At 49.6% G+C, this 70573-nt stretch overlaps 4 protein-coding genes across 4 annotated transcripts; 1 reads left to right on the plus strand and 3 right to left on the minus strand.

The window, feature by feature from the left end:
- Positions 1-15951: 15951 nt before the first annotated feature.
- On the minus strand, positions 15952-16866 carry LOC140000000 (olfactory receptor 14C36-like). The gene has a single exon (XM_072029686.1). It carries the CDS (start codon positions 16864-16866, stop codon positions 15952-15954), a length of 915 nt encoding a protein of 304 aa, XP_071885787.1.
- A 12855-nt stretch (positions 16867-29721) lies between these two features.
- On the minus strand, positions 29722-30657 carry LOC140000001 (olfactory receptor 14C36-like). The gene has a single exon (XM_072029687.1). It carries the CDS (start codon positions 30655-30657, stop codon positions 29722-29724), a length of 936 nt encoding a protein of 311 aa, XP_071885788.1.
- Positions 30658-48442: 17785 nt separating this feature from the next.
- LOC119714724 (olfactory receptor 14J1-like) lies at positions 48443-49378 on the minus strand. The gene has a single exon (XM_038171713.2). It carries the CDS (start codon positions 49376-49378, stop codon positions 48443-48445), a length of 936 nt encoding a protein of 311 aa, XP_038027641.2.
- Positions 49379-58412: 9034 nt separating this feature from the next.
- On the plus strand, positions 58413-59342 carry LOC140000003 (olfactory receptor 14A16-like). Its single transcript, XM_072029688.1, has one exon. The coding sequence runs from the start codon at positions 58413-58415 to the stop codon at positions 59340-59342; it is 930 nt and encodes a 309-aa protein (XP_071885789.1).
- The last annotated feature ends 11231 nt before the right edge of the window (positions 59343-70573 follow it).

Genomic DNA, 70573 nt, shown 5'->3' on the forward strand with positions numbered 1-70573 from the left:
GCATGAGGGGGTTGCCCAAATGTTTGAATTCTGACAGCCCCAGTGCTGTGACCACTTCCCTGTGGTGCCTGTTCCAGTGCCTATAGAACCTGGACACTTCTGAGTTTTTCTAAAACAGAAATTCTGGGCATTCCCCCTGCACTTGAAGGGAAACTTTGTGTCTGCTCAGAGAAAAAGGGACTGTCCCTACAGTGCAGAGCGTCCTTTAGTGAGGACAGACAATCTGTCCATCAGTGCTGGTCTCAGCCGCCCTGTGAGAGCTGCAGGAAAGTTGGACTCAGTTGTTCATCTGAAAGGAACCTGAACACTGCTGAGAGCAGAGGAATCCAGGCTCAAAGTGCCCATCTCCACACCCCTCACCCTGTCCCTCCACTCAAGCACACCGAGGGCTCATGCCATGGGCATGTGAAACCCCCACCCCCAGCCAGCCTGGGAACAAGACCAGAAGCAGCACGGCCAGCTGGAGAAGCCAGGAGGAATGCCAACGTGCCGCTGCCAGGGGAGGCAAGGCCAGGGAGGGACAGACGGACACTCAGCAGACCCTCCTGTGCTGCAGCTCTGCCTGCAGACGAGGCAGCTCCTTATCATTGCAAATGATCTGTGATCATCTCAAACTGTCAGAGACCCCCCAAAGACAGAGCACTGGGCATTGGAGGGTTTGCAGCTTCTAAAGATCAGCTAGGATAAAACCTGAGAGGACCACAATGATGATGTTGGTGCTGTCTGTGGGCTGAGGTGTGGGAAGGGACTTCATGAAGTTCATTGATGAAATATCGATCCCTCACTGCAATACTCTAGCAGTCTCAGTCTGCAGTACAAACCTGACCACCTATTACCATGAAACTGGCATCCACTCTACCACAGGTATCTGCAAGCACAAGCTACAGTAAAAGTCTTGTCTTTCAGGTAGCCCCTGCCTTGGTCTTCCTTTTGAAAAATCCAATCATATATACCATTCTTTAAAATATCTTCTACTCCTACCTGGAGAAACAGAGAGACCCACCCTGACAGATGCCATCAGCCATGTGATGTGCCAGCTGTAGAAGACCCCTCTGGCAACCCCACCTGCATGGCCCTGCTGCCAGAGCCTCACGGTGCCAAGAGCCTGCAGATGTGTCCTGCCACACGCTGCCCTCTGTTGTTGCGCTCCTCAGTGCCTCCAAGCCCTCTCTCCTTGTCTCCTCTCTGTGTGCCAGCTGCGGTCAGAGCCCCCAGCCCTGCTGCGCTGTGCAGAGGAGCTGCTCCTGGGCACAGCTGTCTCTCTGCAGCGCTTACCAGGAGCTCCCCTTGGGCCCAGGAGCCCGGCCCAGCTCAGCAGCACAGCACCCGACCATGGCATCGCTTGCTCTGTGCCCTTGGGCTCCCTGGAGGTGTCCCCAAGGCCTCAGGGCTGACAGCTCCCCAAGGCAGCAGGGTCTCTGCTGGGGTGTGCTGATTGAGGCAGACTGAATTCATCACTGTCTTCTCCTTGATGAATTTGGGAGAGACTGATTTTATGCTATTATAGTTTGATTGTCAAACATGAGTACAAATGATTCCCTCCCTTAACTCCTATTGTGGAGGAATGAGCTAGCCTTAAAGCTAGCTCTCTAACCAAACTTAAACGAAAAGCCTCAAAACTTGTCCTTATCCCAGAACCTGAGCAGGCATCTTGAGCAGAACACTAATCCCTCACTCAGAGCCTTTGCTATTCCCTTAACCCTGGATGGTGACCTCTAATTCCTAAACATTAATCTGATCATCTAACCCCCAAAGCCCCCCACCATGCACACAGCACATCTCAGCTTCAACCCCACTCCTACCCCTAACTTCAGCTGCTTGTCCCCTTGGGGCATGGCAGGGACTGTGACGTCCTGCAGCAGTCCCATGGCATTGGAAGAGGCATGTGAGGTGACAGGTATCTGATCAGATCAGAGGCCACAAGGAGAAGCTAGCTGGGAATGCTGGGATGAGGTCAGGTGTGCCTCTGGATCTGCTGGGCCTGCAGGAGGCACTTGGCTCTGACGGAGGCTGGGAGGTCACTTCTGTCTCTGGAGCTAACAGACCAGCAGCAGGAATGTGGCACAAATATGGACCATAAAGAGCAGAAGCATGCTCAAGGCATTGAAGAAGATGGTGAGGCACCTTCTGTTCTGGTCAGGTGAGAGACCACAGGAAGGCTGATGGCATGGGAGTCATGGTTGAAGTATAGTTTGTGAGACCATAGAATCAGAGAATGGCTCCTGTTGGAAGGGACCTTAAAGGTCACCTAGTTTGAATCTCCCGGCCATTAACAGGGATGTCATTAGCAGGGATGCCTCCTATGAGATCAGGTTGTCCAGGACCTCACATAACCTGCACTTGTTCAGCTCCAGGGATGGGGCACCTCTGAGATCTCTCAGCAACCTGTTCCAGTATCTCACTACCCACTAATTGAAGAAATTTTCTCCTCAGCTCTAAGCTAAATCTTCCCTCTTTTAGCTTAAAACCATTCCCCCTTGTCCTGTCATTATCTGAGTGAGGAAAGAGTCACTCTCCATCTTTTTATAAGCCCCTTTTAATATTGAAAAGCCACAAAGAGTTCACCCCTGAGCCTTCTTTTCTCCAGGCTGAACAGCCCCAGCTCCATTGAGCACCACGCTCTGGGTGTGACCTTCAGGCCAACTCCTTATCCAATGAATGGTTCACCCATCAAATGCGTATCTCTCTAGTTTGGAGACAAGGATGTCATGTGGGACAGTGTCAGTGGTCTTACAGAAGTCCAAGTAGATGATATAGGCTGGTCTTCTCTTGTTGTCTGATGTGATCACTCCACTGTAGAAAGCCATCACATTGGTTAGGCATGATTTCCTCTTCGGTGAAGCCATGCTGTCTGTCTGAGATCACCTCTTTGTCTTGCATGTGCCTTGACATCGATTCCAGGAGGATCTTTTCCATGATCTTTTCAGGCACAGAGGTGAGGCTCACCATTCGGTAGTTCTATGGGTTCTCATTTCTACCCTTTTTAAAAATGGAAGTGATGTTTCCTTTTTCCAGTCAGCAGAGACTTCACCTGACTGCCAGGACTCTTCAAATATGATGGAGAGAGGCTTGGAAACTACATCAGCCAGTTCCCTCAGGACCCTGGAATGCAAGTCATCAGGCCCAATAGACTTGTACTTGTTGAATTCCATCAGGTGGTCTCAATCCTCCTCTTCACTTGGAGTGGGTGGGACTTTGCCCCCCAGCCTCCATCTATGGCTTCAGGGAATGAAAGTCTTGGGAAGCCTGACTGGCAGGGAAGACTGAGGCAAAGATGTTGTTGAGTCCCTCTGCCTTCTCCATGTCTGTTATTACCAGTTCACCCTTCTCATCCATCAGAAGAGGGTACACTCTCCTTGGCCTTTCTTTTCTGAGCGATGTATCTACCGAATCTCGTCCTGTTATTATTTTCATCCCCTGCTAAGCTCAGTTCCATCCGTGCCTTAGCTTTCCTTATCCTATCCTTCCACATCTGAAACTGAAACTTGTGAGAGAGCCTGAGAAAAGTAGCCCTGCATCCATAGAAGCCATTTGGGAAACAAAACTTGTAGGTTGGAAGCATGATTTTGTGGAGGTGCAGAGCTGATGGGCACATTGCGCAGGATGCGCCTAAAGATCTTTGTGTCCTTTTCCCTCCTGACTACAATGCCACTTCATTCTCAGGAATGGAGGACCCAACAGAGGTGAGACAGATACACTGAGATCACAGAATCACAGAATCACAGAATTTCTAGGTTGGAAGAGACCTCAAGATCATCGAGTCCAACCTCTGACCTAACACTAATAGTCCCCACTAAATGGAGGTGGTAAATGTCATCAGAAAGCTGATCCCAGTAAGATATGGGGAGGTCAGAAGCAGCCTGGACAAGAGACATGTGAGATTATGGGGTGGTAAGAGGAGCATGGCCAGCACAAATTAATGATTTCATAGAGGTAAGAGCATTCATGCAATGCCAATGCTGTAGTAAGACTGACTTAAAACAGTAATGTATGTCCTTCACCTTACTGGGAACAGTGATTTTAATCCCTAAACCTAAATGCTACTACAACACTCTGAAAGGAATCAATTTTCTCTCTTGATAACCGTAATGCCTTCACCTAACACTAACATTAAAATGCTCTATTTAACCCTAAACTCCTTGGCAGACGTAAAACACCCGTAAACCACGGAGCTTGTCCATACCTCAACCACAGATGTGACAGCATAAGCAGAACACCAAACAATCCCACTAAAACTTTGCTTAATCTCTAACCCAGAAAGCAAAAAGAGATACCGAGGGAGCTATAGAAAGCTCAGCTCTGCCTCAGGATCTCCTGCCCCAGCAGGAGGAATGTGACTGTGGCAGGGACTGTGAGGTCACTTCTGTCTCTGCACTTGATAGGGCAGCAGCAGGAACGTGTCATGGAAAGGGACTGGGAGGTCACTTGTGTCCGAAGTAGGTGGCAGGTCAGCCTTGGCTTCTCCCTGGGATCTGCACTTTTGGGCTGACATCTGGCAGTGGCCCTGCTAGGCCAGCAGAAGGCACCTGCTTGGCATGCTGACTGGGGGATCCCCTCTGCCTCCAGAGCCAGGAGGACCCAGGCAGAAAGAAGGCCCCCAGATGGGTTGTCCTGTCCCTTCTGCTTGAGTCCGTGACTGGGCAGCAGCAGGCACAAGGCTTGGCTGTGTCTAGCCAAGAAGCTTCAAGGCCAGCAGCAGGCCCCTGGCGTGGAAGGTGCTGCTGAGGTGACTTGTGTCTGGTTGGCTGCGAGGCCGCAAGGAGCCTGCTGGGTTGGGATGTCTACTTCAGGAGTGGTTTCCACCCTGATGGAGCTTCCTTTGGTAGTAGGAAACAGCAGAAGAAAAAACTGCCACAAAGTTTGCATTGGAAGTTTGGTACTGGCCATGAGGAGGAAGAAATGTCTAGGGGAACAACTGGTCTTGCTGATAGTAACAGAGGCAAAGAAGGCATTAAATGTCTCAGCCTTTACCTCATCCCTTGTCACTGGGTTTTCCCCCCAAAATCCAATAAAGGATTATGATTCTCCCTAATCCTCCTTCATTTAAGCTATTTCTATTATTTTTATCTTATTTTATTTTATTTTTTTAATTGTCTTTGACGGTAATAGATGGATTGAGCTCCAGCTGGGCTTTGGCCCGTCCAGTTTTGACATGCACAGCCCCATAACATTCAGGACATAGCTCCAGACAAACTGACAGCATGCATGAGAAGAAAGCACAGCAAATGTGGAACCTGACAGCCTTCCATCCCCTGCGCTTCTGTGACTGTGCTACAATGCCATTTAGCTGGTTACTCCTGAATTATCCAAATTTCCATGCAACTCTTGCTGCTGCTGCTGTCTGGTCAGAGATAGCACAATTACACGAAGGTTGAACTGTCTGCCTGCTGGCATTAACAGCTGATAGAATGGAGCATCACTGTGGGGCAACCTTGAGAAACTGCAGGATTTTGACTTCAGAAAACTTTTGACTTTCACATGGAGAAGAGCCCAGTCCTGTACCAGAGGGAGAGAAACCCCACCCATCAGGGCAGACTGGGACTCTGCTGAGTGAGTAGTGGCCAGGAGGAGGAGGCCCTGGGCACCACGAGGGATGCCATACGAGCAGTGGTGCCTGCTCACGAGGAACCAGGCCAGCTTCCTACAGAGCTGCCTTACAAGGAGCATGGCCACCAAGAAGATCTGAGTTATCACGCTCATCTCAGATCTGCTGTGACACCACAGAGATAAGGGTCTGCAGCCAAAAAGGAAAGATGTGGAGGTCTCAGAGTCCCTAGGAAAGCCATGTTTAGACAGGATAGAGGGCTGTGGCAAGGCTTAAAGTCCCAACAGGACCAGGTCTTTGTGTCCATAGTTATGGCTGTTTTCTCTGCTACTGAGGCGTATGACGAGACAGCTGACTGTTAAAGCACCAGGGCCTCATTGCCTCCTCATCCCCTCCCATGAACCAGGCAGGGGTTGCACCATTTTCCTGCACTTGGCAATGCACATTCCCATCTCCTACTGCCCCACAAAGAGCCCTGAGCAGTGTCTGAATGGAAAGGATCTCCCTTCCAGGGGACATGGGTCAAGGTCTGGCCCTTGTACTTGGTGAAACACATCCATTTTTCCTACACATCAGTGTCACCTTCATATTGCCTTTGTCTCCTTGTCCTCACTGCCTCCAGGGTTCTGCTCTAACAAGCTCCAAGGGAGGCTGTGTCAGTGCTGGCCCTCAGGGGGACACTGCAGGAAACTTGCCTGGGGTTTGTGGGCTCATCAGCAAAGCCCCCAGAGGGGTGATTGCAGTGCCTTGGGCTGGTGCTGTGCTGCTGAGCTGGGCCGAGCTCGTGGGACAGAGAGAGCTCGTGGCAAGAGGGCCCTGGTGCAGAGAGCCAGCTGTGCCCAGGAGCAGCTCCTGTGCACAGCGCAGCAGGGCTGGGGGCTCTGACCGCAGGCACCCGGGCAGAAAGGGATTCCAGGCAGCCTGGAGGCTGTGGGCAAAGGAGAGTTCAGAGCAGGAGAAACCTTCACAGCTCTGCCCACGGTAAGTCTCTGGCTGCACGACAGTGCAGGACAGGCTCCTGGGAGGGGCTTCTGTATGCGGAATGTCTCTGCCTGGCCAGGAGCTGCCAGGATGCCTCTCGTGGCTTGTGCAGTGTGGAGGAGAAGATGCTGCAGGGCAGCCTTGGACAGAAGATGAGCAGGTCAGGGTCTGCCTGCAAAGAGAAGGCACTTTGCACTCTCTGCCTGCCTCATCCTGCTATGATTGCGGGGCAGACTCTGCATTAACAGAGTGGCTGGGTTTGCCCAGGCGATGGAGCTTCCTGTTGCATTTCAATAAGACATAAACAGGTTAGTGATGAACCCGAGAGTATCCCTTCAGGTCTCTCTGCTTACACACTGCACCAGGGCTTTGCTGAGATATTCATTAAGGACCTGCAGACAGGGAGATCTCCCCAGAGCTGTCCTCATCCCCGGCAGCTGTCTGCAGGGCTGAGCTTGGCACACAGCGGGTGGAATGGGGTCTGTGAGCATTGATGGGAGGAGCCGTGGGGACAGAGAAAGAGCTGCTGGCAGGGACAACTGCAGGCAGCAGGGACATGGGCAGGCAGTGAGAGGGAGCTGCTCCCTCCCTGCCATCCCCTGCAGTGCAGGCACCTTCCTTCCAGCAGCCCCTGGTCTCCTCTCTTCCCCTCAGAGCTTCTGTCACGGCTTGTATAATATGGGGGGCTGAGAATATGGGGTGTCTGAACCCTAAATCTCTGTGTAGTTAGTCACATTTGCTGCAGGCCCCCTCCACCTTCCTCCATGGAAGAAGTCACAGAATCACAAAATCATAGAATATCCCGAGTTGGAAGGGACCCACAAGGATCATCGAGTCCAGCTCCTGGCTCCACACAGGTCTTACCCCCAAATTCCTACCATATGACCAGGAGCATATTCCAAACGCTTCTTCCACTCCAGAACTCTTGTCCCTCTGCTGTCTGTGCAGGGCAGATGGCACAGGGCTGTGAGGACAGGCGCTACCTCACCGACACCGCAGCCTCTGCACTGGCTTGGGTCCGCCTTGCCTGCCCATGCCTGCTTCTCTCCCTTGCCCAGCGTGGCAGCTGGTCGTGCCTGATTCTGACGGGGAGTGCTGTGCACGAAGGGTGAAGCAGGAGATGATCCCTGTTCTCTCCGGCCAGACGTGCACGATCCATCTGCTGGTTTTGTCTCCTGGGTATTGAACAGGGAAGATGCACACAGAGGCACACAGCTAAACACCCCTCACTCAGCAGAGGGAGCCACTGCCCAGGAACCTTCCCTCTTGGAACCTCAAATGGAGCAGAGCAGGCTCACTGGGAGCTGCTGGGCAGAGGAGGCTGCAGTGTACAGGACACTCAGCAAGCACACAGCAGGGATCCAGACAGGGATATAGGCAAAGGTCTTCTTGGAAACAGGGAATGTAAGGCTTTAATTGGGAATTTTCTCAATTTTGCTCAGAGACATTACTTGTAACACTCTCTATTTATTTTTTTTTTCTCATTTGGCAGTGTCCATGTCCAGAACCAGCAAATGTCCAACGTCAGCTCTGTGAGTGAGTTCCTCCTGCTGGCATTCGCAGACACGCGCGAGCTGCAGCTCCTGCACTTCGCGCTCTTCCTGGGCATCTACCTGGCTGCCCTCCTGGGCAACGGCCTCATCCTCACCGCCATAGCCTGCGACCACCGCCTCCACACCCCCATGTACTTCTTCCTCCTCAACCTCGCCCTCCTCGACCTGGGCTGCATCTCCACCACTCTGCCCAAAGCCATGGCCAATGCCCTCTGGGACACCAGGGCCATCTCCTATCAAGGGTGTGTTGCACAAGTCCTCTTTTTCGTATTCTTCATTGGAGCAGAGTATTCCCTTCTCACCATCATGGCCTATGACCGCTACGTTGCCATCTGCAAGCCCCTGCACTACGGGAGCCTCGTGGGCAGCAGAGCTTGTGCCCAGATGGCAGCAGCTGCCTGGGGCAGTGGTTTTCTCAATGCTGTCCTGCACACGGCCAACACATTTTCCCTGCCCCTCTGCCAAGGCAATGCTGTGGACCAGTTCTTCTGTGAAGTCCCCCACATCCTCAAGTTCTCCTGCTCAGATGCCTACCTGAGGGAAGTTGGGGCACTTGTGTTTAGTTTTTCTTTGGGGTTTGGTTGTTTTGTTTTCATTGTTTTCTCGTATGTGCAGATCTTCAGGGCAGTGCTGAGGATGCCCTCTGAGCAGGGCCGGCACAAAGCCTTTTCCACATGCCTCCCTCACCTAGCTGTGGTCTCTCTGTCTCTCAGCACTGCCTTGGTTGCCTACCTGAAGCCCCCCTCCATCTCTTCCCCATCCCTGGACTTGGTGGTGTCATTTCTGTACTCGGTGGTGCCTCCAGCACTGAACCCCCTCATCTACAGCATGAGGAACCAGGAGCTCAAGCACGCCTTGTGGAAACTCATTGGATACATGCTTCTTTGGCATCAGTAGTGTGCCTATAATTTTAAATGGACACACAGGTTATCTGAACAATCTCTTAGTAAAATAGCTTGCAATTCTTTTATTATTATTAATATTATCTCTTAAAATTGTGATTTTGATTGAATTATATTCATGGCATCCTATTTTTTTTTATTTACTTTCACCCAATCATCTTATGTACCTGCAGAACTTGGCTTCCTGTGTGGAAAAGGAGAATAAAGAATCCACGAGAACTTCATTGGTCTCAGATGCTATCTCTTCCCATCTCCTCTGGAGCTGCTCCCACACAGAGGAGCAGCCCCAGTGGACCTTGAGACTGCCCCTCACTGCCCGCTGGGCTCTGCCTCTTTGCTGCCTTCGGTTCGGGGCTGCTGCTTCCCTAGAGCCATGGCCAGCAGCAGGATGTGGCCTTTTCACTGTTGCTCTCTTTTGGCTTCTATGTTGTTCTCCTGAGCTCTTGTACTTCACTAAGCCCTTAGGTCTCGTGTACCTTGGTGAAAGTTGTCTCTGCAGTGGCATCTCTGCCACATCTCTGCTTCTTGCAAAGCTGGTGTCAGGAATACACCCAAGGAGCTGCTCACTTGTCCTGGTTTCAGCTAGGATAGAGTTAATTTTCCTCCTAGCAACTGGTAGGGTGGTGTGTTTGGGATTTAAGATTAGAATAATGTTGATAACACACCGATGTTTTAATTGTTGCAGAGCAGTGCTTACACCAAGCCAAGGACTTTTCAGCTTCTCGCTCTGTCGTGCCAGTGGGCAGGCTGGGGGTGCAACAGGAGCTGGGAGGGGACAGACCCAGGACAGCTGATCCAAATTGCCCAAAGGGGTATTCCATACCATCTGACATCATGCTAAACAATAGATAGGGGTGTTTATCCAGGGTTGGAGGGGTGGCCGCTCGGGGATAGGCTGGGCATTGGTCAGCGGGTGGTGAGCAATTGCATTGCGCATCACTTGTTTCGTACACATTATTATTAGTAGTACTATTACCATTTTTTTTTTCTGTCCTAATAACTGTTTCTATCTCAACCCACAGGCTTAATTTTCCTGTTTCTCTCCCCCATCCCAGAGAGGGAGCGAGGAGGGTGACTGAAAGGCTGTGTGGTGTTTAGCTGCCGGCTGGGTTAAACCACAACAGTGTGAGACACTGCCTTTCACTGCCAGGTACCAGGTCAACCAATGCTGGCCCCACACTGCGAGGAAAAAAAAAAAAAAAAAAAAAGCTAAAAATGTTACATACAGAAGATGGTTCTTGAGGATACAAGACTGCAGGCACCTGTGGGCAGTACAGACACTGACCCGTGGTCTCAAGGCAAGGCTCCCTGAGTGGGGTGAGGGGAGATCAGAGGATGTTGTCTACTTGGACTTCAGCAAGGCTTTCAGCACTGTGTCCCATAACATCCTCACAGATAAGCTCAGGAAGTGTGGGATGGACGAGTGGTCAGTGAGGTGGATTGTGAGCTGGCTAGATGTCAGAGTTCAGAGGGTTGTACTTAGTGGAGCTAAGTCTAGTTGGAGGCCTGTAGCCAGCAGTGTCCCCAGGGATCTACCCTGAGTCCAGTCCTGTGCAACTTATTTGTCAGTGACCTGGATGATGGAATAGAGTGCACCCTCAGCAGGTGTAAAGATGTGCTGTGTTTCAGTCAAAGTGCTCTGTTTTGAGTCAAAGCTCTTCTCAGGCTCTCCTCAAAGCTCAACTCAGACTCTCCTGCTCAGATGTCTACCTCAGGGAAGCTGGGGCACTTGTGTGTAATGTTTCTTTAGCCTTTGGTAGTTTTGTTTTCAATGTGCTGTCCTATGTGCATGTATTCATGTATTTCAAAACTGATTTTCATTCTTTGGAATACTATTCCAGTTAAAATATTTTTCTTCAACTCACTTCTACTTTTTTTTTTTTTTTTAAAGAAAAGTCCTCATTAACAGGTGCTGGTAAGCTCTTTGTAATTAACCATATAAAGTAACCATATAAAGTAACTAGAAGGTAGTCATTTTCTGTGACTCTTTTTTCTCAGAATTTCTCCTCAGGTACAGCAGAGGTGGTGGAATGAAGAGCCTAGCTGCAATGTGGAGGAAAAGCAGAGACGTGGCTGAGGGACTTGATGTTTTTTCTGCAGTAGTCTGTACCAAAAAGTTCTCCTATGCCTCTGTATTCAGTAAAAGAGATCAAGGATGAGGAGAGTATGTATTGACAGGAAGGCCATGAAAAACCACCAGGACAAGGGCCATTTTCTGCCCCTACAGAGGACTAACCCTGGGTAAGGCCCAGACTGGGAAGCAGCCCTGTTGGATGTTGGTGGTGGGCAGTGAGCTGGCAATAAGACAGCCATGTGCCCTGGCAGCATAGGAGGGAAGGCTGAGGGGCACCTCACTGCAGCCTTCCAGGAGCTGCAGGGATGTCAGGAAGAGCCCAGGACCAGGCTCTGCTCTGTGGTGCCCAGGGAGAGGGCAAAGCCACGGGGTGTGAGTCGAAGCAGGATCTGCTGGGCCTGCAGAGCAGGAAACACTTTGTTCCCCAGCTCAGGGCTCATCCGCAGCAAGGCGGCCATGAGCCCTGCCTGCCCTCCTCCTACCATGCTGCATGCGGTGGCTGCAGCAGAAGGGACCCTCAGCCAGCCCCTGCATGGGGCTCTGCCACCCACCTCACCCTGGCCCTCTCCAGAGCCCTCCTTGCTGCTCTCTGATGCATGCCAGGACCTCCCCATGTGTGCCACTATTAGAACAATGAAGAATATTAAAAAGGACTTTGCATCCCTGGGGAGGTTGTTGAGGGGATCAGCGGTGCACATTGTGTTCTCCTCTGTCCTCCCGCTGGGTGACTGCGATGCAGATAGAAGGAGCAGAACAGGACAGGTAAATGACTGGCTGAGGGGGAAGTGTCTGGACCAGGGATTTGGGTATTTTGATCTTGGGCCGTCCTTTGAGAGGCTGGGTATGTGGGCTACGGACAGACACCGACTGAGCAATTGGCGCCCAACTGTTTTGGGGAGCAAGCTCTCTGGGCTGATTACCAGGGTTTTAAACTAGGTTTGATGGGGGAAGGGAGGGGAGCTAAAGGTGACAGAGAAGGGCTGGGGGAAGTTGTCACTGCTGTCACTGTTGAAGACAGGGAAAAACTTCTGAGCTCTGAGGGCTCCTCAGGGAAGGTAGAGTTCCCAATCCCCCGTCCAGTATCTTCTTCTTGCATCCCCCCAGGGGTAACTGCACCTGCTGCTTCCCTAAAGTGCCTGTACATCAATGCACGGAGCATGGGAAACAAACAGGATGAGCTCGAGATCTGTGTTTGGTCGTGGGGCCACAATCTCGTTGCAAGCACTGAGACATGGTGGGACAGCTCGCATGACTAGAATGCAGTCATGGAGGACTGTGTCCTCTTTAGAAAAGATGGGCTGGGGAAGTGAGGAGGTGGGGTTGCCTTTTATGTGAGGGAGCAATTAGAGTGTACCCAGCTCCAGCTGGGGGAGGGTGAAGGACAAGCGGAGAGCTTGTGTGTTAGAATTAAGGGGTGGGCTGGTATGGGAGAGACGGTGGTGGGGGTCTACTACAGGTCTCCAGATCAGGAGGAGGAAGTCGATGAGGCCTTCTATGAGCAGCTGCTAGTAGCCTCACGATCACGAGCGCTAGTCCTCATGGGGGACTTCAACTACCCAGACATCTGCTGGGTAAGCAACTCAGCCAGGCACGAGCAATCCAAATGGTTCCTACAATGCGTTGAGGACAATTTTCTGACGCAGGTGGTGGAGGAGCCGACGAGGTGGGGGGTGCTCCTGGACCTCGTTCTTTCCAACAGGGATGGCCTTGTTAGAGATGTGAAGGTTGGGGGCAGCTTGGGATGCAGCGACCATGAGATGGTGGAGTTCCACATGCAACTAGGCAAAGAAAGTAAGGCTGAAAGCAGGATTGCAACCTTGGACTGTCGAAGAGCCAACTTTGACCTCTTCCGGGACCTGCTTGGGAGTATCTCATGGGATAGGCTGCTAGAAAGCAAGGGTGCTTGTGAGAGCTGGGCTACATTTAAGCAGCACTTCTTCCATGCTCAGGATCGGTGCATCCCAAGGAATAGGAAATCGGGGAAGGGGGGCAGGAAACCTGTGTGGATGAGCAAGGAGCTCATCAATAAGATCAAATGGAAGAGGATGGTCTGTGAAATGTGGAAAAAGGGCCTGTCCTCTTGGGAGGAGTATAGATGTGTTGTCAGGGCCTTCAGGGAAGCGACAAGGAAGGCTAAAGCCCACCTAGAGATGAGGCTTGCAAAAGAGATAAAGGATAATAAGAAGGGTTTCTTCAAGTATGTAAACGGCAAGAGGAAGACTAGGGATAATGTGGGTCCCTTGCTGAATGAGGAGGGGTTTCCTGGTCAAGGGAGACGTTGAGAAGGCATACTGAATGCTTTCTTTGCGTCAGTCTTTGCTTCAAGGACACTCCCCCGGGACTCCTCACCCCTGGCAATAGGACAAAGGGTCTGGGAAATGGAGGGCTCCCCCCTGGTGGACGTGGGAGTGGTTCGGGAGCGTCTGTGTGGGCTCAACACACACAAATCCCTGAGTCCCGATGGGATGCATCTGCGTGTGCTAAGGGAGCTGGCAGATGTGATCGCCGAACCGCTCTCTATCATCTTTGAAAGGTCCTGGAGAATGGGTGAGGTGCCTGAAGACCGGAGGATAGCCAAAGTCACTCAGAAGTGACCTCGTAGGCCCTTTCTGTGACATGTTGCTGCTGTTGCCCTATCAACTGCAGAGACAGAAGTGACCTCGCAGTCCCTGCCACAGTCACATTCCTCCTGCTGGGGCAGGAGATCCTGAGGCAGAGTTGAGGTCATCAGAGCATTTCCTCTCATCTCCTCCTTGTCGCCTACAAGCAGATCAAATCCATGGCCCCTCACATTCATCTTTGAATGCCGTGTGACTGCATGGAGTGGGTTTACGTGGTATGGTTTTGGTAGTGGGGGGCCATAGAGGTGGCTTTGGTGAGAAGAATCCAGAAGCTGCCCCATGTTAGGTAAGGGCCCCACTGCTGTCCAGAACTGGGCCAATAAGCGACATTGTTTGCACCTCTGTGAGAGCATATTTAAACAGAAGAAAAAAAAAAAAGCAAAAAATGTCCTTGTGTTTGGGGCAGCTTTTCAAACATTGCCAAGACCTAAAAGGTCCTGTCTCCCTGCATGGGGACGGTCAGTTTCTGAGACAGAAGTGACATCTTAGTGGGATGGAAGGACACAGCATGCTGTAGGCAGGCCCAGCACAGCATGCGTAGCAGCCCTGCACAGCCCCTGAGGGGCCCAGCCCCAGTTCGTGCCCCCCAGCTTGTGCTCCAGAAGGGCTCCCCTAGGTCCTGTGTCACTTTTCCCACCTGGGTCCCTCGGCTATCCAAGGAAATCTTGGAGGCAGTGTCCACCTCTGACTGGAAAACTGAAACCAGCCATGAAAATAGATTGAGGAAACAGTTCAAAGCTGTGCAAAAAAGGATTCCAAGTAATAGCTGAAATAATCTCCCTTGCCAGCACCACCAGCTTTTTTTTTTTTTCTATGAATGTTCATTATTTATTTTCACAGTTTTCCATTGACAACACCATGGAGAAGTGCAATAAATCAAATTATGCTTTCTTGAACAATAGTTTTATGAAAACATTTAGGAAAATACATTTTACATAAACACACGTTTACCAAAACACATTTCCCAACAATTCTAATGCTTCTTTCTTTTTTTCCTTTTTTTTTTCCTCCTCCATTTATTCTGTCCTTGAAGAGCACTCTGAGGGAGAGTCATTGAATTAAAGAATAATGCATGTTTAAAAGACTGAGATTGAGAAATACGCTCCATGCCATCATGAAGGGAGATAACAAAGAGTGTCAACAGTGTTGGCCCAAGTGCCCATCACTGAGGGATGCTGCTGGTAACTGGCTGAAAGGAGGACTTTGTACCACTGACACCTTGCCCCCGAAAACATCATCCCCTTTTTCAGTCCAAATATCACCAGTGTGGCTAAAGGGAACCCCAGGAAACCATGGCAAAGGCCTTGCTAAAGTGCAGGTTTACCTCGTTCCCTTCTTTCCCCTCTCCTTCTGTTTCAGCAGTTCCTTTGGTTCCTCCAACTGCCTGAAGATGGCTGTGGCAGGACTTTCCCTATCACATTCCCAGGGTTAGAGGTGACAATTGCAGTTCTGCCAATCCTTTTTCTTGCCCTTCCTGAAGATGCGTTTGATGCCCACATTTTTCAAGTCCCCAGAAATCTTGCTGATCCAAATGCCTGACAGCCCGGTCCAGAAAGGCGGGGTAGTGTGACATAACAGAGAGGGGCATCTGCAATGAACCTATGCAAAAGGGGTTCCAGGAATCTCACAGGGACACTGGGGGTTGTTTCTGGAATCACACAGGGCAATGGCAGGGCTGTGTGAGGTGTCCACATCTGAGCAGACCTCATACACACATGCCTTTAGAGAGAGCTCCTGCAGTCACTGCCAGAGGCTGGGAGACACCTCAGCTGTGGGGAGCCTCGCCCTGCTCTGCCCTCCTCTGAGATACCCCAGGACATGAGGAATGGGCACAGAGACCTCGGTTCAAGGAGGCACATCCCAGAGCTGCCTTCAGGTGGCTTCCCAGGGGACGTTACTTGGCCTTGTGACACTGTCTGCCCAGCTGGCCTTCATGAGACTTCTAGGAATAGCTGATGGCCTTTGTGCTCCTTCGTGTTCATCTCTCCACACACATATGATGTGCCAGCCAGCACCAGCATTGGGTTTCTCTTTCAATGTCTCCCATGCACATACAGCAGGCCCTGCTCTTCTGGGAAATCTTATCCCCCAAGAAGCAATGAGCAATGGCCTGGCCAGCCATTGCTGAGCTTACTACCCACACCTCTGAGCTTGTGATGGCACTCTCCAGAGTATGAAAAATTATTAAAAAGAAAACCTTGTTCCTGCAATGTATTATGAGTCATATGCAGAAGACAATAAGTTTTTTTTTTGTTTGTTTGTTTGTTTTTTAATATTAGTTCATCAGTTTCCTCAAGGCATCCTTGAGCTCCTGGTTCCTCATGCTGTAGATGACGGGGTTCACTGCTGGAGGCACCACTGAGTACAGAACGGATACCACCAGGTCAAGGGATGGCAAAGAGATGGAGGGGGGCTTCAAGTAGGCAACCATGACAGTGCTAACAAACAGGGAGACCACAGCCAGGTGAGGGAGGCACGTGGAAAAGGCTTTGTGCCGACCCTGCTCAGAGGGCATCCTCAACACAGCCCTGAAGATCTGCACATAGGATGCCACAATGAAAATAAAAGAACCAAAGACTAAGGAAAAACTGAAAACAAGTAGCTCAAATTCCCTGACGTAAGCATCTGAGCAGGAGAGCTTGATGATCTGGGGTGTCTCACAGAAGAACTGGTCCACAGCATTGCCGTGGCAGAGCGGCAGGGAAAAGGTGTTGGCCGTGTGCAGGACAGCTTGGAGAAAGCCACTGCCCCAGGCAGCTGCTGCCATCTGGGCACAAGCTCTGCTGCCCAGGAGGCTCCCGTAGTGCAGGGGCTTGCAGATGGCAACGTAGCGGTCGTAGGCCATGATAGTGAGAATTGAAAACTCTGAACCAAAGAAGAAGACAAAAAAGAGGACTTGTGCAGCACACCCTTGATAGGAGATGGTCCTGGTGTCCCAGAGGGCATTGGCCATGGCTTTGGGCAGAGTGGTGGAGATGCAGCCCAGGTCGAGGAGGGCGAGGTTGAGGAGGAAGAAGTACATGGGGGTGTGGAGGCGGTGGTCGCAGGCTATGGCGGTGAGGATGAGGCCGTTGCCCAGGAGGGCAGCCAGGTAGATGCCCAGGAAGAGCGCGAAGTGCAGGAGCTGCAGCTTACGCGTGTCTGCGAATACCAGCAGGAGGAACTCGCTCACAGAGCTGCTATTGGGCATTTTCTGACATTGAACACAGTTGTCTGTTGAAAAAGAGAAGGCAGAATAAAGTTAGAAGAGACTTCTCTGAGGAAAATATTTTGAAAGTCTTAGAGCACTCTCATCCCAAGACTCTCTCTTTGCAGGAGAATCTTTCTGCAGCTCTACCGCATGAGTCCCGGATGATTCTTTCTGAGGCTGGCACTGGGAGCAGGGATTCCTGTGGCTCCAGAGGAGTCCTTCCTGCTGTGAAGCATTCAGGAAGCAGGAACAAGGGGGAAACTGAAGTTCAGTCCACTTATAAGATCCATGAACTTCGCAGTGTTGTTGCAAAGAACACCTTTCTCCAGTATAGAGCAAGACAGATTTTCTTATGCTGAGTACAACAAGCACACTCTACTGTTTCCCAATATGTAGACAGCTTAAAGCAGAGAAGCCCCAGTCCCACTGCAGATGGACAGAATCCTCACCTTGTCTGCAAGTGCATGAGCAGGACCTCAGCTTCTCCCTCTTTGCCAGGGCTGCAGAGGCCTCACTCCAGCTGCCCACAGACAGCCAGTCAGCAGCATGGACATGGTCTTAGTGCAGAGGTGTCTTCTCCTTGTGGCACCTGGAGAACACAAGGATGCCAAGAGAGAGCTGCATCCTGCTGGAGAGCAGCCTGAAGACCAGGAGGATGCACCTCAGACAGCTGAATTTTTGAAAGCTGGGCTGTCCCAGCATCCCAGCTCCATCCCTTCAGTGTCTGGAGGAGGCTTAGCACTTGGCATTTGGCTGTCCAGGTGAAGCTGGGTTATGGCTCTCCATGGACTTTCTGCCAGATGTCCTCACCTCACAGTGCAAACCAGCAGGACTCTCAAAGCCTACTGCATTGCCCACTGCCCTCCCAGAAACAAGACCCAGCAGGAGACACTTCCAGGACCTGCAGCTGCATGGACTCACAGCCAGACACTTACCTTGTCAAGGGCTGTGCAAATTTCTTCTCCAGGCAGCTCTCAGCATCCTCCCACTGCCAACTGCCTCCAAGCCCTCTCTCCTTCTCTCCTCTCTGTGTGCCAGCTGCGGTCAGAGCCCACAGCCCTGCTGTGCTGTGCAGAGGAGCTGCTCCCGGGCACAGCTGGCTCTCTGCACCAGGGCCCTCTTGCCACGAGCTCTCTCTGTCCCATTAGCCCGGCCCAGCTCAGCAGCACAGGCCCAGCCCAAGGCATTGCAATCACCCCTCAGGGGGCTTTGCTGATGAGCCCACGAACCTCAGGCACTCAGAGACAACTGAAGACATCTCTCCAGAAGTCCAAGTAAGAGGCAAGTTTCCTGCAGTGTCCCCCTGAGGGCCAGCACTGACACAGCCTCCCTTGGAGCTCGTTAGAGCAGAACCCTGGAGGCAGTGAGGACAAGGAGGCAAAGGCAATGTGAAGGTGACACTGAGGTGTAGACAAACTGGATGTGTTTCACCAAGCACAAGGGCCCAGACAATAATCAATGATTTAAAATTTGAAAAGACTGAAAAGGAAGATAAATTTGTAATAATAATAATAATAAGAAGAAGAAGAATATGTACAGCACAAGTGATGCACTATGCAATTGTTGAGAAGCCCCTCACCAATGCTCAACCTGTCCCTGAGCATTGGTCCCCCTGACCCTGGCCAGCCTGCATCAGGATCTGTTGTGCACGTCCCTTGGCCTTAATTTATTTTAGTGCAAAATCAGCTTTCAGAGGAATTTGGAGTATTTTCTTCCCTTTCTCAAATACTTCCTCTGCTCTGTCACCCCACACGATGATGCCATTGATGTAGTGCAGGTGTTCAGGAGCTTCCTCCTCTTCCAGTGCAGTCTAGGTCAGACTATAGTCCCTCAGGGCTGTGTTTCCAGCCCTGGGGCAGTTGATTCCAGGTTATAAGCAAACTGCGGCCTTCACTTTTCTGGCAAACGGATGGAGAAAAATGCATTAGCGATATCAATTGTGGCAAAACATTTCGGTGCCTTGGATTCCGGTTTTCATGCAAGCTCTACCGTGTCCGGCATGGCAGCACTCAGCATTGCATGACTTCATTCAGGCCACGATACTCCTCTGTTAGTGGACTCGGTTGTTGCTATACTGACTCAGGTGTACGGTTGTGGTAGTGATTGGCACCAGCTGTCCTTCAACCCTCATCAACCCCACAACAGAAAAGTCCTTTGAGAGACCAAGGCAAGGTAGACAACAGTTTAATGTCCTCCATCTCCAAGGCAGCTATGCCAAAACCCCACAGATACCCTTTTGGGTCCTTCAAATATCTATCCTCTCCTGAAGTAGTCTCTTGCAAGGATGCACAGAGTCTCTGGGGCAGTGCCAATGGGTTGTTTTTCCCGCTTCTTCCCATTTAGACACACTTCAGCCCTGAAGGATGACTTTAGGCAAAAGACAATATCTCTGACATGACAAGCAGAGGTGCTGCTCGGCAGAGTGAGGGGGCTGTGGTGCCCAGGGCATGGGGGCACTCTGCAGGGCTGTGCTGGGCAGGCTGGGAGGCACACCCAGCTCATGGGGTCACTGCCATTGCCACAGGGCTGCAAGGAATCACTCGCCAGGCTCCTTTGCTGGGGCTGCTGCATGCCCTGGGTCTGCAGAGGTCTCCTCTGCCTGCTTACAGCAGATTGAGCACTTGAGCTCTGGTCAGTCCACCTTGGAGGAGATCCCCCCTTAGGATGGAAGTGCTGCAGTGGAGGCCAGCTGTGCCACTGCCGTGCCCACTGCCTGTCCCTGCCTGCAGTCCCAGCACAGCCCCACAGTAGCACTGGCACCAAGTGAGAGGAACAGCCGGGCCTGACCCCACCAGCAGGGCTCAGCAGGACAGGGCAGCATTGGCAAGAGAGCAGCTCTGCATGCCCCAAGCACTGGTGCTCCCTGGCTGTGCTGCTGGGATGGGACTCTTTTCCTCTGCAGCCCTGCACATGGGCACTGCCCCTGCAGAGCCAGACCAGGTATCAGAGGAAGGACATCAGACAAAGAAGGCAGTGCATGCTCCTTCGGTTTGTTTACATTCACACAGAGCGTGGCTCCACATGCACAGTGTCTATGAGCTATGTTTGAAAGGTACAAACTGAAATGGAAAGGTGAAGAACAATATCATTTTAATGGGCAATATTAGCTGAATTAATATCTGTAATAAGAATATGCACAGCCACAAACAAAACAAAACAAAACAAAACAAAACAAAAGTATATTGGGTATTCCTCCACTTATTGGCATTACAAGTCATGTGCAGAAGCAGATAGGGAATTTCTTGCATCCAAAACACATCTAGTTATCAATTTCCACAAGGCATGCTTGAGCTCCTGGCTCCTCATGCTACAGATCAGGGTGTTCACTGCTGAAGGCAGCACCGAGTACACAACTGCCACCAGGGGTCCAGGGATGGCGAGGAGATGGAGGGAGGCTTCAGGTAGGCAACCATGACAAGGCTGAGAAAGAGGGACACCATGGCCAGGTGCGGGAGGCATGCAGAAAGGGCTTTGTGCCAGCCCTGCCGTAGAGACAACAGGACTGTCACCTAGATACACAAGGTCAAATCCAAATACACTGCTCCTACCTGTGGCAGCTGGGCTCTTGGCCCTGAGCCCCTCCTGGATGCTGGGACTGCTTCCCCAGCTCCAGAAGAGAAGGGAAGAGGAGGATACTGAGACCAGTGAATTTCCGCTGAGTTCTTTATTGTCTTTAACTACCAAGGAAGCCTGGTTCTGTATGTACATTAGATTATATAGTCAAAGCTAACACAAAAAGTAATATTCAGAATGTTAAGAATTCGATTATTAAAACCAAAATAAAATATTGTTCAAATATTAACAGAGAAAAATATTTTTTAAAATGCTGTATCATTTTCTGAAATACACTTTGATATCTGTTAGGACTAGTATTATTGATTATGTTATGATAACACTAGTAGCCATAAAAATCATATATAATATGAATCACAATATGAATGATAATATTTTATTATTAAGTATATATCTTTGGAATACATCACTGATGCTTAAGAAGCATGTATTGAAAAAGTTTCCTCACTGCATGCTTGAGCTCCTGGTTCCTCATGCTGTAGATGAGGGGGTTCACTGCTGGAGGTACCACCAAGTACAGAAATGACACCACCAAGTCCAGGGATGGGGAAGAGATTGAGGGGGGCTTCAGGCAGGCAAACAGGACAGTGCTGACAAACACAGAGACCACGGCCAGGTGAGGGAGGCACCACTCTCTGGGTATGACCTTCAATCCAACCCCTTATGCACTGAATGGTTCACCCATCAAATGCATCTCTCTCCAATCTGGAAACCAGGATGTCATGTGGGACTGTGTCAAAGGTCTTACAGAAGTCCAAGTAGATAACATCAGTCAGTCTTCCCTTGTCAGGCACAATTTAATCTTTGGTGAAGCCATGCTGCCTGAGATCACCTCTTTGTCTTGCATGTGCCTTGACACTGACTCCAGGAGGACCTTTTCCATGATCTTGCCAGGCACAGGGGTGAGGCTCACCATTTGGTAGTTCCCTGAGTCCTCCTTTCTACATTTTTTAAAACAGGGCTGATATTTCCCTTGTTCCAGTTAGCAGGGACTTCACCTGACTGCCAGGACTTTTCAAATACGATGGAGAGAGGCTTGGCAACTACATCAGCCAATTCCTTCAGTACCCTGGGATGCATGTCATCAGGCCCCATAGACTTGTACTTGTTGAGTTTCATCAGATGGTCTCAAATCTGCTCTTCACTGACAGTGGGTGGGACTTTGTGCCCTAGCCTCCATCTATGGGTTCAGGGAAATGAAAGACTTGGGGAGCCTGATTGGCAGTGAAGAACAAGGCAAAGACGTTGCTGAGTCCCTCACCTTTCCCATGTCTGTCATTACCAATCCATCCTTCTGTTTCATCAGAGGGGGTACATTCTCCTTGGCCTTTATTTTCTGAGCCATGTATCTATAGAATCTCTTCCTGTTATTCTGTGCATCATTTGCCAAGCACACTTCCATCTATTCCTTGGCTTTCCTTATCCCATCCTTGGACAACCAAAAATGAAGCATGCATGAGGGCCTGGGAAAAGTAACACTGGATCCACAGAAGCCATTTGGGAAACAAAACTTGTAGGTATGAAGCGTAATTTTGTGGAGGTCAGAGTTGATGGACACATTGTACAGGATGCTCTTTAAGACCTTTTTGTCCTTTTCCCTCCTGACTACAACGCCACTTCCTTCCCAGGAAGGGAGTAGCTAACAAAGAATAGATACTCTAAATAAAGACAGATACTCTACAATCATGAATGTCATCAGAAAGCTGATCCCAGTAAGATATGGGGAGTTCAGGAGCAGCCTGGACAAAGGAGATGTGAGATTTTGGGGTGGCAAGAGGAGCATGGCCAGCAGAATTTAATGATTTTGTAGCAGTAAGATGTAACTGCTCTAGTAACATTGACTTAAAACAGTCATGTATTGTCCTTATCTTATTTTAAGCAGTAATTTTAATCCCTGAACCTAAATGCAACTACAACACTCTGACAGGAAACCATTCCTCTAATGCTTGAACTCAAGATATAACTTCAAAAAAGTCATCGCATAGCCCTTTTCCTTCCCTTTACTCACTTGCTGACCCTAATCCCTTCTCTTAACACTAGCATTAAAACATTCTCTTTAACCCTAGACTTCTTGGGAGACCTAAAAACACCCTAAAGCAGAGAGCTTGCCCATACCTTAATCACAGAAGAACACAAAACCTTACAATTAAAACTCTTTTTATTCTGTAACCCACAATGGTGAGCCCTAGTGCCTAAAGGACTAGAGAGGTCAGCCCTACCTCAGGATCTCCTTCCCCAGCAGGAGGAATGTGACTGTGGCAGGGACTGTGAGGTCACTTCTGTCTCTGCGGTTCATAGGGCAGCAGCAGGAACGTGTCATGGAAAGGGACTATGAGGTCACTTCTGTCTGTAGGTGGCAGGTCAGCCTTGGCTTCTCCCTGGGAGCTGCACTTTTGGGCTGACATCTGGCAGAGCCCTGCTAGGCCAGCAGAAGGCACCTGCTTGGCATGCTGACTGGGGGATCCCCTCTGCTGCAGACCCAGGAGGACCCAGACAGACAGAAGGCCCCCAGATGGGTTGTCCTGTCCCTTCTGCTTGAGTCCATGACTGGGCAGCAGTAGGCACAAGGCTTGGCTGTGTCTAGCCAAGATGCTTCAAAGCCAGCAGCAGGCCCATGGCGTGGAAGGTGCTGCTGAGGTGACTTCTGTCTCTTTGGCTGAGAGGCCGCAAGAAGGCTGATGGGTTGGGATGCCTACTTCACAAGTGGTTTCCGCCCTAATGGAGTTTTCTTTGTTAGTAGGAAAGAGCAGGAGAAACAAAATGCCACAAAGTGGACCTTGGAAGTTTCACATTGACCACAAGGAGGAAGAAATGGCCCTCAAAGGGTTGAGCCGTGGTGCCAGAGGACACCCTCTGATCAGACCCTGGCTTTGTGTTTCAAGGAACAGCTGGTGAGGGGTTGACGAGACATGGGTGAAAGCAAGGGATGAGAGCAAGGTTGTGAACAGAGATGGGTGTTTGCAGACTTCAAGGAAATTGGTCTAACTGTGGGACAGCAAAGGAAAGCCTGCAGACAACAAGGCAGAGGGTGCTGTTAAGAAGGGTAGGCCCAAACTACCCTGGGGTTTTTGTCCCCTTGGCTAGAGCTTATGAGGAGATACGATATATTCATTGTGATGAGGGCTCATGGATTCCTTTCAACCCTGTGCAGCAACTTGGGTGTGTCATACCACTGTTCTTCTCATGGCATCACACTGCCCACCACGTCCCCCAGAACCCAGGAAGAGCCCTGAGCCAGATGTGGGGGTGCAGAATCTCCCCTCCCAGTGGCTGGGGTCAGGCCTTGGCTCTTCTGCTTCAACAAAACCAAAAAAACAATTTTCTCAGCACAGCGCTTTGCCCGTCTGTAATCATGGCTTCCAATTTTCCAGTTCCTGCCTTCATACATCCCTGGAGAGGTTATGTTAGTAATAGCCCTCACTGGGACCCATTAATACTTCATGTCACTTCAACTTTTGTGGCTCCTGACTTGACTTGCTCAAGCGGTTACATCATTCCCCTCTCAGTACCTGAGCTTCATAGATTCAACACCAAAATACACCATGGACCTCATAAAAATGAAGAAGTTCCTAACATTTCTACCACAGTTTTCTTAAAGACTTCAAGATTTGTTCAGCTAATTGCAGAGCTTGCATGATGTAGTTAAGGAAAAAGATTTCAAAAAGCACCTAATCAAAAACTTCTTGTTTCAAAGTCTGAATTTTGCTGCATTTCAGTTTTGAGCATCATTCTCCTATTGCTCTTCATCCTGGCTGACTTCTTTGGAGACCTCCATCAGGAAGAAAAGCAGAGTCTGGAGGTCTGACAGCTCCACTGCCAGCAGTGGTCTTTGTCCCTGTAACTGCAGCCCAGTCCAGCACATGAAACCCTTTCTAAGACAAGTCAGGTGTTGTTTGGGAACAAAATAAATATTTAAATTAAATTAAATTAAATTAAATTAAATTAAAATATTAAAATAAAATATTAAAATAAAATAATAAAATTGAAATAACCGTTGGAATCTGAGAAATTCAGCTTAAATCTTAGTAGAAGCCTGGACATCCATAGTGTCTCTTGGGTTTTCTGTGGAAAACTCAGGGTGAAAAATAAAGAAAATATATCTTCAAGTGGTTGTAGCTGTACCCATGAGCTTGGCCTCTTTTGGGAAATCATCTCCTTCGAGCCACAGAAACCTAAACTGAGTAATGTGAAAAGACGTGTCCAGTCAATAGAGTAGGGCAAAGTCATGCTTCCTTTGCTATAGATGCAGAAGGCAAAAAGAATTGCATTGTGCTTTATACCTACTAGGAGGAAAATTAACTCTGTCCTAACTGAAACCAGGACAAGGGTGCACTCTATTCCATCATCCAGGTCATTGACAAATAAGTTGAACAGGACTGGACTCAGTGTATATCCCCGGGGGACACTGCTGGCTACAAGCCTCCAACTAGTCTCTGTTCCACTAAGCACGACCCTCTGAACTCTGCCATCCAGCCAGCTCACCACCCACCTCACCGGCCACTCCTCCATCTCACACTTCCTGAGCTAGCTTATGAGGATGTTATGGGAGACAGTGCTGAAAGCCTTGCTGAAGTCAAAGTAGACATCTGCTGCTCTCCCCTCACCCACTCAGCTAGTCATTCCATCATAGAAGCCTATCAAGTTGGTGAAGCATGGTTTTCCTTGGTGAACCCGTACTGACTACTCCTGATCACCTTTTTCTCTTCCACATGCTGGAGACGACCTCCAGGATGAGCTGTTCCATTGCCTTTCCAGGGACAGAGGTGAGGCTGACCGGCCTGTAGTTGCCTGGGACCTCCTTCTTGCCCTTGTTGAAGACGGGTATGACATGAGTTTTCTTCCAGTCTTCAGGCAGCTCTCCTGTTCTCCATGACCTTTCAAAAATGATTGGCCAGCAGTAACATCTGCCATCTCCCTCAGAACTCATGGATGTACCCATTATGACTCATGGATTTGTGGCTGTCAAGTTTGCCTAAGAGATCTCTGACCTGTTCCTCTTCAACCAATGGAGAGTCCTCGTTTCTCCAGATTTCCTCCCTTGTTCCTAATGCCAGAGATTCCGGAGGGCTGCTCTTAGCAGTGAAGACAGAAGCGAAGAAGGCATTCAGTAATTCTGCCTTCTCTGTATCCTTTGTCACGAGGGCACCCACCTCATTAAGCAGTGGGTTCACATTTTCCTTCCTCTTCCTTCTGCTCTTGATATATTTGAAAAAGATCTTTTCTCGGACAATGTCTCTATATTGGCTTGTCCCTTTTTTCCACTTTATGTGTACTTCCTACTTCCATTTAAGTCACTCATGGATCTCCTTGATTATTCAAGCAGGTCTCCTGCCCCCTTTGACATTTTGCTCACGGGAATACATAGCTCTTGAGCTTGGAGGACTTGCAGGTCAGTGCACTATTGCTGCCGGTGCACCGTTGTGGCAGCCATCAGCACCTGCTTTTCGCCTCTCAGCAACCCCACAACAGAAGGGTCCTGTGTGAGACCAGGCAAGGTAGACAACTATTTGGCGTTCTCTGTATTCACGGCAGTTATGCCAACAGCCCTCTGGTACCCTTTTGTTTAGTTGTTTGCCCTTGGAATAAGCCAGAAACACAGTCTGAAGGCATGTCATTAGGGTTACCCAATGATGTTCACATTACTCAAGAGTTATCATGACTGGCCCGAAAGAAAGAAGGGGAAGGTGCCATGCATTGTTCCCTCCACAAAGTGGATTCATGAGTGTCATACCAGTAGCACCTCAAATAATATTTATTGGTGCAGATTTAGGGAAAGCATCACAAGCCCATATTTGCTTTCCTAGTGGTAACTTAGCAGTTTCTTGCAACCTGTAGTTGCTTTACAGGGAAGAATTTGTAGCAATTTGTAATACAGACATTCATGAAAACAGAGCCATCAGGTGTCCGCGTCCTTGTGAACTATGGAATCTTACCAATATACTGCTGTGATCCATGGGCGAGCTGACCCTCCCAGGTCCTGACCATTGATACTTTGATGCCCTTGGAGAGGTCCTCAGAGCTGCAGGAGCAACCACGGACCTGGGGCTTGGTGACAGCCCTTTGCTGCAGAGAACAGACCCAATGACAAGGGCTGGACCCTTCAGATTCCCCAGTGCCATGAAACTGGCTTTTTTTCTGCTCAGGTCTGCTGCCCCCTCGCACACAGCCAGGCCTGTGGCTCATCTCCATGTAGAGGATGAGGAGTCAAAGCTCTGCTGGTGCCCAGCTAAGAAAGAAATACTCCACCTATGGAAGGGCAGGGCTGGCAGGGAAGTGGCACAGGACAGGCACTCACTTCTTTCTCTTATTCCCCACCCAGGGAGCCTTGAGACCACGGGTCAGTGTCTGTACTGCCCACAGGTGTCTGCAGTCTTGTATCCTCAAGATCCATCTTCTGTATGTAACATTTTTCCTTTTTTTACTTTTTTTCCTCGCAGTGTGGGGCCAGCATTGGTTGACCTGGTACCTGGCAGTGAAAGGCTGTGTCTCACACTGTTGTGGTTTAACCCAGCCGGCAGCTAAACACCACACAGCCTTTCAGTCACCCTCCAAGCTCCCTCTCTGGGATGGTGGAGAGAAACAGGAAAATGAAGCCTGTGGTTTGAGACAGAAGCAATTATTAGAACAGAAAAAAAATGATAACAGTACTACTACCAATAATGTGTACAAAACAAGTGATGTGCAATGAAATTGATCACTGATTGAAATTGCTGACCGAATGAAATTGCTGACCGATGTCCAGTGGCCATGCCCCTGACCCCAGCTAGACACCCCCATCTATTGTTTAGCATGATGTCAGATGGTATGGAATACCCCTTTGGGCAGTTTGGGTCAGCTGTCCTGGGTCACAGAATCACAGAATCACAGAATCTCTAGGTTGGAAGAGACCTCAAGATCATCGAGTCCAACCTCTAACCTAACACTAACAGTCCCCACTAAACCATATCCCTAAGCTCTACATCTAAACGTCTTTTGAAGACTTCCAGGGATGGTGACTCCACCACCTCCCTGGGCAGCCCGTTCCAGTGCCTAACAACCCTTTCAGTAAAGAAATTCTTCCTAACATCTAACCTAAAACTCCCCTGGCGGAACTTTAACCCATTCCCCCTCGTCCTGTCACCAGGCACATGGGAGAACAGGCCAACACCCACCTCTCTACAGCCTCCTTTAATGTACTTATACAGAGCAATAAGGTCACCCCTGAGCCTCCTCTTCTCTAGGCTGAACAAGCCCAGCTCCTTCAGCCGCTCCTCATAGGACTTGCTCTCCAGGCCCCTCACCAGCTTTGTCGCCCTTCTTTGTACCCACTCAAGCACCTCGATGTCCTTCTTGTAGCGAGGGGCCCAAAACTGAACACAGTACTCGAGGTGCGGCCTCACCAGAGCCCAGTCCAGGGGGACGATCACCTCCCTAGCCCTGCTGGTCACACTGTTTCTGATACAAGCCAGGATGCCGTTGGCCTTCTTGGCCACCTGAGCACACTGCTGGCTCATATTCAGCCGACTGTCCACCATCACTCCCAGGTCCTTCTCTGCCTGGCAGCTCTCCAACCACTCATCTCCCAGCCTGTAGCTCTGCTTGGGGTTATTGCGCCCCAGGTGCAGGACCCGGCACTTGGCCTTGTTGAACTTCATGCAGTTGACCTCAGCCCATCGGTGCAGCCTATCCAGATCCTCCTGCAGAGCCTTCCTACCCTCGAGCAGATCGACACACGCACCTAGCTTGGTGTCATCTGCGAACTTACTGAGGGTGCACTCAATGCCCTTGTCCAGATCATTGATGAAGATGTTAAAGAGGACCGGCCCCAGCACCGAGCCCTGGGGGACGCCACTAGTGACTGGCCTCCAACTGGACTTGGCTCCATTTACCACAACTCTTTGGGCCCGGCTATCCAGCCAGTTTCTAACCCAACGAAGAGTGCGCAAGTCCAAGCCAAGAGCAGCCAGTTTCTTGAGGAGAATGCTGTGGGAGACGGTGTCAAAAGCCTTGCTGAAGTCAAGGTAGACCACATCCACAGCCTTTCCCTCGTCCACCCAGCGCGTCACTTTGTCGTAGAAAGAGATCAGGTTCGTCAAGCAGGACCTGTCTTCCATAAACCCATGCTGACTGGGCCTGATCGCCTGCTTGCCCTGCAAGTGCCGCATGATGACTCCCAAGAGGATCTGCTCCATGAGCTTCCCTGGTACTGAGGTCAAACTGACCGGCCTGTAGTTCCCCGGGTCTGCCCTCTGGCCCTTCTTGTAGATGGGCGTCATGTTTGCTAGCCGCCAGTCCACTGGGACCTCCCCTGATAGCCAGGACTGCTGATAAATGATGCATAGGGGCTTGGCCAGCTCCTCTGCCAGTTCCCTCAGTACCCTTGGGTGGATCCCATCCGGCCCCATCGATTTGTGCACATCCAAGTGCCGTAGCAGGTCACCAACCAGTTCTTCGTGGATGGTGAGGGCCACATCCTGCTCCCCGTCCCCTTCCACCAGTTCTGGGTACTGGGTCTGTCCCCTCCCAGCTCCTGCTGCTCCCCCAGCCTGCCCGTTGGCAGGACAGAGCGAGAAGCTGAAAAGTCCTTGGCTTAGTGTAAGCACTGCTCTGCAACAATTAAAACATCAGTGTGTTATCAACATTATTCTAATCTTAAATCCCAAACACACCACCCTACCAGTGGCTAGGAGGAAAATTAACTCTATCCTAGCTGAAACCAGGACAAGTGAGCAGCTCCTTGGGTGTATTCCTGACACCAGCTTTGCAAGAAGCAGAGATGTGGCAGAGATGCCACTGCAGAGACAACTTTCACCAAGGTACACGAGACCTAAGGGCTTAGTGAAGTACAAGAGCTCAAGAGAACAACTTAGAAGCCAAAAGAGAGCAGCAGTGAAAAGGCCACATCCTGCTGCTGGCCATGGCTCCAGGGAAGCAGCAGCCCCAACCTGAAGGCGGCAGAAAGGCAGAGCCCAGCGGGCAGTGAGGGGCAGTCTCAAGGTCCACTGGGGCTGCTCCTCTGTGTGGCAGCAGCTCCAGAGGACATGGGAAGAGATAGCATCTGAGACCAATGAAGTTCTCGTGGATTCTTTATTCTCCTTTTCCACACAGGAAGCCAAGTTCTGTAGGTACATAAGATGATTGGGTGAAAGTAAATAAATTAAAAAAAAAATAGGATGCCATGAACAGAATTCAACCAAAATCACAATTTTAAGAGATAATATTAATAATAATAAAAGAATTGCAACCTACTGTACAAAGAGATTGTTCAGATAACCTGTGTGTCCATTTAATATTATAGGCACACTATTGATGCAAAAGAAGCATGTATCCAATGAGTTTCCACAAGGCGTGCTTGAGCTCCTGGTTCCTCATGCTGTAGATGAGGGGGTTCAGTGCTGGAGGCACCACCGAGTACAGAAATGACACCACCATATCCAGGGATGAGGAAGAGATGGAGGGGGGCTTCAGGTAGGCAACCAAGGCAGTGCTGAGAGTCAGAGAGACCACAGCTAGGTGAGGGAGGCATGTGGAAAAGGCTTTGTGCCGGCCCTGCTCAGAGGGCATCCTCAGCACTGCCCTCAAGATCTGCACATACGAGAAAAAAATGAAAACAAAACAACCACAGCCCAAAGAAACACTAAACACAAGTGCCCCAACTTCCCTCAGGTAGGCATCTGAGCAGGAGAACTTGATGATGTGGGGGACTTCACAGAAGAACTGGTCCACAGCATTGCCTTGGCAGAGGGGCAGGGAAAACGTGTTGGCCGTGTGCAGGACAGCATTGAGAAAGCCACTGCCCCAGGCAGCTTCTGCCATCTGGGCACAAGCTCTGCTGCCCACGAGGCTCCCGTAGTGCAGGGGCTTGCAGATGGCAACGTAGCGGTCGTAGGCCATGATGGTGAGAAGGGAATACTCTGCTCCAACCAAGAAGAAGAAAAAGAAGACCTGTGCAGCACAGCCTTGATAGGAGATGGTCCTGGTGTCCCAGAGGGCATTGGCCATGGCTTTGGGGACAGTGGTGGAGATGCAGCCCAGGTCGAGGAGAGTGAGGTTGAGCAGGAAGAAGTACATGGGGGTGTGCAGATGGTGATCGCAGGCTATGGCGGTGAGGATGAGGCCGTTGCCCAGGAGGGCAGCCAGGTAGATGCCCAGGAAGAGCGCGAAGTGCAGGAGCTGCAGCTCGCGCGTGTCTGTGAATGCCAGCAGGAGGAACTCACTCACAGAGCTGCTGTTGGGCATTTGCTGGTTCTGGACATGGACACTGCTAAATGAGAAAAAAGTAAAATAAAATAAATAGAGAGTGTTACGAGTAATGTCTCTGAGCAAAATTGAGAAAATTCACAATTAAATCCTTACATTCCCTGTTGCCAAGAAGACCTTTGCCTATATCCCTGTCTGGAGCCCTGCTTTCTGCTTGCTGAGTGTCCTGTACACTGCAGCCTCCTCTGCCCAGCAGCTCCCAGTGAGCCTGCTCTGCTCCATTCAAGGTTCCAAAAGGGAAGGTTCCTGGGCAGTGGCTCCCTCTGCTGAGAAACGGGTGTTTGGCTCTGTGCCTCTGTGTGCATCTTCCCTGTTCAATACCCAGGAGACAAAACCAGAAGGTGGATTGTGCGTGTCTGGCTGGAGAACAGGGAGCATCTCCTCCTGCTTCACCCTTCATGCACAGCACTCCCTGTCAGAATCAGGCACCACCAGCTGCCACGCTGGGCAAGGGAGAGAAGCAGGCATGGGCAGGCAGGGCGGACCCAACCCAGTGCAGAGGCTGTGGTGTCGGTGAGGTAGCGCCTGTCCTCACAGCCCTGTGCCATCTGCCCTGCACAGACAGCAGAGGGACAAGAGCTCTGGAGTGGAAGAAGAGTTTGGAATATGCTCCTTGTCATATGGTAGGAGTTTGGGAGTAAGACCTCTGTGGAGCCAGGAGCTGGACTCGATGATCCTTGTGGGTCCCTTCCAACTTGGGATATTCTATGATTCTGTGATTCTGTGCCTTCTTCCATGGAGGAAGGTGGAGGGGGCCTGCAGCAAATGTGTCTACTGACACAGAGATTTAGGGTTCAGACACCCCATATTCTCAGCCCCCCATATTATACAAGCCATGACAGAAGCTCTGAGGGGAAGAGAGGAGACCAGGGGCTGCTGCAAGGAAGGTGCCTGCACTGCAGGGGAAGGCAGGGAGGGAGCAGCTCCCTCTCACTGCCTGCCCATGTCCCTGCTGCCTGCAGTTGTCCCTGCCAGCAGCTCTTTCTCTGTCCCCACGGCTCCTCCTGTCCATGATCACAGCCCCCATCCCACCTGCCGTGTGCCCAGCTCTGCCCTGCAGAAACCTCCTGGGGATGGGGACAGCTCCGGGGACATCTCCCTGTCTGCAGCTCCTAAAGAACAGCTCAGAAAAGCCCTGGTGCAGTCTGTAAGCAGAGAGAAGGGAAGGGATATTTTGAGGATCTTCACTAACGTGTTCATGTCTCCGTTCAGTGCAATAGGAAGCTCAGTCACTTGTGCAAATCCAACTACACCGTTAACATAGAGCTGACACCACTATCAGGGCAGGAAGAGGCAGGCAGAGAGTAAAGAAAGTGCCTTTTCTTTGCAGGCAGCCCCTGCCCTTCCCTTCCTACGCCCAAGCCCCTGGGCTCCCTGGGCAGGCTGAGTGCTGAGCGTGGCAAGCAGCAGAGGCCCTGCCCTGGCACACAGCCCCTGGGGCACAGCAGGGACCCTGCTCTGCACCACAGCCCTGGACACCCCTGCCTGCACCAACAGCTTCTCCATCGCCCAGCAATTGCAGCTGCATTGCCCTCCAGCCAGAGACTTACCGGGTTCAGGGCTGGGAAGTGTTCTCCCCCAGTGAACTCTGTGCATCCTGCCACTTCTGCCTGCCTTTAAGCACTGTGTCTCTGCAGGCAGTGCCCCCAGCCCTGCTGTGCTGTGCAGAGGAGCTGCTCCTGGGCACAGCTGTCTCTCTGCACCAGGGCCCTCTTGCCACGAGCTCTCTCTGTCCCATGAGCCCGGCCCAGCTCAGCAGCACAGCACCAGCCCAAGGCACTGCAATCACCCCTCTGGGGGCTTGGCTGATGAGCCTATGAACCTCAGGCACTCAGAGACAATTGAAGACATCTCTCCAGAAGTCCAAGTAAGAGGCAAGTTTCCTGCAGAGTCCCCCTGAGGGCCAGCACTGACACAGCCTCCCTTGGAGCTCGTTAGAGCAGAACCCTGGAGGCAGTGAGGACAAGGAGACAAAGGCAATGTGAAGGTGACACTGATGTGTAGACAAACTGGATGTGTGTCACCAAGCACAAGGGCCAGGCCTTGACCCTGAACCTGTGGGAAGGGAGATCCTTTCTCTTCACACCTTGCTCAGGGCTCTTTGTGGGGCAGTAGGAGATGGGGATGTGCATGGCCAAGTACAGGAGAATGGTACGACCCCTGCCTGCTTCATGGGTGGGGGGTGAGGAGGCAATGAGGCCCTGGTGCTTTAATGATAAGCTGTCTCCTCATGGGCGTCAGTGGCAGATATAACAGTCATAGATATGAACACAAAGACCCGGTCCTGTTGGGACTTTCAGCCTTGTCACAGCCCTCTTTCTTGTCTATACATGGCTTTGCTAGGGACTCCCAGACCTCCACATCTTTCCTTTTTGGCTGCATACCATTATCTCTGTGGTGTCACAGCAGATCTGAAATGAGTCTGATAACTCAGATCTTCTTGGTGGCCATGCTCCTCGTAAGGCAGCTCTGTAGGAAGCTGGGCTGCTTCCTCGTGAGGAGGCACCACTGCTCGTATGGCATCCCTCGTTGTACCCAGGCCCTCCTCCTCCTGGCCACTACTCACTCAGCAGGGTCCCAGTCTGCCCTGATGTTTGGGGTTTCTCTCCCTCTGGTACAGGACTGGGCTCTTCTCCATGTGAAAGTCAAGAGTTTTCTGAAGTCAAAATCCTGCAGTTTCTCAAGGTGCACCCACAGTGATGCTCCATTCTATCAGCTGTTAGTGTCAGCAGTCAGATGGTTCAACCTTCATGTGACTGTGCTATCTCTGACCAGACATCAGCACAGCAAGAGTTGCAGGGAAACTTGCATAATTCAGGAGTAACAAGTTGAATGGAATTGCAGCACAATCACAGAAGGGTAGGGGATGGAAGGCTGTCAGGTTCCACATTTACTGCGCTTTCTTCTCATGCATGCTGTCAGTTTCTCTGGAATCGTGTCCTGAATGTTATGGGGCTGTGCAGCTCAAAATTAGACGGGCCAAAGCCCAGCTGGACCTCAATCCATCTATTACTGTCAAAGACAATAAAAATAAATAAATAAATAAATAAATAAATAAATAAATAAAAATACTTTAAATGAAGGAAGATTAGGGAGAATCATAATGCTTTATTGGAATTTGGGGGAAAAATCCTGGTGACAAGGGATGAGACACTTAATGTCTTCTTTGCCTCTGTCACTAGCAGCAAGACCAGTTGTTCCCCTGGATATTTCTTCCTCCTCATGGCCAGTGCCAATCTTCCAATGCAAGCTTTGTGGCAGTTTTTTCTCTCCTGCTCTTTCCTACGACCAAAGAAAGCTCCATCAGGGTGGAAACCACTCCTGAAGTAGGCATCCCAACCCAGCAGGCTCCTTGCAGCCTCTCAGCCAAGCAGACACAAGTCACCTCAGCAGCAGCTTCCAAGCCAGGGGCCTGCTGCTGGCCTTGCAGCTTCTTGGCTAGACACAGCCAAGCCTTGTGCCTCCTGCTTTCCAGTCATAGACTCAAGCAGAAGGGACAGGACAACCCATCTGGGGGCCTTCTTTCTGTCTGGGTCCTCCTGGCTCTGGAGGCAGAGGGGATCCCCCAGTCAGCATGCCAAGCAGGTGCCTTCTGCTGGCCTAGCAGGGCCACTGCCACATGTCAGCCCAAAAGTGCAGATCCCAGGTCTATGTCAAGACACAGAACTGTAACCTGACACCTCCAGATAGAAGTGACCTCCCAGTCCCTTTGCGTGACATGTTCCTGCTGCTGCCCTATCAAGTGCAGAGACAGAAGTGACCTCACAGTCCCTGCCACAGTCACATTCTTGCTGCTGGGGCAGGAGATGCTGAGGCAGAGCTGAGCTCTTTAGAGAATTCCCATCTATCTCCTCTTTGTGGCCCACAGGCTGATCAGATCCATGGCCCCTCACTATCAGCTTTGTATGCCATGTGACTGCAGAGCAACCTCATGGTTCCTACCCTGCATCATGGGCCAAGCACCTTAAGTGCTTAAGATAAGGGTTAGGAAAAGGGTTGGATGTGAAGAAGTGAATGCAAAGGAATCAGGGCTTTGATTGTTAGCCATCCATGTATGAGGTTAGGGACTAGGGTCAGCCAAGCAGACACAAGTCACCTCAGCAGCAGCTTCCAAGCCAGGGGCCTGCTGCTGGCCCTGCAGGTTCTTGGCTCGACACAGTCAAGCCTTGTGCCTCCTGCTGTCCAGTCATGGACTCAAGCAGAAGGGACAGGACAACCCATGTTGAGGCCTTCTTTCTGCCTGGGTCCCCCTGGCTCTGGAGGCAGAGGGGATCCCCCAGTCAGCATGCCAAGCAGGTGCCTTCTGCTGGCCTAGCAGGGCCACTGCCAGATGTCAGCCCAAAAGTGCAGCTCCCAGGGAGAAGTCAAGGCTGACTTGCCCCCTCCAGACACAAGTGGCCTCACAGTCCCTTTCTGTGACACGTTCCTGCTGCTGCCCTATCAAGGGCAGAGACAGAAGTGACCTCACAGCCTATGCCACAGTCACATTCCTCCTACTGGGGCTGGAGAACCTGAGGTAGAGCTGAGCTTTCTCTAGCCCCTTCGGTATCTCTTTTTCACTTTCTGGTTAGAGATTAAGCCAAGTTTTAGTAGGAGTTTTTGGTGTTCTGCTTGTGCTGTCACATCTGTGGTTAAGGTATGGACAAGCTGTGTTGTTTACGGGTGTTTTTTGTCTGTCAAGGAGTCTAGGGTTAAATAAGGCATTTTAATGTTAGCGTTAAGTGAAAGGATTATGGTTATCAAGAGAGAAAATTGATTTCTTTCAGTTTGTTGTAGTAGCATTTAGGTTTATTTAGCGTTAAATTTACTGGCTCAAGTAAGGTAAGGGCCATATATGACTGTTTTAAGTCAGTCTTACTGTACTACCAGCATTGCATGAATGCTCTTACCTGTATGAAATCATTAATTTCTTCTGGCCATGCTCCTCTTACCACTCCAAAATCTCACATCTCTTGTTCAGGCTGCTCCTCACCTCTCCATATTTTACTGGGATCAGCTTTCTGATGACATTTACCATCTCAGTGTATCTGTCTCACCTCTGTTGGCTCCTCCATTCCTGAGAAGGAAGTGGCATTGTGGTCGGGAGGGAAAAGGACACAAAAATCTTTAGGCGCATCCTGCGCAATGTGCCCATCAGCTCTGCACCTCCACAAAATCATGCTTCCGACCTACAAGTTTTGTTTCCCAAGTGGCTTCTGTGGATCCAGGGTTACTTTTCCCAGGCCCTCTCACATGTTTCAGTTTTGGATGTGTAGGGATGGGATAAGGAAAGCCAAGGCACAGATGGAATTCAGCTTATCTGAGGATGAAAAGCATAACAGGAAGAGATCCTATATGTACTTTGCTCAGAAAAGAAAGGCCAAGGAGAGCGTACCCCATCTGATGGATGAGAAGAGTGAACTGGTAATGACAGACATGGAGAAGACCAATGGACTCAACAACTTCTTTTCTTCAGTCTTCCCTGCCAGTCAGGCTTCCCAAGTCTTTCATTCCCTGAACCCATAGATAGAGGCTGGGGTGTGCAAATTCCCACCTGTTGTAAGTGAAGAGAAGGTTTGAGTCCACCTGAAGAAGGTCAAGAAGTACAAGTCTATGGGGCTTGATGACTTGCGTCCAGGGAGTGGAATGCTGTGGCTGAGGCTGTGGATGTTCCATCCTTGGGGGTGTTCAAGGCCATGTGAGATGAGGCCCTGAGCAACCTGATCTAGGGGGTGGTGTCCCTACCTATGGGGGGTTGGAACTACATGATCGTCAAGGTGCTTTCCAACTCAACAGTTGTATGATTCTCTGATTCTGTGATTGTGCTTGTTATAAATGGCTCAGGATTCAAATTAGGATTAAATAAAAAAAATAGGATTTATTAAAAGAATATAAAGGAATAGAGGTAAGCAAACAGCGCTGGGTGCACCGGGAGTCTCCGCTCCACCAGGACGCACAGCGGTTACATCAAGCAGCTGATTTTTATGCACCTAGACTAATACATATTCATTACTACTTCTAAAAAAAACAGGTTATTATAATTAGCATTTATAAGCATTTACAAATGCTTTCTCCTACTTTTACTGTTCCTGTTCAGTTTAAACAATATATACCTTTCTCTGATGAATGCAATTGCCACGGGTCCTCCTCCTCTTTCCAGAATTGTGTTCCATTATGAACTTCACTCAAATTACTAACCCACCACTTAGGTTCGACTGGGCCAGCTACCCAAGGCCAACTTTCAGCTCCTCCTGGTCCCCTACAAACCCAGCAATTGCTAAGATTAAAAACCTTACCCACTTCCTCCCCCAAAATGAAAAAATTATTTCCATGGCTCAATTGCCCTTGTAAGAATCGTACCAGGAAGTATAACATCCTTCTGCGTCGTCCAGAGAGTATCGTAAAGGTGTGAGAAATGCCTTGGGGTTGGATCCACCTCCAGAATCTATTTAAACTCGTGTCACTGTTCAGCCTTCGAGGGTGGTTCAGCTCCTGGAAAACTAATTACAATAGGTTAAAAAAACCAAAATTCTTACTATATACATACATTTTCCGTTTGCTCGTTTGTTTCTTTCTCTGGGACAGCTTGATTTCAGCGCGGGAGAAGTCCGGTAGAGGCCCTCACACTCGGCAGTCAATACCCGTGGGGGTTGCCTCCCTCGGTAGACTATACACACCACAGTGGAGAGTCCTGCCCCGGTCTTGCCTTCTCACTTTTCTTCATTGCAGGCTTGCTTGTCCCCTTCTTCTGGTATTTCATGTAGAGCGTGCCCTATTTCCGGAACATTAGTTCTTTTTAGTTTTAACTTCAGTTCCCCAGGAGCGGACTCAACCCTCCAAGTTTTGGTATTTATTGGTCCTTTTACTCTGGATGCATGGGTCCAACCCCTTTCTGCTGTTCTCACAGCTGTTTCAGTGGTAAGTAAAACAAGGTACGGTCCCTCCCACCGGGGCTGTAAAGATTCTTCTTTCCAAGTTTTTATTAAGACCTCATCCCCTGGTTGTATTTTATGGATGGCAAATCCTAAAGGTGGTGTTTGAACCAGTATTACAATTTCTCTTAGTTCTTGCAACCTTTTCCCAATAGTAATTATATATTTCTGGATACTACGATCCTCAGCTACATTGTCTCCCAGAGGCATTCCCTGTGAATAAGGCATACCATATAACATTTCATATGGCGATAATCCAGTCTCACTGTGTGATTTAGTTCTTATGTTTAAAAGTGCCAATGGTAAACATCGAGTCCAAGGCATTTGTGTCTCAACCATTAATTTAACCAATTGCTGTTTTATTGTTTGATTCATTCTCTCTACTTTCCCTGAGCTTTGTGGGTGCCACGGAGTATGATATTCCCACTGAATACGTAATGATTGACATAATAATTTTATTATTTTAGAAGTAAAATGTGTGCCTTGGTCAGAATCAATGTACTGGATTATCCCATATCTAGGTATCAGGTGTTCCAATAAAATTTTTGTCACCACTTGTGCCGTAGCTTGTGCCACAGGATAAGCTTCTACCCATTGTGTTAAATGATCCACAATTACCAATAAATACTTGATCCTCCCTACTTTAGGCAATTCGGTAAAATCAACTTGTACTCTCTCAAAAGGCCAATATGCTGTTTTTCTTCCTCCCGCTGCTGCCTGTTGGAATATTTTCTTATTTATTTTCTGACAAGTTAAACAACCTTGTGTGACTTGCTTTGCTATTTCAAAAACCCCTATACAACCAAATTGTTTAAGTAAATGATTACTTAATGCTCTTGTACCCCAGTGTGTTTGTGTATGCAAACGTTCCAATATTTGTCTTGCATAAGCCTTCGGTAACATCTCTCGCCCGTCTGGCAATGTCCATTTTCCTTGCTCTAATTAAGCACCTATTTTCTCCAGTTTTGTTTGTTCTTCAGGAGTGAACCTCTTTTCTTCTTCTTCTTTTTCTTCTTCTTGTCTTTCTTCTTCCTGTACTATATTAATTTTAGCAGCCTGAATTCTTAGAACTGCTTCCTGAGCTTCTTTGTCTGCTAGATTATTTCCCCTAGTGTGGTATTCCAATCCTTTCTGGTGCCCTCTTACATGTACTACTGCTATTTCTTTAGGTTCCCTTAATGCTTTTAAAATTTTCCTTATTAATTCTTGATGTATAAGATTCTTCCCTTGAGTATTAATTAAACCTCTTTCCTCCCAAATCTTTCCAAAGGTGTGAACCACTCCATATGCATATTTAGAATCTGTATATATAGTTCCACTTTTTCCCTTCAGTAATTCCAGGGCCCTGTGTAGGGCATACAGCTCGCAAGCCTGAGCTGACCATGATGGACTCAGGGGGCCTGATTCCACAGATTCCAGGTGTTTATTAATTATGGCATACCCTGATTTTCTTTTTCCCTCCACTACTCTGGAGGAACCATCTATGAATAGTATCTCCCCCTTCTCTAATTCAGTATCTCTCAAATCAGGTCTTACTTTAGTCTGGGTCTCGATTACCTCCAAACAATTATGTTGTAGTTCCTCTGATGGTTTTCCAAATAAAATTTGTGCTGGGCTCTGAGCAGAAGTTACCTTCAGTTCTAAATCAGGGGAGTCAATTAGTATAGCTTCATACTTTAGGATCCGACTGTCTGTTAACCATTTCTCCGCTCTCTGTTGTAAGACGCTTCTGACATTGTGTGGAGTGTACACTTTTAAGGGAGCACTGAAAGTAATCTTTCTCACTTCTTCTATTAATAATGCTGTAGCGACCAAAGCTTGAAGACAAGCAGGCCACCCCCTACTTACTGGATCAAGTAATTTAGAACAATACCCCATGGGTTTTTTAATTCCTGCCCAATCTTGAGTAAGGACTCCATATGCTGTCTGGTTTGATGTGTTCACAAAGAGATAAAAGGGTTTCTCTAGATCTGGGAGACTTAGTACAGGTGCTTGTATTAATGCTTTTTTTATTTCTTCAAATTTTTGGTCATCTTCTGTGGACCACTTAAATCGATCATCAATTAATTTCTCATATAAAAATTTAACTTTTTCACTGTAGCTTTCAAGCCACGGTCTACAATATCCTAATAATCCCAATGTTTGCCGAATTTCCTTTTTAGTTTGTGGGGGTCTTAAGGAGAGGATCCCTGATACCCTGTCAGGATCCAATTTCTTTTCTCCCCTGCTTAACCAGTGTCCTAAGTATTTTACCTCCTGTTCCACAAATCGTAACTTTGATCGAGACACCTTTAATCCCTTTTCCCCCAGGAAATTTAACAAATTAATAGCAGCTTTTTGGGTTCCTTCTTCAGTCTCTCCAGCTATTAATAAATCATCCACATATTGCAACAACTTTACCTCCCCAGGTAATGTAAAATCTTGTAAAACTTTTTCCAAAGTTTGACCAAATAGATTTGGTGACTCAGTAAAACCTTGTGGTAGCACGGTCCACCTTAATTGTTGTTTTCGTCCTGTTTCCGGGTCTTCCCACTCAAAAGCAAAATAATCCCTGGAATTTTCATCTAGAGGACAGGTCCAAAAGACATCTTTTAGATCTATTACGCTATACCAAGTATATTTGGGAGAGACGTGACTCAGCAGAGTGTAAGGATTTGCTACCACAGGGAATTTAGTGATTGTTCGCTGATTTACAGCTCTCAGATCCTGTACCATTCTGTACGACCCATCCGATTTCTTTACAGGGAGGATGGGTGTATTGTGAGGTGACATACATGGTTCTAAAGTCCCTTCTTCCAAAAGTCTATCAACTATGGGTTTTAATCCCCTTCGACCCTCCATTGGTATAGGGTATTGTTTAATTTGAATAGGACGATGTGGATCCATTATTTGCACATTTATGGGGTCCATTTTCATTTTTCCAATTTCCCCTTCCTTATACCACACTGAAGGGTTAATAACCTCTTCATCTTTTCGTGTTAAAGTGTATAATTTAGTTTGCAATTTATCCCCTTGACTTTGAATGCTTAAGTTTAATTTTAAAATCAGATCCCTTCCCAGTAAATTGTACTCCGCTTCAGGGAGCAGAAGTAAATCATTAAGACAAATCTTTTGATCAGTTTCTATTTCCACATCTTTTAAAACAGGAACCTTAAAAGGCTCTCCTTTTGCCCCTATTACAGACGTGTAATTTTTCCCTTCTTTTATTCCCTCTGGGAGTTTTTGAATAGTGGATCTTTCAGCTCCTGTGTCTACTAAAAATAGTACTTCTTCTTTTTGGGGACCAATTAATAATTTTATCAAGGGCTCTGTTGATGTTGAAGTCCCCAGAAGATATAGCCCCTGACACCCCTATTCTTCTTTAAACATTTTCTCGTCTTGTTCCCGCTTACGGCAATTCTTCTGCAAATGTCCCTTCTTTTGACAATAGTAACAAGCAGGGATCGCTGAATTCCCTTGAGACGGCTGACCTCTAGGGGCTTCTTCGATACTTCTTCTCTTCTCCCTCTCTCCTGACAAGGGCTTTTTCTGACTCTCTTTTATTGCTGCTACAAAGATCTTGGCTTTTGCTTTTTGTTTCTCCTCATCTCTCCTGACATATACTTTTTGCGCTTCTCTAAGTAACTCTTCTAATCCCCTCTCTTGCCAGTTTTCTAGCTTTTCTTATTTCCTTCTTATGTCCCCCCAGGATTTGGCTACGAATTGTGTTCTAAGGAGTGCGGTTCCAATTGCTGTATTCGGATCGATCCCTGAATACATTTGCAGGCTTTTCTTTAATCTCTCCAACCATTCTGTTGGAGATTCCTCTTTTCCTTGGTGTTCATTGAATGCTTTATTAATGTTTTTTCCTCGTGGAACCGCTTCTCTTATTCCTTGTATAATTATTGTTCTCAAATCTCTCATATTTTGTCTCCCCTGGGGTTGCTGGTGGTCCCAGTGGGGATCCACATTTGGCCATTTTTGATCTCCTGGGGGTCCTGCTTGATTTTGTCTTTCCCAAATTCTCATTCCAGCTTGCCTGATCATTCCCCTTTCCTCAGCAGTAAATAAGATGCCTAAAATGGATTGTATTTCTTCCCAGGTATAAGTGTTAGGACCCAGGAATTGATCTAGTTTTTCGGCTACTCCGAGGGGGTCATTTAACAGGGTCCCCATCTCTTTTCTAAAAGTTCTCACCTCTGTGGTGTTTAAAGGGACTGCCACAAACCCAATACCTCCCTGATTGCCTCCGAGAGGTACTTCTCTTAATGGATATAGAGAGGTTTCTTCAGATACGGCAGTCTTACTTCTTGTGCATGCAGCCGGAGGCAGATCTAATTCTGGTGCTGTTTGTAGTGGAGGCAGAGGCCTCGGGGGCCTTGGCCGCACTGCCGGAGATATTACCGGTACCGGAGGGGGAGCAGGGGGAGCCGGGAGGGTGCTATTAGGACCCAGAGGTAGTAAATTATCCAACGGCTCCCATTCATCATTCTTTTCTTTTTCCTGCTTTTCCTCTCCTCCAGAATCCTCCTTTGTTTTTGTTTTTAGTGCAAATATTGAGGCTGGACGTGAAGTCCTAATCCACAATTCTGCGTATTCACTTTCTTCCTGACAGAAAGGTTCTTTTAAATTAACGTATATATTCAAAGCCTGACAAATCCAATCATCAAAAGATCCAAAAACAGGCCAGAAAACATGTGGTCTTAAAGGTTTTTTTTGGCCATTCCATCATACAGTACTGAACCAATTTTACTTTATTTTTCCCTTTTCTGGGGCCCCTATTGTTCCAATTTCCAATCATTATTCCTAATGGACTTTCTGGTGGTATATCTGGTATTTCGCTCCCTTTATGGTCCTTGGTCTTCGATTTTATCTGACCCATCTGGGAATTTTACTAGTGGCAATTCCCACAGCCCTTGGTTGCCCAGTGAGAGTGTCTTGCAGGGGGTTTAGGACCTATCACCCACCCACGTATCCCTCTTCTCACCAGTCCAGCCCCCCCGACAGGAGATTAGAACCAGTGAGAAAACAAAAAGACCTCCACGCTGACTTTAGAAGTCTCAGTTACACTCTCACACACAAAAACTAGCAACCGTACCTTTAACCAACCGGACCGTATCTTACGAATCAGTCGTCTTCGTCCAGACTCCAATCGGACGGTATCCACCAGCGTCTCTGCTGTCTTCATCTGGGATCGAACCAGACGGAATCCAAACGACTGTCGTCTTCGTCCGGTTTGATCCCGGACACCGGAATCCCACCAGACAGTATCCAAACGACCCTGTCGTCTTTGTCCAGATCTTTGCGCGCAGAATTACGGGCAAAAAACAGCTGGCAACAAGGGAGCTCAAAAAAATATTAAATTCTTTGCTTACCTTTATTCAGGTTCAGGATGGCATTAGTCCCGATCTGACTCAAACAGGAGCCACCAAATGGTGGGGCACCTCTCCTAGATTAAATCAGAATTCAGGAACTATAGCTATCCCGGACGAGCCCCCAGATTGTTATAAATGGTTCAGGATTCAAATTAGGATTAAATGAAAAATAGGATTTATTAAAAGAATATAAAGGAATAGAGGTAAGCAAACAGCGCTGGGTGCACCGGGAGTCTCCACTCCACCAGGACGCACACCAGGTACATCAAGCAGCTGATTTTTATGCTCCTAGACTAATATATATTCATTACTACTTCCAAAAAAAATAGATAATTATAATTATAATTATAATTAATTATAATTATACCAGCTGATGTGATTTTTTTGGACTTCAGCAAGGCTTTTGACACGGTTTCCCATAGGATCCTACTGGACAAAATGTCCACCATACAGCTAAATAAAAACATCATACGATGGGTGAGCAATTGGCTAACGGGCAGGGCCCAAAGGGTTATGGTAAATGGGGCTGCGTCAGGCTGGCAGGCGGTCACCAGTGGGGTCCCTCAAGGCTCCATTTTAGGGCCGGTACTTTTCAATATTTTTATAAACGATCTGGATGTAGGAATAGAAGGCATTTTGAGCAAGTTTGCTGATGACACCAAACTTGGAGGAGTTGTGGACTCTGTTGAGGGTGGAAAGGCCTTGCAGAGGGATCTGGATAGGTTGGAGAGCTGGGAGATCGCCAACCGCATGAAGTTCAATAAGAGCAAGTGCCGGGTCCTGCACCTGGGACGGGGAAACCCTGGCTGCACGGACAGACTGGGCGATGAGACGCTGGAGAGCAGCCTAGAAGAGAGGGATCTGGGGGTGGTGGTAGACAGCAAGTTGAATATGAGCCAGCAGTGTGCCCTGGCAGCCAGGAGGGCCAACCGTGTCCTGGGGTGCATCAAGCACGGCATCGCTAGTAGGTCAAGGGAGGTGATTGTCCCGCTCTACTCTGCGCTGGTGCGGCCTCACCTCGAGTACTGTGTGCAGTTCTGGGCACCACAGTATAAAAAGGACATGAAACTGTTGGAGAGTGTCCAGAGGAGGGCTACGAAGATGGTGAAAGGCCTGGAGGGGAAGACGTACGAGGAACGGCTGAGGGCACTGGGCCTGTTCAGCCTGGAGAAGAGGAGGCTAAGGGGAGACCTCATCGCAGTCTACAACTTCCTCGTAAGGGGGTGTCGAGAGGCAGGAGACCTTTTCTCCATTAACACCAGCGACAGGACCCGCGGGAACGGAGTTAAGCTGAGGCAGGGGAAATTTAGGCTTGACATCAGGAGGGGGTTCTTCACAGAGAGGGTGGTTGCACACTGGAACAAGCTCCCCAGGGAAGTGGTCACTGCACCAAGCCTGTCTGAATTTAAGAAGAGATTGGACTGTGCACTTAGTCACATGGTCTGAACTTTTGGGTAGACCTGTGCGGTGTCAAGAGTTGGACTTGATGATCCTTAAGGGTCCCTTCCAACTCAGGATATTCTATGATTCTATGATTCTATAATTAATTATAATTTCTTCACAGAGAGAGTGGTTGCACACTGGAACAAGCTCCCCAGGGAAGTGGTCACTGCACCAAGCCTGTCTGAATTTAAGAAGAGATTGGACTGTGCACTTAGTCACATGGTCTGAACTTTTGGGTAGACCTGTGCGGTGTCAAGAGTTGGACTTGATGATCCTTAAGGGTCCCTTCCAACTCAGGATATTCTATGATTCTATGATTCTATAATTAGCTTCCGGGGTCCAGTCCCTCCTACTGGAGCATGCGTATCAGTCTCCTCTGGGGGTCTCTAGGGGTCTTTCATGATGAAGGCTCGTAGTCTTCCTCTCACCTTTGTACTCACTCGGCAGCATACCAAGTTTATAGAACATTTTCTGCAAGTCTTGTCTCCCAGCCGTCCTTCAGCTTCTTTTTCCTTCCTCTTAATCTCTCGGCCTCCTAGCCAGATACCAAAGATCCACATAGTATCCCATAACAGTCACTAGTTGTTATCAGTTGGTCTGAAACTCCCAGACATCAAACAGCTTTCTTATTTGACACTTCACGAGTAATTAAAACATTCTTCCCCAGCCATTCACAGACACATCTATAGCAGTGTTAAGTTAATCTCAAAGAAGACAGGAAAAAAGGCTGTAACTGTTAGAAATAGAAGTCCGGAATAACAAAAGCAAACAGGTTCATAAATTTAAGGAGTGTTTTCTGAAGACGTGATAAATTGAGTAGAATGAGGGGGAGACTGGGACACACTGCATCTGTGGTTCAAGAATTAAATTGCCAGTGCAGGGCCCAGAGGCAGACAGGACTGTTCTTTATGGACACGAATTGTTAACACATTCCTCACAAACCCCAAACATAAGGAATATCTAGTAACTCATCAATACCCACAAGCAGACCGCTGTGCTGCCAGTCTCTGAGAAACTGCTAGCTTGTCTTAGAAAGATGACGCCAATATTTACTGCTAAGCACCATGTTGTGTCCCATGTGGACTGTCTAGAGCTCAAGTGCTCAATCTGCTGTGAGCAGGCAGAGGAGAGCTCTGCAGCCCCTGTGCCACAGGCACCACAGCCCCCTCGCTCTGCAGAGCAGCACCACCAGTTGGGGTTCGGGCTGGGGCTGGGGCTGAGAGGGCGCTTCCCCTGAGTGCCTTCTATGCCACCTTTTGGCTCATGGCTTCTGGATACAAACAAGTTCTTCAGTCTGCACTAGGAGCTGAGAGACTGCCAACAGGCACGGGGCTGGAACATTGTCTGCAAGGTCCCTCCTGCCCTAGCACCTCAAAGGACTGGCATGGAACTGGCTCCTGTGTGTCAGAGAGGCTGGGAGCCCAACGGGTGTGCCATGAGCTTGGAGGATCACAACCAGATCACTTCTACCTGGGCAGGTCCGGGCCCAAAAAGGGGGTGTTTTTTAGGTGTGGTATTATAAGCTCAGTGGTGCCTCAGAAACACTAAGTCCAGCAGGAAGCGAATGGCTGTTAAATGGCCTGTGAGGTGAGCTCTTTCTGAAGTAGCTGACAGGTCACCCTTGACTCCTGGCTGGGATCTGTGCCTTTAGGCTCACATCTGCCAGTGTCCATGGTAAGGCAGCAGAAGGCACTTGCTGTGCATGTAGTTTCTGAGATCAGCTCCTTCTAAGTACCTGGTAGGCTGCATAGAGGAAGAGGTCTTGGATAGGGTTTGTCATGTCAGAGGTGTCAGCTTTTGCCAAGTCATCCTTTAGGACTGCTTTCAGTTTTTGACACAGAGGGGGCCACTGCCTCTAAGATGCTTGGGGCAAACTGCATAATGGTTCAAAAAAAGATAGCCTGGGTGCACAGAAACCATTCCATATCCAGAAGCTGAAATCAGGAAACAAAATTTTTGGGGTAGTACAAGAAATGCTGGGCATATTGTGCAGAGTTCGCCTACAGCCTTTGGGATACTTTTCATCCTGACTTAGGTGCCACGTCAGTCTCAAGAAAGGAGTAGCCAGCAGATATGAGACAGATACTCTGAGATCATGAAAGCCATCAGAAAGCTGTCCCTAGGAAGATGACTGATATGGGGAAGTCAGGAGAAGCCTGGCCAGGAGAGATGTGAGATTTGGGGGGGGGGAAAGGAGTTTGGCCAGGAGAAATTAATGATTTCTGTGAGTTTAGAACATTCAGACAATGTTGATTCTGCTGTAACACTGGTTTAAAACAGTCATGTAAAGCCTTTCCCTTATTTTAACAAGTGATATTAATCCCTAAACCTAAATGCTACTCTACAACCTGACAGGAATCCACTACTCTTATGCCTGACCTCAAAGTATCTCTTGAAGCCAAAACGCAGCCCATAGCCCCTTTCCCTTACCTTTACTCTCTTGCTCACCCTGATCTGATCAGCTTGTGGGCCAAAAGAAGGAGAAGGATGGGAATGCTGTGATGAGCACGGCTCTGCCTCAGGATCTCCTGCCCCAGCAGGAGCAATGTGACTGTGGCACTGACTGTGAGGTCACTTCTGTCTCTGCACTTGATAGGGCAGCAGCAGAAACATGTCACAGAAAGGGACTGTGAGGTCACTTGTGTCTGGAAGTGGCAGGTCAGCCTTACCTTCTCCCTGGGAACTGCACTTTTGGGCTGACATCTGGCAGTGGCCCTGCTAGGCCAGCAGAAGGCACCTGCTTGGCATGCTGACTGTTGGCATTGCTTCCTTGCAACAATGTGCAGGGCTGAGGAGGTGTCAAAATGAAGGTCTTCTAATAGCATCACAGTACCCACCACATCCCACAGACCCCAGGAAGAGCCCTGATCCAGACACGGGTGTGCAGGGTCTTCTCTCCCAGTGGCCGTGGTCAGGCCTTGGCTCTTCTGCTTCACTAAAACCAACCAAGATTTTTCTCAGCACAGTGCTTTGCCTGTCTGTAACCATGGCTTCCAATTATCTGCCCTAACAAAGCCCTGGGGAGGCTTTGTTAGTAACAGCCCTCAGTGGGGCCCATTAATACTCCAAGTCACTTCAAGTTTTCATTCTGACTTTAGCTTCTCAAGTGGTTACATCACTCTCCTATCAGTACCTGAGGAGGACAATCACCTCCCTAGCCCTGCTGGCCACACTGCTTCTTATACAAGCCAGGATGCTGTTGGTCTTCTTGGCCACCTGAGCACACTACTGGCCCATATTCAGCCAACTATCAACCAGTACTCCCAGGTCCTTCTCTGCCTGGCAGCTCTCCAACCACTCATCTCCCAGCCTGTAGCTCTGTTTGGGGTTATTGAGCCCCAGGTGAAGAACCCGGCACAAGAACCCCAGAAAAGCGAAGAGCAGGGAGCAACCTCTTGGCTGTATTCTTGGCAGCAGCTTTGGAGAGGTGTCCAGGGTTCTTGGTTTGCCCTGAGCCAGACCCTCCTGTTACTGTGGTGCTAGCAGGGAGGCAGCTGTGACCCAGGGCTGCACAGTGCCTGCTGCTGCCTGCAGCCACAGGGATGCCACTGCAGAGAGAACAGGACTGTCACCAAGACACATGAGATCTGATGGCTTATCCGAATAAAAAAGCACAGGAGAACACACGTAAAGCCAGAAGAGAGCAGCAGTGACAAGACCACGTCCTGCTGCTGGCCATGACCATGGCTCCAGAGAAGCAGCATCCCTGACCCAACTCCATGTAGCAGCTGGGCTCTTGGCCCAGAGACCCTCCTGTGTGCTGGAGCTGGTCCCCCACACAGGAGGAGATGGGAAGAGATTGCAGCAGATAACAAAGTAGATCTGATTTTTTTTTTTTTTTTTATTTATTATGTTTCTCTACATAACCTGCTTCTTTCGATAATTAGAGGACTGGGTCACTATAAATGAAAAAATATAAATAAGAAAATCAGGTAGCAGGTTAAGGATAATATAATTTAAATCAAAAGAAAAAAAAATGTGGAAAATATTTATAGAGAAATATAGTAACAAAATTTTTCCTCACAGTTCCTGAAATAATCAGGGAACTCACAAACATTAGTGATTGTAAAGAAGCATGTATCCAAACAGTTTCCTTACTGCATCCTTGAACTCCTGGTTCCTCATGCTGTAGATGAGGGGGTTCACTGATGAAGGAACAACTGAGTAGAGAACTGACACAATAAGATCCATGGATGGGGAAGAGATGGAGGGAGGCTTAAGGTAGGCAAACATGCCAGTGCTGATAAAGAGGGAGACCACGGCCAGGTGAGGGAGGCACATGGAAAAGGCTTTGTGCCGGCCCTGCTCAGAGGGAATCCTCAGCACTTCCCTGAGAATCTGCACATAGGATAACATGATGAAAACAAAGCAAAGAAAGGCTATAGAAACGCTAAAAACTAGTGCCCAAACTTCCCTGAGGTAGGCATCTGAGCAAGAGAGCTTGAGGATCTGGGGGATTTCACAGAAGAACTGGTCCACAACATTGCCGTGGCAGAGGGGCAGGGAAAATGTGTTGGCTGTGTGCAGGACAGCATTGAGAAAGCCACTGCCCCAGGCAGCTGCTGCCATCTGGGCACAAGCTCTGCTGCCCAGGAGGCTCCCGTAGTGCAGGGGCTTGCAGATGGCAACGTAGCGGTCATAGGCCATGACAGTGAGAAGGTAATACTCTGCTACAACCAAGAAAGCAAAGAGAAAGAGTTGGGCAGCACAGCCTTGATAGGAGATGACCCTGGTGTCCCAGAAGGCATTGGCCATGGCTTTGGGCAGAGTGGTGGAGATGCAGCCCAGGTCAAGGAGGGCAAGGTTGAGGAGGAAGAAGTACATGGGGGTGTGGAGGCGGTGGTTGCAGGCTACGGCGCTGAGGATGAGGCCGTTGCCCAGGAGGGCAGCCAGGTAGATGCCCAGGAAGAGCGTGAAGTGCAGGAGCTGCAGCTCGCGCGTGTCTGTGAATGCCAGCAGGAGGAACTCACTCACAGAGCTGACGTTGGGCATTTTCTGACATTGAACACTGTTTTCTGTAGAGAAGGAGAAGGCAGAAAAAGTTTAGAAGACAATTCTCTGAGGAAAACCTACTGCAAGCCTTAGAGCACTCTCATCTGTAGACACTCTTTTTGCAAAAGGAGCTTTCTGCAGCTCTATCGCTTGAGTCCCAGCTGATGCTGGGTGAGACTGGCACTGCAAACATGGATTGCTGGGGACTTTAGAGGTGTCCTTCTTTCTGTGTAGCAGTGAGAAAGCAGGAACAAGGGGGAAACTCAAGTTTAGTCCACTTACGAGATCCATAACTTTGCAGGATTGTTGCAAAAAACACTTCCAACCACACTGTAGAGCAAGTCAGATTTTATTATTCTTAGTAGAACAATCACACTCTTGTGTTTCCAAAGAAGTGGAGACAGCTTAAAGCAAAGAAGCCCCAACCCCAGTGCAGATGGACAAAATCCTCACCTTATCTGCAGGTGCATGAGCAGGATCTCAGCTTTTCCCTCTTCTGCAAGAGTGCAGAGGCCTCATTCCAGCTGCCCACAGACAGCCATCCAGCAGCACAGACATGGTTTTAGTACAGAGGTGTCTTCTCCTTGAGGTACCTGGATAACACAAGGAAGCCACGAGAGAGCTGCATCCTGCAGGAGAGAAGCCTGCAGCCCAGGACAATGCCCCACGGACAGAGCTGGATATTCGAAATCTGGGGTGTCCCAATACACAATCTGCATCCCCTGCAGTGTCCGGAGGAGACTTAGACACCCAACTCTTGGCTAAAAAGGGCAGCTGGGTTATGACACTCCAAGGGGCTTCTGCCAGACTTTCTCACCTCGCACTGCAACCCAGCAGGATTCTAAAAGCCTACTGCATTGCCCACTGCCCTCTCAGAAACAAGACCTAACAAGAGGAGACCCCTCAAGTACCTGCAGCTGCATGGCCCTGAAGCCAGACCCTTACCTTGTACAGGGCTGTGCAGGTTTCTCCTGCAGGCAGCTCTCAGCATCCTCCCACTGCCAACTGCCTCCAAGCCCTTTCTCCTTCTCTTCTCTCTGTGTGCCAGCTGCGGTCAGAGCCCCCAGCCCTGCTGCACTGTGCAGAGGAGCTGCTCCTGGGCACAGCTGGCTCTCTGCACCAGGGCCCTCTTGCCACGAGCTGTGCATGGCCAAGTGCAGGAGAATGGCCAAGTGCAGGAGAATGGTACGACTCCTGCCTGGTTCATGGGTGGGGGCGAGGGGGCAATGAGACCCTGGTGCTTTAACGATCAGCTGTCTCATCATAGGCCTCAGTGGCAAAGACAGCAGTCATAGCCATGGACACAAAGACCTGGGTCCTGTTGGGACTTTCAGCCTTGGTAGAGCCCTTGAACCTCTCCACACCAGGCTGTCCTAGGGACTCCTAGACCTGCACCTCTTTTCCTGCTGGCTGCAGACCCACTTCTATATAGTCTTACCCCAGATCTGAGCTGCGTCTGATAACTAGGATGTTCTTGGTGGCCATACTCCTCTTAAGGGAGCTCTGTAGGAAGCTGGCCTAGCTCTTGCTGAGCAGGCACCACTGCTCATATGGCATCCCTCGTGGTACCTAGGCCTTCCTGGGCACTGCTCACTCAGCAGGGTCCCAGTGTGCCCTCACGTGTGGGGTTCCTCTTCCTCTGTTTCAGGACTGGGCTCTTCTCCTTGTAAATGCCAAGAGGTTTCTGTAGGCAAAATCCTGCAGTTTCTCAAGGTTGCCCCACAATGATGCTCCATTCTGTCAGCTCTTCATGTCTACAGGCAGACAATTCAAACTTTGTGTGTGATTGTGCTATCTCTGAGAAGACAGCATCATCAGGACTTGCAGGAAAGTTTGGGTAATACAGGAATAACCAGTTGAATGGAATTGCAGAACAGAGTCACAGAAGAGAATGGAAAGCTGCCAGGTTCCACCTCTTCTGTGCTTCCTTCTCATGCATGCAGTCAGTTTGTCTGGAGCTGAGTCCTGAATGTTATGGGGCTGTGCAGGTCAAAATTAGAAGGGCCAAAGCCAAGCTGGAGCTCAATCTGTCTGTGACTCTCAAAGACAATGAAAAACTCTTTATAAAAATACTATAAATAAAGGAGGATTAAGGGGAACCATCATCCTTTATTAGATATGCGGGAAATCTGTTGAAGATCTCGATATAAGGTAAATAATGAGGCACTTAATGCCTTCTTTGCTTCAGACTCTAGCAGCAAGACCAGTTGTTCCCCTGGATATTTCTTCTTCCTTGTAGCCAGTGCCAACCATCCATGGTGCACTTTGTGGCAGATTTTTTTTTTTTTCCTGCTCTTTCCTACTACCAAAGGAAGCTCCATCAGGGTGGAAACCCCTCCTGAAGTAGGCATCCCAACCCAGCAGGCTCCTTGCGGCCTCTCAGCCAACCAGACGCAAGTCACCTTAGCAGAACCTTCCAAGCCAGGGCCCTGCTGCTGGCCTTGCAGCTTCTTGTGGAGACACAGCCAAGCCTTGTGCCTCCTGCTGCCTAGTCATGGACTCAAGCAGAAGGGACAGGACAACCCATGTTGGGGCCTTCTTTGTGCCTGGGTCCTCCTGGGTGTGGAGGCAGAGGGGATCCCCCAGTCAGCATGCCAAGCAGGTGCCTTCTGCTGGCCTAGCAGGGCCACTGCCAGATGTCAACCTAAAAGTCCAGATCCCAGATCTACGTCAAGGGTGACCTGCCACCTCCAGACTGAATTGACCTCACAGTCCCTTTCTGTGACACGTTCCTGCTGCTGCCCAATCAAGTGCAGAGACAGAAGTGACCTCACAGTCACTGCCACAGTCATATTCCTGCTGCTGGGGCAAGAGATCCTGAGGTAGAGCTGACCTCTCTGTTGTCCCCTACAGACTGGGACTTACCTTTCTGGTTTAGAGAGTAAACAATTTTTTAGTTGGAAGGTTTGGTGTTCTGTTTGTGGTGTCAGGTCTCTGGTTAGGGTATGGGCAAGCATTATGGCTTAGGGTTTTTTTAGGTTTGTGAAGAAGTCTATGGATAAATAGAGCATTTAATGTTAGTGTTAAGGGCAGGAATTAGGCTGAGCAAGAGAGGAAATGTAAGAAAAAGGGGCTCTGCGCTGAGTTTTTCTTCGGGTGATATTTTGAGTTCTGCTTTGCAATAGTGGATTCCTGTCAGGATGTTGGACTAACGTTTAAGTTGAGGGATTCTTTATAAAATAGTTTACAGGCCCTACACAACTGCTTGAAATCAGTTTTACAGCAGCATCAACATTACATGAACCCTCTTACCTCTACAAAGGTAAGCTTCTGAGCTCCTCTTCACTTCTTCTTCCCGTACCCCAATCTGACATCTCTCCTGGACAGGCTACTCCTGACCTCCCCATATCAGTCATCTAGCTGGGATCAGCTTTCTGATGGTTGTCATTATATCAGAGTACATGTCTCTCCTCTGTTGGCTACTCTATTCTGTGGTATTAGACTGCTCTAGACTCTATATTCCAGACTGTGTTGGCTATTCTAGTCTGTTACTATGAAAGCCTCGCATGGGAATTGTTGGGCAGATAATTGGAAGGCATAACTACAGACAGGCAAAGGCACTGTGCTGAGAACTCTTGGTTTGTTTTGGTGAATCAGAAGGTGAAGGCCTGACCCCAGCCACTGGAGGGGAGATCCTGCAACTCCAGCACCTCCATGTCTCACTCTTCCCGGGGTCTGTGGGATAGGGGGCAATGCCCATAATATCATTTGAAGGACATTGGTATGACACCTCCAGGTGTTTGCACAGGGTTGAAAGGAAAATTCATGGTCCCAATATCATGAGTAAAACACGTCTCCTCACAACCCATGGCCAAGGGGACAATGATGTCAATTTTGCTGCAGCCTTCCATTCTTGTCAGAGCCCTCTGTCTTCTCCTCTGCACGCTTTCCTGCGCTTTCCCACACTTCCCTGAAGGCTACAGACAGACACATTTCTTCCCCACCTTGCTCTCACTCTGCTGTTCCCATGATTTCACTGCTGCCTCTCCACTCTCACCAGCTGTTCCTTCAAACACAAGGGCATGGGCTGATCCAAACTCCCTCTGGGTGACCTCTGGACCCACAGCACCAGTTCCAGTGCCTCACCTCCAAGTCAAGAATTTCATCTGACTATCAAATCTAAATCTACCCAGTTTAAAACCATTCTCCTTGTCCAATGATAGAGTCATAGAAATCATAGAAACACAAATTTGGAAAGGACCTACAAGACCATTTATTCCAACCTTCCTATCACTAATACTACCCACTAAGCTACTAAGCCATATCTCCTAGCACCTTGTCCTGGTGGTTCTTGAACACTGAGGGTCAGTGACTCCACCACCTCCCTGAGCAGACCATTCCAGTTCCCGACTACTCTTTGAGAGAAATTTTTTTTGTAATATCTAATCTAAACATCACCAGGCACGACTTGTGGCCATTTCCTCGAGTCCTATCATTAGTTATCTGAGAGAAGAGGCTGACCGCCACCTCATCACAACCTCTCTTCAGGAAGTTGTAGAGTGCAATGAGGTCTCCCCTGAGCCTCCTCTTCGCCAGAGTAAATAATCTCAGTTCCCTCAGCCACTTCTCATAAGACCTGTGCTCCAGAACCCTCAACAGTTTGGTTACCCTTCTCTGGACATGTTCCAGGGCCTCCATGTCCTTCTTGTAATGAGGGGCCCAAAACTGAACACAGTGCTCGAGGTGTGGCCTCACCAGAGCCGAGTACAGAAGGACGATCACCTCCCTGCTCCTGCTGGCTGCACTATTTCTAATACAGGCCAGGATGCCCTTGGCCTTCTTGGCCACCTGGGAACACGGCTGGGTCATGTTCAGCCGAGCATCCATCAACACTCCCAGGTCCTTTTCCTCTTCACAGTCTTCTAGCCACTCTGCCCTAATCCTATAGCATTGCATGGAGTTATTGTGGCCAAAGTGCAGGACGCTGCACTTGGCCTTGTTGAACCTCATCCCATTCACCTCAACCCAGCAATCCAGCCTATCCAGATCCCTCCGAAAGGCCACCCTTCCCTCATGTGTATTGTCACTACCTCCCAACTGGGTGTCATCTGCAGATTTACTGAGGGTACACTCAATCCCCTCATCTAGGTCATCAATAAAGACATGAAACAAGATAGGTTGCCCTGGGGGACACCACTTGTAACAGGATGCCAGCTGGGCTAACCAAAAATCTTGGTTAAAATCTCTGAGGAGAGCCTTTACGGGCTTCACAAGGACAATGGTAGCAGTGTCACAGATAATCATAGAAACATGGGATCATAGAATGGTTTGGGTTGGAAGGGATCTTAAAGATCCTCTTATTCCAACCATCCTCCTGCTAGACCTGCTTGCTCAAAACTCATTTCAACCTCTCCTTGAACACTTCCAGGGATGGGACATTCACAGCTTTTCCAGGAAACCTGTTCCAGTGCCTCACCATGCTCAGAGGAAAGAATTTCTTCCATATACCTAATTTAAACCTGCCCTCTTCTAGTTTGAAGTCATTACTCCTTGTCCTATCACTCCACTCCCAGACAAAGACTGTCTCCCCAGCTTTCCTGTAAGTCCTCTCTAAGCACTGGAAGGTTGCTCTAAGGTTTCTCCGCTGCTGAGTAGTGCCAGTTCTCTCAGCGTGCCTTCATAGCAGAAGTGCTCCAGCCCCTTGATCACCTTTGTGGCTCTTCTCTGGACCTCTTCAAATAATTCGATGTACTCGAACTGCCGCGTTAAACCACAAGTCTTTTTGGTGCCCAGTGTGGGGCACGAAGGGTTGAGATAATGACAGATCTTACCACAGAGTGCTAAAGTTAAATTGTTATAAGCATTAGACCAGTTTAATAGTTGCTGATCACAAGGTCGACATTTTGGATCTCAAGTCTGTTGGGCTTGTTTTCAGAAATGTGTTGTATAGCACATTACTTGCTGCATATGTTCCTGTTGTGCTGTTTCTCATTTCTGGGGCTGTTTTAAAGTTATTTTTCTATGTTGTGTAGCACTGGCTTATGAGTCTATAAAATTACTGGCCATGTGACAAATCTGTTCTTTGTACTGAGCATTGCCATCACGTCCATTCCTCAGGAACCATCACTCAGAAAGTATTAAGAATTACACTCTTGGCCTTTTTGCTTTAAGGAGCCAATCTAGGGGGAGAAAAAGGAGGGACACTTCTCCACTTCTTCGCTCTCTCTTTCTCCTTCACCTCCCCCTTCTCCTCCAGGCTAATTACACTACCTCTACAAAGCTTTGGATATCCATGGGATAGTCCTACTGTGATGTCTCCTGAATGTGGTTCAACTTGTGTTTAAGGATAAACAACTCTTGAAGAATGCCCTCCAGAGACCTGTCCCAAGGCTGGAGAGTGAGGAGTGGCAGGGAGCATGGGAGGATCTGGGCAGGAACCTAGAGCAGTGGGCACCTCTGGTGCTTTGGAACTTCCCCTCTGAGCACGTGCAGAATCCTTAAAAACTGCAGAAGTGCTTGAAAAGGAGGGGTTATCACCTTGGCAATTCCAAAGGGAATTCCAAAGGGAGCCTCAGTCAGTGCCACTCCAAGCCCTGGGACAGGCTCTGCAGCTACTCCAACACCTCTGACATGTCCCGCAGCCACTCCAGACCCTGGGACAGGCCCCAGACTAGACCAGACCCCTGGTTCTGCTCTTGCTAGGCCAGAGCACCAACCTGTGCCAGGATCCGTTCCCTCTATATGCAGGAGAAAACAGAGGGTGTGAAAATCAGGCTCCTGAGAATGGAAGAGAACTACTGCCCAGAAAAGAAAGGAGGGAGAAGAATGTTTATCTATGAAACCTTGACATAAACTTCCCCACGAGAGGGTACTTCCAAGATCCAAAAGGGTACAGCTGGAGTTTCGGGATAGCTGCCTTCAAGAGAGAGGATGTTAAAGAGCTGTCTACCTTTCCCAGTCCCTGGGAGGACCCTTCCATTTGTGGACTTGTTGAAGGTCAAAGAAGAGCAGGTGCAGATGGTTAACGCAATGTTCTACCAGATGGGGACAGGCTGGAGATTAGTCAGTAATGAGCAATTGCACTGTGCATAGCTTGCTTTGTACATAACAATAATAGTAATAACAATAATTGCTACTATAATTCTTTCTCTACCATTTCAGTCCTTTAAACTGCGCTCACCTCAACCTATAAGAATTTGTGGGGGTTGGTGTGAGCTAACAGCTGCCTGGCAGGTTAAGCACATCATGTTTGACAACCACAGTCCAACAGTGCAAATCACACTTCTAAAAATCTTGTGTTCAGAGAGGAGCACTAAATGATCAGTTCAGTCTGCCTCAGTGAGCACACCCCAGCAGAGACCCTGCTGCCTTCGGGAGCTGTCAGCCCTGAGGTCTTGGGGACACCTTGAGGGAGCCCAAGGGCACAGAGCAAGTGATGCCATGGTCGGGTGCTGTGCTGCTGAGCTGGGCCGGGCTCCTGGGCCCAAGGGGAGCTCCTGGCAAGAGGACAGTGCTGCAGAGAGCCAGCTGTGCCCAGGAGCAGCTCCTCTGCACAGCGCAGCAGGGCTGGGGGCTCTGACCGCAGCTGGCACACAGAGAGGAGAGGAGAGAGGGCTTGGAGGCACTGAGGAGAGCAACAACAGAGGGCAGCGTGTGGCAGGACACATCTGCAGGCTCTTGACACCGTGAGGCTCTGGCAGCAGGGCCATGCAGGTGGGGTTGCCAGAGGGGTCTTCTACAGCTGGCACATCTGATATCTGATAGCATCTGTCAGGGTGGGTCTCTCTGTTTCTGCAGTGCTTTAGATAATGGCATTATGAGGGGCAATTCAGGAGGAAGATCGAGGCTTGGCTTATGTGAAGGGGAAGTCTTTTTCTGCAGTCTGTGCTTGCAGACTGCTGCAGTGGACGGGAGGCAGGTTTCATTTTCAGGATTGTACAGGAGACTGAGACTGCTGGAGCATTGCATTGAGAAATCAGTTACTCGGTGATCAAATTTGTAAAGTACCTTCCCAAACATCATCTGATTGACTGCACCAGCATCATCATAATGTGGTCCTCTCAGGTTTTATCCTAGCTGATCTTTACGAGCTGTAAGCTCCCCGATGCCCAGTGCTGGGGGATATCCCTGTCTTTGGGAGGTTTCTGCTGGCTTGAAGTGAGCACAGATCATTTGCAATGAGCATGAGCTGCCTCCTCTGTGTGCAGAGCTGTAGCACAGGAGGGTCTGCTGAGTGTCCGTCTGTCCCTCCCTGGCCTTGCCTCCCCTGGCAGCAGCACGCTGGCATTCCTCCTGGCTTCTCCAGCTGGCCGTGCTGCTGCTGGTCTTGTTCCCAGGCTGGCTGGGGATGGGGGTTTCACATGCCCATGGGGTGAGCCCTCAGTGTGCTTGAGGGAAGGGGAGTATGGGGACATGGTGATGGGACTGGAGATGGGCACTTTGAGCCTGGATTCCTCTGCTCTCAGCAGCGTCTTTGTTCTTTTCAGTCAAACATGTGTAGATCTTCCCTGCAGCTCTCACAGGGCATCCGAGACCGTACTTGGTGGACAGACTGTCTGTCCTCCCTAAAGAACACTGCGCACTAAAGTGACAGTCCCTTTTTCTCTGATAATGATCTGCAAGGATTCACTTTGAGTCCAGCAGAAATAGCCAGGATCTGTGGCTTGGAAACATTCCTCAGGAGTGGTGGGACAGCGGAAACAAAAACCTCAAAAAAAAAAAAATTAAATTAAATTAAAAAAAGCCTCCACAACTCTGCTCTGCAGTTTGGTGAACTGGGAGCAACACTGGGGAAAAACTCTCTGAGATCAGGAGGGAAGAGAAACTGACATTTCCCCATGTTCCTCTTCACCTCTTGCTGTAGGACAGGACTGACTCCTGCATTGCCGACAGTAGAGCCCCCTGTTCCAAGAGACAGCCTCAGGCAGAATGAATCAGGATGCATGAAAGGGATCTGCCAAATGTCTGCCACAAAGTACACAATATAGGCGATGATTTTAAATGAGAAACTGAATTTGTTTCCCTCTCATACATTTCTTGTACTTTATTCCTCTCATCCTCTTCTTTGTTCAGGATCACATCCCCAGAAAAGCAGATGTCCAACAGAAGCACCATCACTGAATTCTTGCTGCTGGCATTCACAGACATGCGCGAGCTGCAGCTCCTGCACTTCACGCTCTTCCTGGGCATCTACCTGGCTGCCCTCCTGGGCAACGGCCTCATCCTCAGCGCCGTAGCCTGCCACCACCGCCTCCACACCCCCATGTACTTCTTCCTCCTCAACCTCGCCCTCCTTGACCTGGGCTGCATCTCCACCACTCTGCCCAAAGCCATGGCCAATGCCCTCTGGGACACCAGGGCCATCTCCTATCAAGGATGTGCTGCTCAGGTCTTTTTCTTTCTCTTCTTTCTAGCAGCAGAGTACTCTATACTCACCGTCATGGCCTATGACCGCTACGTTGCCATCTGCAAGCCCCTGCACTACGGGAGCCTCCTGGGCAGCAGAGCTTGTGCCCAGATGGCAGCAGCTGCCTGGGGCAGTGGCTTTCTCAATGCTGTCCTGCACACAGCCAACACATTTTCCCTGCCCCTCTGCCAAGGCAATGCTGTGGACCAGTTCTTCTGTGAAATCCCCCAGATCCTCAAACTCTCCTGCTCAGATTCCTATCTCAGAGAAGTTTGGGCAATTCTGTTTAGCATTTTGTTAGCATTAGGTTGTTTTGGTTTTATTGCTCTGTCCTATGTGCAGATCTTCAGGGCAGTGCTGAGGATGCCTTCTTGTCAGGGCCGGCACAAAGCCTTTTCCACGTGTCTCCCTCACCTGGCCGTCGTCTCCCTGATGGTCAGCACTGCCATTTTTGCCTACCTGAAGCCCTCCTCCATCTCCTCCCCATCCCTGGACCTGGTGGTCACGCTTCTGTACACCGTGGTTCCTCCAGTAGCGAACCCCCTCATCTACAGCATGAGGAACCGGGAACTAAGGGATTCCGTCTGGACTCTACTTGAATACACACATCGTCAGTAAATTCACCTAAAATACTATGCATAATATTAGAAATCCAGGCTTTTCTAAGAAAGAAAATAGCATGATATCTTCTATTATTAAATGTCTGTATTATTATTTTCTCTTATTATTACACATTTGATTAAATATTATTCCTAGCCCCCTACAAGTCAATTATTTTTCTGTAGAAGATGGCTTCCTGTGTCGATAAACCTAATAAGAAAGCCATCAGGAATTCATGGCTCTGAGCTGCCATCTCTTCCTATCCCCTCTGGAGCTGGGGGAACAGCCCCAGCATGCAGGAGGGGCTCAGGGCCAAGAGCCCAGCTGCCACATGCAGGAGCAGCCCCACTTGTCCTTGGGGCTGCCCCTCACTGCCCGCTGGGCTCTGCCTCTCTGCTGCCTTCGGGTCGGGGCTGCTGCTTCCCTGGAGCCATGGCCATGGCCAGCAGCAGGACATGGCCTTTTCCCTGCTGCTCTCTTTTGGCTTCCACATTGTGCTTCTTTTTTTCTGTTGTCTCTACAGTGGCATCCCTGTGGCTGCAGGCAGCAGCAGGCACTGTGGAGCCCTGGGTCACAGCTGCTTCCCTGCTAGCACCACAGTAACAAGAAGGGCTGCTGAGAGCAAACCCAGAAGTCTGGACACCTCTTTGAAATGTGCTATCAGGAACACAGCCAAGGGGTTGCTCCCTGTTCTTCTCTATTCTGGGGGTTCGTCATAGAGTGAAGGACGCAGGATGAAAGTCTCAGGGTGGTCCCTGAGGAACCAAGGGCAGCACTCAGAGCTCCTGTTATGGCAGAACTTGCCTAAGGACATGACAGCTGATCTTAAACTTATCTGCATGGGACTACACCCCCTGCAGCAGGGTTGACAGCCAATGCCAACCTGGAGAGGAATCTGGAGCTGCCAGGAGAAGTCAGGGGATCTCCAGGGACAGGGTGCTCAGTGGGTAGTGATTAGAACCTCATAAAATGACCGTGCAAGGTAGTGTCTGGTAACAAACAAGGTGAATCTGAGGAGTGCATGGGCAACTCACACTGCTCAGGCTGGGTCAGCTGTCACTGCAGGTTCTCCTCCCAGCCTCTTGGTCTTTTTATACACCCCCTTTAAGTACTGAAAGGCCACAAAGATGTTACCCTGGAGCCTTCTTTTCTCCAGGTTGAACAGCCCCAGCTCTCTCAGCCTTTCTTCATATGAGACGTGCTCCAGCCCCTTGATCATTTTTTTGGCCCTCCTCTGGACCCATTCTAACAGATGCACATCCTTCCTCTGCTGGGTGTCCAAGTCCTGGATGCATCACTACAAGTGGGGCCTCGCAAGGGCAGAGGTCACTTCTGTCTCTGCACTTGATAGGGCAGCAGCAGGAACGTATCACAGAAAGGGACTGTGAGGTCACTTGTGTCTGGAGGGGACAGGTCAGCCTTGACTTCTCCCTGGGAGCTGCACTTTTGGGCTGACATCTGGCAGTGGCCCTGCTAGGCCAGCAGAAGGCACCTGCTTGGCATGCTGACTGGGGGATCCCCTCTGCCTCCAGACGCAGGAGGACCCAGGCAGAAAGAAGGCCCCAAGATGGGTTGTCCTGTCCCTTCTGCTTGAGTCCATGAGTAGGCAGCAGCAGGCACAAGGCTTGGCTGTGTGTAGCCAAGAAGCTGCAAGGCCAGCAGCAGGCCCCTGGCTTGGAAGCTGCTGCTGAGGTGACTTGTGTCTGGTTGGCTGAGAGGCCGCAAGGAGCCTGCTGGGTTGTGATGCCTACTTCAGGAGTGGTTTCCACCCTGATGGAGCTTTCTTTGGTAGTAGGAAAGAGCAGGAGAGAAAAAACTGCCACAAAATGCACCATGGAAGGTTGGCTCTTGTCACGAGGAGGAAGAAATATCCCTCAAAGGGTCCGTGCTGTGGTGCCCAAGGTCACCCAAAGAGTGTCTGTGCTCAGACCCTAGCTTTGTGTTTCAAGGAACAGCTGGTGAGCGTTGATGAGACACTGGTGAAATGATGGAAATGCCAGGATGAAAGCAAGGTGGTGAAAAGAGATAGGTGTCTGTAGACTTCAAGGAAATAGGATTAAGTGTGATACAGCATAGAGGAAAAAGAGGTGGGTGGTGGCAAGAATGGAAGGACACAACAGCCCGGACATTTTTGTCCCTTTGTCTAGAGCTTATGAGGAGACACATTATACTCATTGCGATGGTCCATCATTGCTTCCTTGCTACCCTGTGAAGAGGCTGGGAGGTGTCTTACCAGTGTTTGTCTCATGGCATCACACTGCCCACCACACCCCACAGATTCCCAGGAAAAGCCCAGAGCCAGGCATGGGGTACAGGATTTCCCCGCCAGTAGCTGGTGGCAGGCCTTGGCCCTTCTGCTTCATCAAAGCAAACCAAAACTTTTCTCAGGACAGTGTTTTGCCTGTCTGCAATCATGGCCTCCAATTATCTACCCTAACAAGTCCCTGGGGAGGTTTTGTTAGTAAAAGCCCTCAGTGGGGCTCATTAATACTCCAAGTCACTTCAACTTGTCCTCCTGACTTTACTTTCTCTAGCAGTTGCATCACTCTCCTCTCAGTAGCTGAACTTCATAGACTCAGCACCAAAATGCTCCATGGAACTCATTAAAATGCAGAAACTCCTAACATCCCCTCTATAGTTTTATTCACGGCTTCAAGACTTGTAGAGCTAATTGTAGAGCTTTCACGATTTAGTTAAGGAGGAATAGCACATAATAAAAATCTTGTCTCATCTTAAAGGATGCATTGAGTTGACTTTTTTTTTGGGGAGCGTTATTCCCTAATTGATATTGATCCAGAGTGTCTCCCTTGGAGAAGTGCGTGGGGAGGAAAAGCAGACTCTATAGGTCTGACACTGCATGGACAACCTTGCTCGTCACCACCCCAGCCCTGCCATTTCTCTCATTGGCCACCTGGCGCTTGCTGCTTATTTCCTTACACTAGACTTCACTCAAGGCTGCAGCTGGATGCTACAGCCCCTTTGCAGCAGCTTCTACCTACTTTCCTAAGAGATGTGGCTGTACACAGGTACAGAAGGGTCTTTGTTATTTCTAACCAAAGAAAATGAAATCATGCAGCAATTTTTAAAATAAAATAAAATAAAATGAAATAAAATAAAATAAAATAAAATAAAATAAAATAAAATAAAATAAAATAAAATAAAATAAAATAAAATAAAATAAAATAAAATAAAATAAAATAAAATAAAAACCTCTTCATCTTCTATTCCTTCTCTGAGGTTTACCTTCCCAAAAGATTGAATGTACAAGAAGTATTTTATACTGATAGATATGAAATTATGAACAATAGTGTTAGCATTGATCCATACCATATTATTTCAGTGACGAAGTATGAGGTTCTTGCTAAAAGAAAAAAAAATATGGATTGCTGATAGATGGGCAAGTTGGGCTACTTCTACCTCATGCTCAAAGCAGCAGCTGTGTTGGTGAGAGCAGTGTGAATGATCAAAGAGTAAGAGGAGGGAAAACCAGAACCATGGGAAGTGCATAGGTGCAGATAGCTGGAAAAGCTGCATTCAGCATTGTCTGTTTAATCAAAACTTGTGGATGTGCCTGGAAGATGAGGGAGCACATTGTGACAGACTATGAGAGGACAGTGCAACTACAGATGAACACCAGTATTTCTTCTCCTGCGATGAAAATACATCCTGAAATTTCACATTTCTACATGGTAGAAACTACACTGTGTGACATTCCATGGAAGGGATTAAATCATTTGAAGTGATGAGTAGTTGTTCTATTAGTTAAGTACTAATGAAGTTACTGGGTATTGACACAGAACTTTTCTGTCTGACCATAAGCAATCAGGGAAAACCACCAGAGACCTGGTTGTATTTGAAGTAGTTCCCTGGATTTGCAGCTATCAGAAAGGGCATGCAGGAGACCAGAGCCCTTTGGGGGATTCAGTTGGAGCCAGGTGGAGTTCCCAGGGTACCTCTGCTACTGGCATTGGTCTCCCTGCAACTACAGTCCAGCCCAGCACAGAAAACCTCTTCAAAGACAACACCCCTTCTTCAGTGGATTCCTGAGAGTGACCTGAAGTTGAAATGGCCATTGGGAACCCAAGATACTCTCCTTTGTTCCTAGTAGACAGCTGAGCATCCATTTACGTCCAGGGACATCTGCAGCAAATTCATGTTGCAAGATTCAAGAACAGGAAATTTCAAATAGCAAGGATATAACCCATCAGCTTGCTTCGCTTTGGGAATCCATCCCCTTCCAACTATGGGAATTACAGTGGAAAATGTGAGATGACCCATCAAGTCAATGCACAGAGTAATGGAAAGTCATAGGTATTGTGCAGGAGTGGCAGAAGGCAAAAGGCATTGCATTGGGACTCAGACTAATCAAGGAGACGTAATCCAGTTCATCTCTGAAATAAAGCAAACACTTTAAGAATTGTGAAGGCCACTGAATCATGGCCTAACATGAAGAAGGATGTACATCACTGCTGAAGGAACTTTTTGTGCCATCAAAAAAAACAAAGAAACACTACAACACCTAAGGGTAACGTGTCCCACCCAAGGCAGTCTCATCCCACAGGGCACCGGTGAGGAAGCTGACAGTCAAGGGACGCATTTGGGTGTGGACAGTGGGGACCAGCACAGACAAGGAGTCAAGGCAGTGGGCTGGGGGAGGCCAGCAGAAGCCGCCCAAGGGGTGGTGCTGCTAGTGAGGACACGTTTGTGGCAGCAGCCTGAGTGGGCAGCAGCTGTGCACAGTCGAGGGGAGGCCAGGAAGCGCATGGCAAGAGCGCTGCTGCCAGCAGAGCCAAGGCCGGGGCCGAGCCCAAGGGCAGAGGCAGGCCCAGGGCAGGGGGCTGCAAGGGCCATGCTGAGCTCCCTGCCCCTGTAGCAGCCGCCCTGGCCCTCGGCCTCCTCTCCCCTGCCCCTGCAGCTCTGGGCTCCCTTGGTGCAGCCCTGGCTCTGCAGCACCAAGCCCTGCTGGGAGCCCTCCCCTGCATGCTGCCACCACTCCCTGACGCTGCTGTTGCCCTCTGCCGGGCACTGCCCAGCCCAGTCCAGCCCCTGCCCACCTCTCCCCACCTCCCTGCCCTCTCCCCAGCCCAGTCCATCCCAGCCCAGCTAAGTAGCTCAGGGTGGGCTGGCCCCAGGGCACTGCGCACCGCAGGCTGCTACAGGGCTCTGAGCACGGCCACCACAGCCCCAGCCCCTCGCAAGGCACCGCAGCTGCTGGCACAAAGGCAGCTCTGGGCCTCCCCAGCACCCCCCCACTCAGGAGAAGGAGGTCCATGAAGCTGCAGGAGCCCTGCTCTCTTGCCTGGCAGATCCCCAGCACACAGTGCCTGTGCCCCACAGGGCCAGTCCCGCTCCCCAGGCCAGCACAAGAAGCCTGGCCCAGTCACAGAGCAGCTCCAGATTCATCTCCAGCATGCCATTTGCCATCAGACTCAGCAACTTCAGGATACTCCCAGGCCAGTCAAGGCCAATTATTGTTTGATGAGCCATGGCCATCCAAGAAGGGAGTTCCCAGTCCAGCACTACACTGAAATTCTGATCCACGGTGAAGCCCAGAGAAGTACGGGGACCGTTCATGCAGCAGTTCCTTGGATATATTCCTACCACCAGCTTCGGAAGAGCTGTGCAAAGAAAGACTGTCAGCAATATACATGGAGTCACAAGACTTAGACAAATGCAAGAGCACAAGAGAAAAATGCGGAAGCCAAAAAAGAGCAGCAGTGAAAAGGCCACGTCCTGCTGCTGGCCATGGCCATGGCTCCACGGAAGCAGCAGCCCCGACCCGAAGGCAGCAGAGAGGCAGAGCCCAGCGGGCAGGGAGGGGCAGCCCCAAGGGCCACCAGGGCTGCTCCTGCATGTGGCAGCTGGGCTTTTGGTCCTGAGCCCCTCCTGCGTGCTGGGGCTGCTCCCCCAGCTCCAGTTGACACGGGACCTCCGACCAGTGACATTCTGAATGTATTTCAGATGCCTTCCTTATTGTCTTTATTCACAGAGGAAACCTAGCTCTACAGGTACATGAGATGATTGTGTTACAGTAAATAAATTAACATACTGCAGGTTAAAAATTCCATTATTCAAATAAAAATTGTATTGAAAAAAATGTTAAAACATAATAATAAAAATTCTCCTGTCAGTTTCCCAAATAACTTATCAGTCCAATTAGTGTTTTTATTTACCATTATGTATTATGACAGTGGTAATAATGACCACATCACTGATGCTTAAGAAGCATGTATAAAAACAGTTTTAATGAAAGTATTCTTGAGCTCCTGGTTCCTAATGCTATAGATGAGAGGATTCGCTGCTGGTGGCACCACTGAGTACAGAACTGCCACCACCAGGTCCAGGGATGGAGAGGAGATAGAAGGGGGCTTCAGGTAGGCAACTGTGGCTGTGCTAACAAACAGGGAGACCACAGCGAGGTGAGGGAGGCACGTGGAAAAGGCTTTGTGCCTGCCCTGACAAGAGGGCATCCTCAGCACTGCCCTGAAGATCTCCACATAGGACACCACAATGAAAACAAAACAACCAAGGACTAAAGAAACACTAAACACAAGTGCCCCAGCTTCCCTGAGGTAGTAGTCTGAGCAGGAGAGCTTGAGGATCTGGGGGATTTCACAGAAGAACTGGTCCACAGCATTGCCTTCGCAGAGGGGCAGGGAAAATGTAGTGGCTGTGTGCAGAACAGCAGTGAGAAAGCCACTGCCCCAGGCAGCTGCTGCCATCTGGGCACAAGCTCTGTTGCCCAGGAGGCTCCCGTAGTGCAGGGGCTTGCAGATGGCAACGTAGCGGTCGTAGGCCATGACAGTGAGAAGGGAATACTCTGCTACAAACAAGAAAGCAACGAAAAAGAGTTGGGCAGCACATCCTTGATAGGAGATGGCCTTGTTGTCCCAGAGGGCATTGGCCATGGCTTTGGGCAGAGTGGTGGAGATGCAGCCCAGGTCGAGGAGGGCGAGGTTGAGGAGGAAGAAGTACATGGGGGTGTGGAGGTGGTGGTGGCAGGCTACGGCGCTGAGGATGAGGCCGTTGCCCAGGAGGGCAGCCAGGTAGATGCCCAGGAAGAGCGTGAAGTGCAGGAGCTGCAGCTCGCGTGTGTCTGCGAATGCCAGCAGGAGGAACTCGCTCACAGAGCTGATGTTGGGCATTCTCTGACATTGGACACAGTTGTCTGTTGAAGACAGAAGACAGAACAAAGTTAGAAGAGGCTTCTCTGAGGAAAACCTATTGCAAGTTTTGGACCAACCCCCTGCCTGAGACTCTCTTTGCCGGAGAACCTTTCCACACCTCCCTTACTTGAGCTTGCAGACGAGTCCTTCCTGCTGTTCATCAGGGGGAAGCAGGGATATGGGGGAAACTCTAGTTCAGTCCACTGATCGGGACATTGAAATTCGCAATGCTTTTTCAAACAATGCATCTCAATGCAGAACAGAGCTTCATATGCCACTGCTGAACACTGCTGTTCTCAGATGCCCTGTGTCAGCCCTCTGTGACCTGCAGGACCAGCCCACTCAAGTGTTTCCCTGAGAAGAAACAGCAGACAGCTGAGAGCAGAGAACCCCCAGTCCAAGTGCAGCCGGACAGAAACCTTACCTTGTCTGTGCGTTGTGAGCAAGTTCTCAGCTCTTCCCTCCTACTAGGAGGTGTAGACGTCCTTTCACTTATTGCACCTCATTGCAGCTTCCCACAGACAGCCATCAGGACGCAAGGCCATGGTGTTAGCACAGAGGTATCTTCTCCTTGGGGCACCTGGATAACACAAGGATGCCACGAGAGAGCTGCATCCTGCTGGAGAGCAGCCTAAAGACCAGGAGGATGCCCCACAGACAGAGCTGGATATCTGAAAGCTGGAGTGTCCCATATCCCAGCTGCACTCCTGCAGGGTCTGGAGGAGGCTTGGCCACTCTGCTCATGGCTGACCAGGGGTACCTGCTTTAGGGCACTCCACGGGGCTTCTGCCAGACTCCCTCACCTCGCAGGGCAACCCAGCAGGACTCTCAAAGCCTACTGCATTGCCCACTGCCCTCCCAGAAACAAGACCCAGCAGGAGACCCTTCCAGGACCTGCAGCTGCATGGCCCTGCAGCCAGACCCTTACCTTGTCAAGGGCTGTGCAGGTTTCTCCTGCAAGCAGCTCTCAGCATCCTCCCACTGCCAGCTGCCTTCAGTCCCTCTCTCCTTTTCTTTTCTCTGTCTGCCTCCGTGTCTCTTTCCTGCTGCGCTGTGCAGAGGAGCTGCTCCTGGGCACAGCTGTCTTTCTGCACCAGGGCCCTCTTGCCACGAGCTCTCTCTGTCCCACGAGCCCGGCCCAGCTCAGTAGCACAGCACCAGCCCAAGGCACTGCAATCACCCCTCTGGGGGCTTTGCTGATGAGCCCACAAACCTCAGGCACTCAGAGACAATTGAAGACATCTCTCCAGAAGTCCAAGTCAGAGGCAAGTTTCCTGCAGTGTCCCCCTGAGGGCCAGCACTGACACAGCCTCCCTTGGAGCTCGTTAGAGCAGAACCCTGGAGGCAGTGAGGACAAGGAGACAAAGGCAATGTGAAGGTGACACTGATGTGGAGGAAAATTGGATGTGTGTCACCAAGCACACGGGCCAAGCCTTGATTCCCTACTCAAGGAACCCTTCACACCTTGCTCAGGGTTCTTCCGGGGGCAGTAGGAGATGGGGATGTGAATTGCCAAGTGCAGGAGAACGGTACGACCCCTGCCTGGTTCATGGGTGGGTGAGGAGTTAATTAGGCTCTGTTGCTTTAGTGATTAGCTTTCTCCTCAAAGGCTTTAGTGGCAGAGACAACAGCCATAGCCATGGACACAAATATCTCACAAGGCAACATTATAGGATGCTGGCCTTGTTCCTGGTGAGCAGGCGCCACTGCTCATAGGGCATCCTTCGTGGTGCTCCTCCTCCGGGCCACTGCTCACGCAGCAGGCTCCCAGTCTGCCCTGATGTGTGGGGTTGCTCTTCCTCTGGTGCAGAGCTGGGTTCTTCTCCTTCTAAATGTCAAGAGGTTTCTGTAGGCAAAATCCTGCAGCTTCTCGAGGTTCTCCCACACTGATGCTCCATTCTGTCAGCTCTTCATGTCTGCAGGCAGACAGTTCAACCTTCCTGTGATTGTGCTGTCTCTGAGAAGACAGCACAGGAGCTGCAGGAAAGTTTGGATAATGCAGGTGTAATCAGTTGAATGGAATTGCAGCACAGTCACAGAAGGGTAGAGGATGGAAGGCTGCCAGGTCCCACATTTGCTGCACTTCCTTCTCATGCATGCTGTCAGTTTGTCTGGAGCTGTGTCCTGAGTGTTACAGGGCTGTGCAGGTCAAAATTAGGAGGGCCAAAGCCCAGGTGGAGCTCAGTCTGTCTATGACTCTCAAAGACAATAAACACTGCTTATAGAAATACTTTAAATAAAAGAGGAATAAGGAGAAACATAATTCTTTATTCGGGGTGGGGGAAATCTGGTAATGATCTAGAGACAAGATAAAGGCTGAGTTAATTAATTCCTTCTTTTCCTCTGACCCTAGCAGATGGACCAGTTGTTCCCCTGGACGTTTCTTCCCCTTCATGGCCAGAGCCAACATTCCAGGGCACGCTTCGTGGGTGTTTCTCCTCTCCTGCTTTTTCCTACTACCACAGAAATCTTCATCAAGGTGGAAACCACTCCTGAAGTAGGCATCCCAACACAGCAGGCTCCTTGCGGCCTGTCAGCCAACCAGACACAAGTCACCTCAGCAGCAGCTTCCAAGCCAGGGGCCTGCTGCTGGCCTTGCAGCTTCTTGTGGAGACACAGCCAAGCCTTGTGCCTGCTGCTGTGCAGTCCTGGACTTAAGCAGAAGGGACAGGACAACCCATCTGGGGGCCTTCTTTCTGTTTGGGTCCTCCTGGGTCTGGAGGCAGAGGGGATCCCCCAGTCAGCATGCCAGGCAGGTGCCTTCTGCTGGCCTAGCAGGGCCACTGCCAGATGTCAGCCCAAAAGTGCAGCTCCCAGGGAGAAGTCAAGGGTGGCCTGCCACCTCCAGACACAAGTGACCTCACAGTCCCTTTCCGTGACACGTTTTCCTGCTGCTGCCCTATGAAGTGCAGAGACAGAAGTGACCTCACAGTCACTGCCACAGTCACATTCCTGCTGCTGGGGCAGCAGATGCTGAGGCAGAGCTGAGCTCCTCAGAGCATTCCCACCCATCTCCTCCTTGTGGCCCACAAATGATCAGGTCACAGAATTTCACAGAATCACAGAATTGTCTAGGTTGGAAGAGAGCTCAAGATCATTGAGTCCAACCTCTGACCTAACGCTAACAGTCCCCACTAAACCATATCCCTAAGCTCTACATCTAAACGTCTTTTAAAGACTTCCAGGGATGGTGACTCCACCACCTCCCTGGGCAGCCTGTTCCAATGTCTAACAACCCTTTCGGTAAAGAAGTTCTTCCTAACATCCAGCCTAAAACTCCCCTGGCGCAACTTTAGCCCATTCCCCCTTGTCCTGTCACCAGGCACGTGGGAGAACAGGCCAACCCCCACCTCACTACAGCCTCCTTTAAGGTATCTGTAAAGGGCAATAAAGTCGCCCCTGAGCCTCCTCTTCTCCAGGCTGAACAAGCCCACCTCCTTCAGCCACTCCTCGTAGGACTTGTTCTCCAGACCCCTCACCAGCTTCGTCGCCCTTCTCTGGACCCGCTCAAGCACCTCGATGTCCTTCTTGTAGCGAGGGGCCCAAAACTGAACACAGTACTCGAGGTGCGGCCTCACCAGAACCGAGTACAGGGGGATGATCACCTCCCTAGCCCTGCTGGTCACACTGTTTCTGATACAAGCCAGGATGCCATCGGCCTTCTTGGCCACCTGAGCACACTGCTGGCTCATATTCAGCCGACTGTCCACCATCACTCCCAGGTCCTTCTCTGCCTGGCAGCTCTCCAACCACTCATCTCCCAGCCTGTAGCTCTGCTTGGGGTAATTGCGTCCCAGGTGCAGGACCCGGCACTTGGCCTTGTTAAACTTCATGCAGTTGACCTCAGCCCATCGGTGCAGCCTATCCAGATCCTCCTGCAGAGCTTTCCTACCCTTGAGCAGATCGACACACACACATAGCTTGGTGTCATCTGTAAACTTACTGAGGGTGCACTCAATGCCCTCGTCCAGATCATTGATGAAGATATTAAAGAGGACCGGCCCCAGCACCAAGCCCTGGGGGACGCCACAAGTGACTGGCCTCCAACTGGACTTGACTCCATTTACCACGACTCTTTGGGCC

This window comes from Anas platyrhynchos, chromosome 31, assembly GCF_047663525.1.
Source record: "Anas platyrhynchos isolate ZD024472 breed Pekin duck chromosome 31, IASCAAS_PekinDuck_T2T, whole genome shotgun sequence".
NCBI classification, from domain to species: Eukaryota; Metazoa; Chordata; class Aves; order Anseriformes; family Anatidae; genus Anas; species Anas platyrhynchos.

Coding starts and splice junctions, on each gene's coding strand:
- LOC140000003 (XM_072029688.1), top strand. CDS start 58,413: ATGTCCAACAGAAGCACCATCACTGAATTCTTGCTGCTGGCATTCACA.
- LOC140000000 (XM_072029686.1), bottom strand. CDS start 16,866: ATGCCCAATAGCAGCTCTGTGAGCGAGTTCCTCCTGCTGGTATTCGCA.
- LOC140000001 (XM_072029687.1), bottom strand. CDS start 30,657: ATGCCCAACAGCAGCTCTGTGAGTGAGTTCCTCCTGCTGGCATTCACA.
- LOC119714724 (XM_038171713.2), bottom strand. CDS start 49,378: ATGCCCAACGTCAGCTCTGTGAGTGAGTTCCTCCTGCTGGCATTCACA.